Consider the following 71,427-nt stretch of genomic DNA (forward strand, 5'->3'; position numbering starts at 1 on the left):
AGCATAGGTGGAGGGCGGTTGGGTCATCTGTGTGCTGGAGCTGAACAGCATTTCACACCTCGGCTGTGAGTCTTTGTGTGAAGAGGCAGAGAAGATTACATCTACTGTTCCTCAGTGAGAAGAAGGAGCTGTGCTAATCTAATAGCTTCTTCTGCCTGTCAACAAGACCATATAACATATACTCAGAATGTGTTTTTCCATAACTTTCAATTATTTTTTCACTTACAGTTTTTCTCAATTGGTTTGGCTCATTTCTTGAAACTGAAATTACATTCTCAAAACTCTAACATCATTTGGCACAACTGTCTTACAGATCAGCACAACAAAAGAGCTGACTTACAAAAGCGTTTATCTGTCCCAAAACTGTTTACTTATGCTTCAACGCTAAACCCCTTTTTCATTTAAAGAGTCAGTGCCACCAAAATAGTAAAGATTGGCATGAAATTGCTTTAGCCCATTTCTCGAAACAGACTGGACATCTTCAAGCATTTGGTGCTTTTATCAAAATAACCTGGATGGTTCAGCACAACACCATGGTTTGCCTTCAGAAGCCCATATCCTTTCCAAAAACAATTCACCCATGTGTCAAAACTCAATTCCCTTCTCGTATGAATAGTCAGTGCTACCAAAATGCATTGTCCATTTGGCATTGTGTGAGCACTTCAAGTCAAAATGGTTAGATGTGTTGTCACTATGGCAAAGGACTAACTAACAGAATACAATGGTGTATAAAACAGGAAAAAAAGGATTTCACAAAGGTTAATCACACATCAAACTAATAACGCCAAGGAAGTTTAACCCATTTTTATTCACACAAAATGAATTTGCTAACAATACTGTAGTGTAAAAAGGAAATGTAAACATGATGCCCATTCTGTAATACAATCAAATAAAAATAGTCCTGTAAATAAAGTGGGGGTGTGGTTTCACTTCACTAGTCACTGTCCTCACCCTCCCTCACCTGGCCACCATCCTCAACCTCCTGGCCATCCACACGCTGCTCTCTGTCTGGCCATAGATTTTCATCCATCTCACAACGTTTAATCTCCTTTGCAATGCAACAAGTGTAGAAATGTCGCAACCACCTCCTACACTGATTCCCTGTAAGGCCTTCACATGCAACATCCATTACATGGAGCAGGGATCTCTGGTCTTGTGGATGATGGTCATACACTCTCCATCTCCAAGTGGAAAAAAAACTCTTCAATGGGATTGAGGAAAGGAGAGTAAGAGGGTAGGAACTCCATCAGCATTCTTGGATGGGTAGCAAACCAAACACTGAGTTGGCTATGGTGGAAATTCTCATTGTCCCATACAATGATGTGGTGTGGTAGGTGAGGCCCTACGAGACCTCTCTCATTTTCAGGGATCAAATCGATGTAAAGGCGAACCAGGAAAAAGAGGAGCTTCTCTGTATTGTATGGGCCAAGACTGGGGATATGGGTGGCCACATCATTCTCAGAAATGGCAGCACACATAGTCAGATTGCCCCCTCGCTGGCCTGGGACATCCACTGTGGCCCGCTGGTCAATAATGATGGAGGAGACGACTGAGGTGTGTTGAACTTGTCGACCTGCCTCTGCCATTGTGAGGTGATGGTTTACAGTATAACGTGGTCAATGAGCGTCGCCCACATTTCATCTGGGACAACACAGTGTGATTGTGCTCCTCGGTCTCTTCCACCTGTCCCACCACCACGTACCCTCACTCCTCCTCTTCCTCATCTTCTTCTTCCACCTGTCCCACCACCACGTACCCTCACTCCCCCTCTTCCTCATCTTCTTCTTCCCCCTGTCCCACCACCATGTACCCTCACTCCTCCTCTTCCTCATCTTCTTCCCCCTGTCCCACCACCATGTACCCTCACTCCTCCTCTTCCTCATCTTCTTCTTCCTCCTGTCCCACCACCACGTACCCTCACTCCTCCTCTTCCTCCATCTTCTTCCCCCTGTCCCATCACCATGTACCCTCACTCCTCCTCTTCCTCATCTTCTTCTTCCTCCTGTCCCACCACCACGTACCCTCACTCCTCCTCTTCCTCATCTTCTTCTTCCTCCTGTCCCACCACCACGTACCCTCACTCCTCCTCTTCCTCATCTTCTTCTTCCCCCTGTCCCACCACCACGTACCCTCACTCCTCCTCTTCCTCATCTTCTTCTTCCCCCTGTCCCACCACCACGTACCCTCACTCCTCCTCTTCCTCATCTTCTTCTTCCCCCTGTCCCACCACCACGTACCCTCACTCCTCCTCTTCCTCATCTTCTTCTTCCCCCTGTCCCACCACCACGTACCCTCACTCCTCCTCTTCCTCATCTTCTTCTTCACCCTGTCCCACCACCACGTACCCTCACTCCTCCTCTTCCTCCATCTTCTTCCCCCTGTCCCATCACCATGTACCCTCACTCCTCCTCTTCCTCATCTTCTTCTTCCTCCTGTCCCACCACCACGTACCCTCACTCCTCCTCTTCCTCATCTTCTTCTTCCACCTGTCCCACCACCACGTACCCTCACTCCTCCTCTTCCTCATCTTCTTCTTCCACCTGTCCCACCACCACGTACCCTCACTCCTCCTCTTCCTCATCTTCTTCCCCCTGTCCCACCACCACGTACCCTCACTCCTCCTCTTCCTCATCTTCTTCTTCCCCCTGTCCCACCACCACGTACCCTCACTCCTCCTCTTCCTCATCTTCTTCTTCCCCCTGTCCCACCACCACGTACCCTCACTCCCCCTCTTCCTCATCTTCTTCTTCCACCTGTCCCACCACCACGTACCCTCACTCCTCCTCTTCCTCATCTTCTTCTTCCACCTGTCCCACCACCACGTACCCTCACTCCCCCTCTTCCTCATCTTCTTCTTCCCCCTGTCCCACCACCATGTACCCTCACTCCTCCTCTTCCTCATCTTCTTCCCCCTGTCCCACCACCATGTACCCTCACTCCTCCTCTTCCTCATCTTCTTCTTCCTCCTGTCCCACCACCACGTACCCTCACTCCTCCTCTTCCTCCATCTTCTTCCCCCTGTCCCATCACCATGTACCCTCACTCCTCCTCTTCCTCATCTTCTTCTTCCTCCTGTCCCACCACCACGTACCCTCACTCCTCCTCTTCCTCATCTTCTTCTTCCACCTGTCCCACCACCACGTACCCTCACTCCTCCTCTTCCTCATCTTCTTCTTCCCCCTGTCCCACCACCACGTACCCTCACTCCTCCTCTTCCTCATCTTCTTCTTCCCCCTGTCCCACCACCACGTACCCTCACTCCTCCTCTTCCTCATCTTCTTCTTCCCCCTGTCCCACCACCACGTACCCTCACTCCCCCTCTTCCTCATCTTCTTCTTCACCCTGTCCCACCACCACGTACCCTCACTCCTCCTCTTCCTCATCTTCTTCCCCCTGTCCCACCACCACGTACCCTCACTCCTCCTCTTCCTCATCTTCTTCTTCCCCCTGTCCCACCACCACGTACCCTCACTCCCCCTCTTCCTCATCTTCTTCTTCACCCTGTCCCACCACCACGTACCCTCACTCCTCCTCTTCCTCATCTTCTTCCCCCTGTCCCACCACCACGTACCCTCACTCCTCCTCTTCCTCATCTTCTTCTTCCTCCTGTCCCACCACCACGTACCCTCACTTCCCCTCTTCCTCATCTTCTTCTTCCCCCTGTCCCACCACCACGTACCCTCACTCCCCCTCTTCCTCATCTTCTTCTTCCCCCTGTCCCACCACCACGTACCCTCACTCCTCCTCTTCCTCATCTTCTTCTTCCCCCTGTCCCACCACCACGTACCCTCACTCCCCCTCTTCCTCATCTTCTTCTTCCACCTGTCCCACCACCACGTACCCTCACTCCTCCTCTTCCTCATCTTCTTCTTCCACCTGTCCCACCACCACGTACCCTCACTCCCCCTCTTCCTCATCTTCTTCTTCCCCCTGTCCCACCACCATGTACCCTCACTCCTCCTCTTCCTCATCTTCTTCTTCCTCCTGTCCCACCACCACGTACCCTCACTCCTCCTCTTCCTCCATCTTCTTCCCCCTGTCCCATCACCATGTACCCTCACTCCTCCTCTTCCTCATCTTCTTCTTCCTCCTGTCCCACCACCACGTACCCTCACTCCTCCTCTTCCTCATCTTCTTCTTCCACCTGTCCCACCACCACGTACCCTCACTCCTCCTCTTCCTCATCTTCTTCTTCACCCTGTCCCACCACCACGTACCCTCACTCCTCCTCTTCCTCCATCTTCTTCCCCCTGTCCCACCACCACGTACCCTCACTCCTCCTCTTCTTCATCTTCTTCTTCCCCCTGTCCCACCACCACGTACCCTCACTCCTCCTCTTCCTCATCTTCTTCTTCCCCCTGTCCCACCACCACGTACCCTCACTCCTCCTCTTCCTCATCTTCTTCTTCCCCCTGTCCCACCACCACGTACCCTCACTCCTCCTCTTCCTCATCTTCTTCTTCCACCTGTCCCACCACCACGTACCCTCACTCCTCCTCTTCCTCATCTTCTTCTTCCCCCTGTCCCACCACCACGTACCCTCACTCCCCCTCTTCCTCATCTTCTTCTTCACCCTGTCCCACCACCACGTACCCTCACTCCTCCTCTTCCTCATCTTCTTCCCCCTGTCCCACCACCACGTACCCTCACTCCTCCTCTTCCTCATCTTCTTCTTCCCCCTGTCCCACCACCACGTACCCTCACTCCCCCTCTTCCTCATCTTCTTCTTCACCCTGTCCCACCACCACGTACCCTCACTCCTCCTCTTCCTCATCTTCTTCCCCCTGTCCCACCACCACGTACCCTCACTCCTCCTCTTCCTCATCTTCTTCTTCCTCCTGTCCCACCACCACGTACCCTCACTTCCCCTCTTCCTCATCTTCTTCTTCCCCCTGTCCCACCACCACGTACCCTCACTCCCCCTCTTCCTCATCTTCTTCTTCCCCCTGTCCCACCACCACGTACCCTCACTCCTCCTCTTCCTCATCTTCTTCTTCCCCCTGTCCCACCACCACGTACCCTCACTCCCCCTCTTCCTCATCTTCTTCTTCCACCTGTCCCACCACCACGTACCCTCACTCCTCCTCTTCCTCATCTTCTTCTTCCACCTGTCCCACCACCACGTACCCTCACTCCCCCTCTTCCTCATCTTCTTCTTCCACCTCTTCCTCGAGCAGGAAGTTGCCTTCTTGCTTGTGTTGGGCTAGTTGCCTCCATGTTCAGAAATTTGTTCTAGTCAAGCTCTCTATGTACAGGCCTACATGATTGATAACATTCACAAGCATGGACAGACACCTGTCAAGTATCTATCTGGTTATCTGAGATGTGTGAACCTCCTCCTTCATTAGTAAGGTTCTGGGTTTCAGCAAATTTTCAATTATAGTCATGAATTTACCAAATGTTTCAAAAGGTTGATATGTGGTATTCGTGGTATAATGCTCTTGACTAATTTTGACAATTGAACAGATTGTTGTGCATGCAATGGCTTATACAATGAAATATGCATGACATATTTTGGAGAGAACAGCCATTTGACTGAAAATCAGCTAATCAATTTATATCAACATGATCAAATTACTAGGAAATTGTACTAAATGTAGGCTAACTGTGCTAACTGTAGGCTACTTGTACTAAAGCATTTGCAAAGATGCATTGATATATTTGAGACATGTACTAAGACATTTGCAATTTGAATAAACCAATGAGAAATGCTATTCTGTTGTGAACAACTGCCAAGGAGTTTCCAGACTTGTCCATGTTGTTTTGAGAATGTCATCTCGGTTTCAAGAAATGAGCCAAACCAATCCAGAAAAACTGTAATACTAATTTTCACAACATTTACAGTTTTTCTCAGTCGATTTGGTTCATTTCTCAGATCAGAATTGAAATTCTCAAAACTGTTCATTCAATCTCCACATCTCCTTGTCACTTGTGCACATCATAATTGAATTTCTCATTGTGTTTAACATTTTGCAAATCAGAGGTGCGTCTCATGAACCTTTACTGTAATTGGCAAACATGTATAGATGCTAAACACTGCAGTATCACAAAGTCTCATAATGGAAAGCCAAGGCCATGTACAAGGTGAACAGCCAATAAGAGGACTAAGACTGTGTGGTGTAGAGGGGTAAGACTGTGAGGTGTAAGCCTGAGGGGACAAAACAGTGAAATATGTAAGGGCAACAATTGTGGACCATGTTTTGCATGTAAGTCATGGTCTCACAATGGCTGAAGCTGGTTGCTGGGTGCAGCCGAATATTGGAAGAACAACTGTGTCTTCAATTGTTCAAACATTTCATTTCATTGCACTCTTATACCATATAGGATATCAAGAGTAGCTCATAATGGGGCAGAGGTTCCATTTTCACACCTCAACAAGAGGAGGCTGTATGTGCTCAGGTTGTTTTGAATATGTAGAGTAAGTTTCTAATTTTGCAGTTTTTCCAGTCAGTTGTCTGTCTTTTCTGAATTTCAATCAGATTTGTTTTTGTCACCAAATTGCAGTGCGAAAAAAGTTTGTATGTGTGTACCATGTATTTGATATACCACAGAATGTGCAGCATTCTTGAAATCAAAAGCTTAGCTAGTTTCCATCAGAATATACAGTCTTCACTGACTGTGACTTACAGTTGCACTGACAACATGACTAAGTATTTTGACTGCCTTGTTCATATGCAATGGCACACAGACTAGATATTCTGATGGCACTGACAAATTGACAGACCTAAATATTTGCTTTTGGGGCAAAAACAAAGAATTTTGAGCGAAGTATGTGATTTTGCAGGTATTTCACTGAGTTTTGCTGTTTGCACTAACTGTTTTGAGAAATGCACTAGTTGTGATGCCAATGTAAACCATGATGTGAGAAATGAACCAAATCGACTGAGAAAAACTGTAAACTTTTTTTCCCGGTTTGCAGGTCTTAGGGCAGGCCACCAGAGGGCAGCAGCTTTTTGCAAACTACATTTCCACCGCGGCGAGTTCTTTTGCGCTCTGTTCATGTACAGTCTATGGCTCTGTTGTGTTTCATCTTCATAACGCTGGTGGTTTCTTTATGTTGGTCTACAACACTGCAGTCTAACTACTGTTTTCAAAGGCAGATATTTTTTAGTTTAGATCTAGTTTACTTTTAGTTTACAGTTTAGATTTTGTCATTTTGGTAAATGCCAAGTAAACTCTTGCTTTTCTTTTTCAATATATTTCTGGTGCATATATTAAAAGGTTTCAAAAACAATTTTAAACTTAAGAAGATTTATTATTAGTTTTTGTAATTTCTTGCACAACAAACAAATTAAACGAACACAAAATTCAAACCGAAAGAGGAGAATATGCAGTCTTAACTTCAGAGAGAAACCCCAGGATGAAAACATTAATTAATTACTATTACTATTAATTACTATTAACATTTTGGTCATTGTTATTGCACCTAGTGGCTTAATTATTTCAGCTCCAAAATCAACGTCACGCTGGTGAGTTCATGCGAGCTCCGCCGTGCTGATCGTCGGTTCGGGACGTGTACACGGCGCCCCCTGGTGGCCGGCAGAGTGCACTAGCCCTCTGTACTGGGTGAAGTGTCCTGCAGTGCTGTCTAATTCGGTGCTGGTCACTGCTCCTCTGTCCAGTTTCCAAGTGACTATAAGCTGATTGGCTCCATGACCCTGTGCCTCATTAAGAGACGAGACCAGTTAGACCTGACGTGTTGGCAGACTGGTGTGGCCATGAAGTTCCACATTTAAGCTTCAGCCGAGTGGGTGCGGAGGGCCCCTTCACACAGAGTTAATCAGCTTGTGGTTTATAAACCGTGGTTCACAGATGATACCTTGTTTTCTTTGACCCATCACGGCACACACACCTCCAACACTACGAAGGCCTGCAGGAAGCCAGTTAGCATCGGCTCTACAGTGTCAGAAAGAACTTACAGAAAATACAGCATGTGATGTGATACTAAGTAATGACTTTAATGGGTATCTATAAATTTATATATAATAGGCTACACTGTAAATTACGCTAGTGAGATCTAAGATATTACACGTCAACTGCTGAAAATATTTTTTTCAGAATGCAGGATACAACTGTTAAGTATCAAACACAATGACCACAGTTTTTGTCATTTGGTTTGGTGCATTTCTTGAATTATCATGAAGATTTGTACAAAAGTAGGTACATTTTGCAAAACAATTCATACAAACAGCACCACACAGTGGATTAGCAGCATTTGACGGTTCATACTGTAAGATGCACTTCTGAGCTGTTTTAGAGAACTGGTTGAGCACTGGTTAATCTAAAGATTCACACACTCCCCTTCATCAGTGAAAGTCAAAAAAAGTATAATAGAGATGTATAAAATATACTTTATAGGTTATGACAACTTGTTAATGAATTTTGAATGTAATGACTTATGTAATTAATTAATGGCGAATGCCAAATTCAACAATATTCAACAGAGAACAAGTATATGTTTTGATTGACATGACAAAAGTAATTGATAATGTAGGAAACAGAAGACAGTTGTATAAAAACCATTTGCATGATTATGCCAAGCATTTGGTATTTGTTCAAAATGAGTCCGAAATAAAATGATTTCATAAGTGCACCAGTGCCTAGAGGATGTGCGCGTTAAAAAACTTTTCTGAAAATTCTATTCAGATCTGCAAATTGCACCAACCAGACCAAGAAAAACTGTAACTGCATAAAAAAGTTCACTGTCCAAAGTCAAAGGACTGCCTGTAGTGTAACTACAGCTGTTGAAGCTAATAAACACCCACTCAACAGCAGTGTCCTCTCAGTGTTTAAAACACTCACACAGTAGTAGTTTACTCTTAGTGTTGAAAACACTCACGCATTAACAGTGTCCTCTCAGTGTTTCAAACACTCACACAGTAGTAGTTTACTCTTAATGTTTAAAACACTCACGCATTAACAGTGTCCTCTCAGTGTTTAAAACACTCACGCATTAACAGTGTCCTCTCAATGTTTAAAACACTCATGCAGTAGTTTATCCTCAATGTTTAAAACACTCACGCAGTAGTTTACTCTCAGTGTTTAAAACACTCAGTAGTATTTACTCTCAGTGTTTAAAACACTCACGCAGTAGTAGTTTACTCTGTGTTTAAAACACTCACGCAGTAGCAGTGTACTCTCAGTGTTTAAAACACTCACGCATTAACAGTTTACTCTCAGTGTTTAAAACACTCACGCAGTAGCAGTGTACTCTCAGTGTTTAAAACATTCAGTAGCCATGTACTGTCAGTGTATGAAACACCCTGCAGCAATATTCTCAGAGCTAATTTTCTTTTTGTGTGCAGTCAATATATAGGCCTACATGTGTCAAAAATCCCAATGCTCAAATGGGTAGAAAATTATGTTTTATCTTTTACTGGAGACACTGTGGTCTTAGGATATTGTTTCACAGAGATATGGCCCCAAACTGTAGTATTTTGGCCAAGGTAACATCTAGTAAGTAGCCTAATTGCTTCATGTCCAATATCCCAAAATAATATAGTAAACCCCCCCTCCCACCCATCTCATGTCCTGTGTGGCCAAACACACGCAATGTGATCGTTACTTGTAAGGGCGTCTATCATGATAGGACAGAAGGACCGGTGGACAGACAGACATCGCTGCAGAGAATAGTCAACAAAGACACACGCCAGGGAAGGGGCCTTTCCAAATACAAAGGGAGTTGGTCGGTGAGGGGAGGGAAATCCGAGGGGATGACAGGAACACGGAAACCTACTTCTTTTTATCGCAATGTGTCTTGTTACATTGGATCGTTGTTTGTTAAACGCTGACCTAGTGAAATCACGACAAAGGATAGAGAAACACTAATATTGACGACGCTGAAAATAATTCTAGCATGCTGCCTTAGGCCGGACGCGGATGCGCATTGAAGTGGCTCGCGGCCGGAAAACACCGACGTCGACGCTGCTGCGTGGCCGACGGTCTATAATCATTTTATATCCCTCTATCAAACAACTAGCGGTTGGTAAGTATATTATTTACTTATTTACGAGCAAGTCGAAAAGATAGACCGATTAAAAGGATGGCTCGTTTTATGCTGTAATACGAAAATATGAATCATAATTGGTTATGATCATACAGCGCGCGTGGAGACGCAACAGGTCGCGTGGCGAAGCTCGCGCAAACCGGCTGACGTAGTTTTGAAATGTGTGAGGAGTTTCCACGTTGGGCGGCTGGAGAATGCATCATGAAATAAAACATATGGCTCGAATTGGCGTGAACGCCTTGTGTAAGCATTAGGTTTATATTGCACTGTTTATTAAATGTGCTTTATTGTGACATTCGTAATTGCAACAGCAGAAATATTTTTGAGTGTCTTTACTGTTAGAATACTTAAATATTCCAGAAGCTCAAAGACATGATGGGGTAAATGATGGCGCTAACTGGCCTACACAGTAATAGACACAGAGAGCCAGTTATTGTTGATTTAGATGTGCTGTCTGTACAGTGCTTTTAAATGCGAAAAGTCATTTGAGACGTTTGCATTTCATTATTTAGATAAAGTTCACCTACATAATCTCCACTGACAAGAACACTGGACAAATCAGTAGGTGATCAGCATAGTTACATTTTTAAACCCACACGCATAAAGCATGCGTGGAAGCCTCATCTTTATCGCATGAACTGGTTTTGACTTTTATTGCTGAACTTGAACTTAGGGCCAGGGAGGTTTCACCTTTCTATGATATGATTTTTAAAATTACAAATTAATACAAACATCCGGATTAATATCATGGAAGGATTTGTTGTTGTTACTATCTAACTGACATCTCCATAAAAGCAAAACAACCTATATATATATATATATATATATATATATATATATATATATATATATATATACATACATATATATATATATGAGAGAGAGAGAGTATATAAATATACAAAATAAATCAATCACAAATCACTAATGTCTCAAATATTAGTGTATACTAATGATACTAATGTCTACAATTTGGTATAATTAATTTTGTATCTTTGGCACTGAATAAGTAAACTGAATAATGTTACTCAGGGGCTTAATGTTTCACATCAGCATGCTCACTAGGCATGATGTGGGCTTGTGATCTTTTGGGGGGGGTATAACTCCTACAGAGGTTAAGTGAACTCAGCAGCTCAATTTGAACAGTGCATGCAGCAGTGTGAGTGTGTGTGTGTGTGTGTGTGTGTGTGTGTGTGTGTGTGTTACTATAAATATTAGGGGGGTTACTATAAATATTGAAATGATGCACTACCAAATTAACATATGATGTCATTGAGAATGCCATTGCAACACAATGTAATGAATAGTTTCTTTTTCCCAGAAGGCCATCATTAGTATGCACACACACACACAAAATAATTACAGGTGTTTAATAGTATTTGGGGTGTAATTTACAAAATTCAACGTTTCTTTTTTGACATGAAGCTTTCAGTTTTGATTCAATAATAATTGGAGATTATATTTCTCTGCCCTATATTTATAAGCATTTTTGCAATCTTGAGGAAGGCCTGGAAAAGTACTGATCAAAAACCTGAACAACATACTGTTGGCCATGCAGACATGGCTTTAAGCGCTTAGAAAAGGCAATACAGACATAAAACAATGCGAGTGTTCATATATGTAAGTGGTCAGTGGTCTTGGAGTAGTGATGTGTTCACATGAGGGAATATGAACACATGAAATGAGCTTTCTGCTTCTACTGTCCTAGTTTCTGCTTGTACTGTCCTCATTTCTGCCTGTACTGTCCTCATTTCTGCCTGTACTGTCCTCTTATCTGGAGTTTGTACAATACAGGGGATGATTAGCAGTTTGTGTAGCATTAGCTTGGCTATAAACGATCAAGTTCCATATGGATGTGCGCTGAGACGTGAGACGTGTTCCTCTCCTCACTTATTCGATTTAAGCCTCCGAGTTTCACTGTTGCCCTCTGTCTGATATTTCCTGGGTTTTCTTTACTCCTTCGGATCTGAAATCCCATCCCTGTTCACTGCTCTCTGCACGGCTACCAGCCAGCCCTGTTGCCACAGCAACAGATGACCAGGGACAATGAACCTTGCCACAAAATCCTTAAGCCCTTTCAGCCATCTTCCTAGACACCCATGCGGCCTCTCGGATAAATGCCCATACATATGCACGCCCACATAAAACAAAGAGCTTATCTCTACGTCTGTGTGTGCCTCCCAAAACACCTAGCCCTCTAACTAAATTGCGATTCTTTGCTTATAATCTTACACTGACTGCCAAAAAACATTTGAGCTGATTAGCATTGGAGGCACATTCTTGAGCAGCACCAGAAGGAGGAGGCGGAGTCTAGATTCACAGCAGTGTGGGGCGAACAGACTCATTTATTATTCTTAGCACAAATGGATACCTGTGCTTCAGCAAGCTAATTGTGCGTGGATATAAGGAACAAATAAACTTCCTGTAACTTTAAACCGGCTAAAATGTAAGTCAGAGGCAATTACACATAGCATCTGATTGGCTATGCCTCAGCGGACAGCCGCCGAGCCCCACAGACACATCGAAGTCTTATGCTAAAACCTTTGCCAACATTAAGCCCAATTTAGTCCTAAAACACTTTTTTTGTTCTCTGCACCTAATCTTCTCTTAATGAGTATGCAGGATGAAGAACAGATGAGGTTATTGGACTGTAGAAGCAGTAAAGGAAAAGAAAGATAGAGCCATGATAGAGCAGTTTTTGTTCACAGGCTAAGCAGACACTCCAACAATACAAACCAAATCATCCTATAAATGTGTCTGTTCAGCCCATAGAATAATGGTCTTTACAGGCAAATTTTGCTGTTTGAATACTTGGGGACAGGACCCCAAAAATGGGCCCAAATGTCACTAGAGCACAGCAGCAGGATGATGAACATTAGTAAGCAAAAGATTATCGCAGTTGTAAAACTTTATCATTCAAATCATCGTTACATTGGAGAGCACCAATTACCTGAAAAACAGAAGTGACTCATCAGAAGAAGAATTATTAAATTTCCATATCACATGCATCCTGCCACTCCTGCTCGCTAACAGAACTTGATTCATTGATCCGCGGTTGAACGACTGTATTTGTGTAAATACGGGCTGGGCTTTGGCCCATGGTGGAAGAAATAAATGAAAACATGACACTGCCACAAAATCACAAAATATGAGAAAACAGATTCAGTGTCGTGCTATTATACTGCATAAACATGACAAATAAATGCTAGTTGTGTTTCAAAATACTCAATAGGAACATGTGGTGTATCACGGTCTTCACAACACAACTGGTTTTTAAACTGCAGGAAAGGTCACAATTATCCAGAAAGTAAAAACATTTTTCGTGATGCATTCAGAACCTAGCGATCCCATCAAGAACCTCTGATAGGAGTAGATGTTCGTAAATAGTATTTGATTTGTCTCTAAATGCAGATTTGGCTTTTAGAGACAAAGAAGTCCTCTCTCAACAGATTTTAATTTGTGTATTTTGCATGCTCTGTGTGTTAACTAAACATTTTTTGGTACTTTGGCAACATGTCTGTGTTTAATTGATGGAAAAAGTTGTGTAAAAAGGTTTCTTTTTGATTTCTTAGAAAGGCAGTTGGAAGTGAAGTCTCTCACGTCTACACTTGCAAAGGATTTTCCTGAACTTGTCCTCAACAGCCCAAAATTCCTCATCACCTTCCACTCCAAGTCCATCTGTGGGAGGTCTCCTTAGTGTTTACATGCCCACTGAAAGCCCTCCTGCCACCCACGTTCCTTGCCACTCCATTACCCTTCCTACATCACTCACAAAATCTCACTCAGTTCAGTCCTTAGATATTCCCAAGCCTATTTGTTCACTGTGTTCCTCCACATACAGGTAGTACAGTTTTCCACCGTTTGTTATGGCTTCTCCTAAGTTAGGTGTGCCTGCTACCAGTACAAGCTTGTCTTCCTCCTCATTTTGTTCCATGGCTTCTCTGTGTGCCCAACAACATATTGGCAGCCCTCGCTCAGCTCCCGAGGGCCCAGCTAGCCCGATGACACCTTCCCTATGCCCAGGTACAATCCCTGCGGCCTTATCTAGTGCCCCTGTCAGCATCGCTGTGATCCTGGATGAGCTCCGTGTTCTCCAGCAAAGGCAGATACACCAGATGCAGATGACGGAGGAGATCTGCAGGCAGGTGTTGAGACTAGGAGAAACATCTTGTGACCTTGATCCAGGCCCACTCGTGCTGTCTCCCCTGCCGCTCTGCGTGGAAGGCTCGAATCGCACTTCGAGAGCTTCTCGGAGTGATTCCACACCTCTCCCCACCTCGGTGACCCCTCTTCTTGCCTGCTTCTCCACACTACTTCCTTCACAATCTTCGGCCAAACCCTCCAATCCTGGCCACACCCTCTCTAATGTCCTGCAGTCTCAAAAGTCTCTGCTCGATGGAACAGCTTCTCCGGGTAACCAGACTAGCATTACGAGTCCTCGTTCCTCTGCAACATCCTCGACATCGGCTGCTGTTAACTACCCACTCACCCTCTCCCTCGCACTACCCAGCCATTACTTACAGGAGAAGTCCTCTGGTGCTGTATCATCTGTTGGGCACAGTAGTTTGACTTCCTTGCCTGTTACTCCAACCACTACTGCTCAGTCAGAGGAGCCACAACATTCTGTTCCCACACTGACATCGGGGTCGGGGCGTCTGCACCACGTTTGCCGGTTTTGTGGAAAGCTGTTTAGTAGTGACTCCTCCCTGCAGATACACCTGCGCTCCCACACAGGAGAAAGGCCCTATCAGTGCCCTGTGTGTCTTAGCCGCTTCACCACACGAGGAAACCTCAAGGTGCACTTCCTACGCCACCGTGAGCAGAACCCCGAGCTGTCTTTCTCCCTGTTGCCTCCCTCGCTGTTTGTGCCCGGAGCAGCGGCTCAGATGGGAACCTCGGCACAAACTCAGCTGGTCAGCTCTTCCAAGTCCAGCTCTTTGGAGAGGCACCGGAAACGTCAAGCGGAAGACGATTTGTACGGCGAAAGTCTAGATGTTTCCACCGCGAGCGATGAGCTATCCACAGACCTGCAGCACATCCCGCCTTCGTCACTGCCCCTGCCAACCAACATGGATCTGGCCCTGTTCACCACCGCCCGTTCACTCCTGCAACTCAACTGTGCGGCCGCCACTACCGCCGCTGGTGCCTCCATGTCCTCCGCCTCCTCCAACACTCCTTCCTTGCCTTCTTCCATATCTTCGTCGCTCCTCTCTTCTCCCTCCTCCTCCACTTCTACAATCACCGGGCTGTTCAAAGGAGCAAAGCAACAACGCTGTGATGAGAACACGCCCCCTAGCCCCGCCTTACTTTCTCCGTATTCACAACTAGCCCACTTACCAAAAATCCTGTTCCCCACCGTTTCCTCTCACCACCACGCTACCTTGGGGCTTCTACGATCCCCAACGTCCACAGTTCCCAGCCTCTCATCCACCCAGCAGCAAAGCACTTTCTCATGTGCGTCTTACCCCAAAGATTCAGCCTCATCTTCCTCTTCCCTACGCCTTTCTCACGCTCCCACCTCAGACACGTCTAAACTCCAGAGGCTGGTGGAAAAGTTGGAGAAGGAACCTTCAAGTTACTGTCACTGGTTTTCCTCCTCGGCGGAGAATCCTTCCAGCAGCCAGAGCCCAGTTGGAGTGTTGAAAAGTGCCAGTACATCCACTACCTATGTAGTCACTTCGCCCCCGTTTTCCACCACTAACGCTCCATCCTCCTCGTTCAACAGGGAGATGATGGCCGCTCTCGGGATGAATGCCAGTGAAGAAAATGATTTTGTGGCGACCATGATACCTAATCTATGTCTCATGAGGTCTGCTGGAACACTCCGACCGAACCAGTGTGGCGTGTGCCTCCGGGTACTCAGTTGCCCCAGGGCCCTCCGGCTCCATCAAGCCACGCACCTGGGTGAACGTCCCTTTTCCTGTAAGCTGTGTGGCCGTTCCTTCTCAACCAAGGGGAGCTTGCGGGCACACTTGGCTACACACCGAGCGCGTCCGCCCAACAATCGCACCCAGAATTCTTGTCCTCTCTGTCAGAGGAAGTTCACCAACGCCGTAGTGCTGCAGCACCACATTCGAATGCACTTGGGGGGACAGCTACCACCAGAGGGTGCTGGAGACCATCAGAGTTCAACAGAACTCTCTAAATCACAGGTGCATGACAAACCCAACACTGTTTCAGATATTAGGCCTACCACCATTAATGCCCAGGTGCAGATCACCGTTCTGCCGCTAGCCCTGGATTGTAATTTATCCATGCGGAGCCCTGACCATCTTCCCTCAGGAAGTGCCATCAGCAAATTCAGTCCTGACGTTACCGCACTCTCTGATCCAAGCAACGACAAACCTCTAAACCATAGTCTTCAGTCAGCCCGACCCGACAGTGCTGGTCCTCCTCTTCTCCGTGCTCCGTCCCCTATAGCAGAACCCCCTCACTCCCCTAGCCCCCCACCATCTCTCTCATCATCAGTTAAAGTTTCTCCTACTAACGAGGAGCATTTAGCTGAACAACCCATTAAAAAGCCTCCAACAGAGGATAAACACTTGGCCCTCACCTCTCCTAGTGTAGCAAAAATGAACCAAGTTGACTGTGCAGTCCAAGACAAAGGACAAACTCACCTGGACGTTCCTTCATGTGAATCGAGATCAAACCTGGAGGATCTGCTGAGTATGCCTGCCCATAACCCATCAGCATTTCCTCATCCACTCATAAACACACCACCATCGTTTCTAACACTGAGCCCTGGAAATCTATCCACCCACCAAGCACCCCTATTGGAGAGCGACCAGGAGCCCATCCACATGCCCAAGCCGCTTACCCCAAAACCAAACAAAGGACGAATGGCGGGCGATATCTCGCAAGACGCGTCAAGACCCGCCGTAGGTCTGTCTTCTGAGACAGACGGCTGCGCAGCAGAAAAGACCAGCGAGGTGCCAGAAAAGAGCACAACGGATTCCATTCAAATGCAACTAGCCAGGAAGAATGTCCAGGCCTTAAAAGTTCAGGCTGATGCAGCCGGTGTTAAAGACGCAGCGGGTGAGGAGAAAGAGCTGCCCGAACCAATGATGTCTACCTCTCTGGCTCCCGCTCTCCCCCCGCCCATGACTCACCCAGACAAAAAAACCTACTGTTGCTCCGAGTGTGGGAAAGAGTACGCCAGTCGCAGTGGCCTAAAGGTGAGGGACCTGACTGATCTGTTATAAAAACCACAATGTATCCTACTGGCGTTTGCATGTAACTTAAACCCATTGGGTACGTTGTACGTGGATATGAGCTCACACTCTCACAGTAATTGTATTCATTATATATTTGAGGCAAATATTGCCCATATAAGTATTATGATTGTAAGAAGTTGGAAATGCACTGATAAGTGTGTCTGTGACATGGAGAATACTTGAATGACTTGTTTTTGATCTACAGGGACACATGAAGCATCATGCAGGATTTGTCAAAGTAACTTGTACCCCTGCGAGATCGAGGGTCTCCGAGAGACACCAGCACGCGACTACACATAGTCTGCACATCCCGTCTTCGTCCGCGCCGGCCACCAGAGCGTCGGGCAGTTTCCTGACCCAGTATCAATCCCACTACAACATCAGCCATGTCAACCAAAAGGCAGACGCTTCTGCAGATCGCGCTAACAGTAATAAAGGGAAGGGCACTGAGAGGCCCTTATCGGATGAGACAACTGAACAGCCTTAAATATCCAGACTGCTATGAATGTTGGCTGCATGAACAAATGGAACCATAGATTGATGTAACACATGTAGTGTTTGTATTCTATAACCTTTTCACTTATTAACTGGTCATTTTGCTAATGAGTAAATTAGTTTATCAGATTGTGTTAGTGCTCAGCATATTTTTTAATCTGTTTTAGTCAGTCAATGTCAAATTTTACATGTAGAACACATTTTACATATAAAGTAATGATAGTAAATTCTCTGAATTGTTCAAAGGTGAACCTTGATTACTTTGTTCAGAATGTTGGTAGAGGCCATCTGGTCTAAGCTAAGACCCAAAGTATAGTCTGAAACTCATTGCACAGACTATTTTGTCTTGGTAAAAAATGCAGTAGCCTGTGTCGTTCAAAGTTATATAGGTACCAAAAAACAATAATGCAGAAAATTCATGTTTCAAGGAATGTAGGATCATCAAGTGAAAATATGAGGTGAAATTCCAATACAGATAGCATAGATCCATAGTAACGTCATCTGGAGTCGTATGCATTTTTGTGATGTAAAGTTACAAACTTTGGTGCTGGAGACGTGTTTCAGTGAACTATTACTGTAAACACGTGAGTAAGAGCACGTGTTGATTTGGCATGAGCTATGGAAGTTATTGCAAATAAAAAATAGCTATTGCAAAAATAACTAACAAAATACTTCAAAGTACTAACTTTACCACTAATGTACAAACAAAATGGATGAGTGTAACTCTTCAAACAGTAGAGGATCACATTAAACTGTATATACAAGTAATTCTAATCCCAGTCTGTGCTAATGCTTCCCTATTCTTGGATTACTATAAGAAATAATACCCTGTTGTGTCTTGATGACACTGGAACAGTGAGATGTTAATTGTTAGTCTATTTAAAATGTCAACCTTGATAAACAGATGTCAACCATATTTAGCTGATGTAAATGTCAGTCTCGGTGATCTTAAGTGTTGCTGCAGTATTTGCAGAGTCTGATGTATCTGTTGTCAGTGTTCCGCTCTGAACTGAATCTAAAACACATCTGAATCCATTTTTGTGATGCTGTTTGGACATGTTGGCGTTCTGTGTGTGAATATTTTTCCTAAAAACGGTAGTTCCTGAGTGTTTTATAATGTATACAAGTAACTCTGGTGTCTTTGTTAGTTTGTGTAGCCTACTGCCATTTCTTAAAGTCTAAAATAAAGATGGAAATACATTTTAAAAACTACAAATTGTGATACCAGTTATTTAAGTCACAGCAGTGTGAACAGCTGTCCATGTTACAGGACTTCCAGACTCTACATTCTCCTAAACACTTGCATTTTTGTTTCCAGCGTGATATTTTGCACAATTTCATAATTTCCACCTGAATAGCTATTTTATGAATTAATGACGTTATATTTATATATAGCTTTTCTGGGTACCCAATGGTGTTTTATACAGTATTACCACAACATTTCCACCAGTCACACTATTTTTTTATACCAATGTGTACATTTAGTACTTTTAGCTTGTGGATATTGCTATTTAGATACTCTCAGAAGTCTGTACCTAAGGCAGTTCTGAGAAAACTGCAGAGTAAGCACCATCCTCTCAAACAAGGCCCGCGGGCAGGGGCATAAACACAGGAAGCCATTAACCAAGCCCTTATGAAACTCTGCCAAACTTCGCTAATGACTTTGGTCATGATCACTGTTTTTATTACGTGTGGGTTCTCTCTCTCTCTCTCTCTCTCTCTCTCTCTCTCTCAAACTCTCTCTCTCTCTCTCAAACACTGCACACACATGCACACTGTCTCTTTGGCTAAATACCAGTGTGTGTACCAGGACTGTGAATCATCCGTCTTAACCAGTATTCACTAACCAGAACCGCCCTGATTTTGTGGCAGGCTCATTTCAGTTATTACTTTAATTCTAAATGTTTGCCACATTACATTTCTTGAGTGGTACCAGTTCTCACAATTGTCAATAATCTGCATAGAATATTATAGAATAGGCAACACAGGTGCAAAGAATATATGCATAGCACAGGCAACATGGGCAACATTTTTACATTGCTTCTGAATGTTTAGCTATGTTCCAGTACGTTAGGGTCAGGAATAAAAAGGAATAACAACAGATGCAGATAAAAGGAATAACAACAGATGCTGATGTAACTCAAGAAGATTTACCTACACGTCCGTAACTTATAGTTAAAATGCCTCTCAGATCACCTGAAGAGGAGTGACTTGGTTAATCCTTTTGGGCGCGTTTACACTTGCGTCCTTCTGTGCATAATCCCTGTCGGTATATAATCCTAATATTGAAAAGACATGAAACATCCAGAGGTATGATGAGATTTGCACACTACCAATTATCTTTAAAACTGTATAAGAAAGCTAGACATATGAAGTCATTTTTATTCAGTGGGTAGAGATGAATCAGTCTACAGTTCACTTGTCTGAGGAAGAGCAGCCTCTTAAATAAGTTTGAAGTAAAGCAATTTTTTTTATGTACCAGTTTTTTTAACCGTACTTAGTGGTACGGTTGACTTGTAACTCACGGGTGTTTAACTTAATTCACGACATGGAGTGCTGTTAGCACTCAAATATCTTTGGCGCATGCATAAACCGAATGTAATGTGGAAGTAATCATTTGTGTCATTTTACAGTAAGCTTTACGTAAATGATTCCTACTACTGCTGCCCCCTAGTGGTCATACTACTTCATCTTCTCAACACTGGACACACTGGTACAAAGTGAAGTGGCTCATTTAATTAACCAACATTGAAATATTTAGCACGTGGGTCCAGGCAGATCCCACTTGACCCCTAATAGAAACTGTTGACATTCAGCACTGGGAGAAACTGGGAGAAACGCTTTGTTTGTTAAACCTTTTTTGTTTGTTTATACATCACTCCTTCCCCCGAGATACATTTTTACGAAATACATTTTTTTTCATAAGTATGTACATGATTACCACAAATGAAGAAAGGCACAAGTGCTCCACCCACATGCTCCACCCACTGGCCACACTGGCTTCTTATCAATCCCAACCAGAACCCCAACAATTCGTTGCTGAACCCCACAGAGTGGTAAATTAATCATATCAATGAACTCTTATCTGTCAAACACCTGGCCAGCCCCACACACACCTGTACCCCTAGACAGGGACATGGAGCAGTGCTTATCGGCACCTCTGGCCTAGATGGAAGTTGAATTGTTTGTCACCTCGTGACCACCACATTCACAAAATAATAAACCCCAGAATAAAATATGGAATGTCTAAGGCAAACTCACAACCAGTAATTCTTCTTGTTTAATCGAATTCGTTTAATTAATCCAGGACTTAGAAAAGTCTTGTCTTTTATATAATTCAAAATTCCAAGATCAGCATTACTGCACACGTCCAGTGGTTTATTATCCAACAAACTTTCACATGCACCTGCAATACCCACATTGACCACTGAGTGGCATAAAAGCAACGTTTCTATTTCTTCCAATTGTGAAAGTATCACTTTATTTTAAACGGGGAGGGGGAGGACACCGGGGAGGGAGAACGGGGGGTATGGAGAACGGGGAGGGATTTAGGATTCAGGATTTCTCGCGACCACGTCAACAGCCCAGAAAGTCTGCGTAGAGCAGGAAAGCAGCTTGACATCCGAGTAAAACCACTTATATTTAAACGAACCTGTTATGAAAGGCATCCAGGACGGAGCAGACAAGAGAAGCGGTCACTTCCTCGCTGTTTTTAACTCCTTCTGAAAAGAGTTTACATACTTACAGCCTCTTTATCAACTTTAGTGCGACGCAGTGATAATCAGTACAAACTTTGTGCGTTTATTTTTATATTTTGGAAGGACCTTTCTATAATAAGCATTTAAAGTCAAAGTTGCAGGCGACGCTATATCTAAAACAGGTTTAGGCTGCACATATGAGCCAAAAGTCAAATAGTCAAACAAAGAACCTCCTGAACGCCTGGCCGGACTCAGCCCAGGACATTAGTGCGAATGGCGATGTGGCCCGGCGCCCTCCTGGACGTCCTGCTCCTTCTCACATGCTGGCTGTGCGTTGAAGGTGCGGCGTCCAAACAGGACATCAGACCAGAGGTAAGGGCTCCATTTAAATCACTGCAAAAAAAAAAAAGTTAATAAACCCGTTCCTGTCATCAGGCGGTTCTGACTTTGTCAGCGGCGCCCAAAATTCGGCCGCCTGGAAAGGGGAAAAAAAATCCCAGTGGTGAATGAAGTGTTTTGTAAGTGTGCAGCGCGGTAGTTTCGCACTGAATGCATTGATTCAGCAGTGGGAATTTTCTTTTTTTGCGTGAGAACAGAGTGATGGAAAAACGCTGAAGTGGCAAAAATGTCCGAAAGAGATGTGCAGTGGATGGTGGTGTGGAAGATCGGGCTTCAACACCCCCCCCCCCCCCCCCCCGATCCCCCGTTGTTTTTTCCTTTACTGAAGCACGCAATTATTGACATCTGCTCTGAGTTATGGCTATAAACAAAGGGATTCAGCAGAGTGGATGACTTTAAAGGAGTGCCCCCTCTCTGTAGTGTACTGCACTGAAGTCCCTGCGAATTAGTTACCTATTCAATTCACGTTATTCAGCAAGTACTGTAAATTATTCCTGACTGGTCTGGTTAAATCACCAGTTCATTGATGTGTGGGAGATTAAAGTATATTACCAAAGACTACACTGGTGTGAACCTGTTGTTAATATAGAATACCATATCATATCATTCACATAAACTTTAAATGACTGTATTAAATGTCTTCCAGTTCTATTTTGCAACAGAGATCTGTCGCCTGTTGAGATAAGAACTTGTGAAAAAGTTTGTAGATACACCAATGCAATTCGAAGCTTTCTAAGCAGCTAAGAATAATTTCTGACATGACAAAAGAAGACAACGTACGGTGTGCAGAAGCAGCCATTCCTCCAGATCACACACTCAACCACCACGTGAGACCACAGCTGTATGAGCTGTGAGCCCTGGTGGTGCTGGAGGTGGTACCACAGATGTTTACACGTTCAGGTTCTTTGTGGTAGTTGCAGTGTCTGTTACAGCTGCACCATGTGGGGTCAGAACTAGCCGCTGGCGTGTTCCGAGAACCTTGTGTGATGTGTCATTACCCTTCATGACCTCTGGTCCGTCACGGCTGGTGAGGCCCATCCAGTGGTTCAGGGAGACAGGAAACTGGTGGGGGTTTTCCATCGTGGCATTTTAACACCTTTATCCTGTGGGCAGATGTGAGACCATGGCAGCAATTAGACTGGGACAGACAGGACAGGAAGCGGAAGAGGGTGTTTGTGGGGGGGTCTCTATTTCAGAGAGAAGTGACCTAACAGACTGGAGGATAAAGGAATTACTCAGTCAGGAAACGGCCGGCATGAAGGTCTGCTCAGAGAACAGAGGTCATTGTATCCAAACTATGATGTCATCTGAGAAACGAGGAGTGAATGAATGACAGATCCAGTTGTTGCGGAATGAGATCTGTCGAACAGTATCTGCGTTAAACAGTTTTCTTGTCTTGGTTTTATAGTCCAGCGCACCAGATTTGAAAAGCAACAGTGAATATGAGTCCAGTGTGCAGACCTCGGTGGTATCTGTGGTATTCTTAAACCAAGGGTCACTTTGATGCATCTAGATATTAATCAAATATTAATATTAATAAAGACTAGGTTCAGTCTTCCTGAAGCTCACCAGTGATTTGCTTCGCGTGGTGAAGTTAGTGAGGTTTGCAGTGTATCCTTTTAATCTGTTCATGACTAATGGCGTTTTTCTGATATGGACCATTGTGATCCCTTACTATTACCAAGCTCACATTATTCTTCCTGCCAAACTGTGGACCAAGCAGCTGATTCTAACACACTAATCCAAATAATCAGGTCATTTCTGGTGGGTTCACCATGTCTCCAGCTGCCGTACCCACCCACTTAACAGCCATTGAACTCATGCCTAGGTCATAGTATCTGACACAAAGGCAGGATGGACACTCAGCAAACATTTCAGTCTATTATTAATTAATACAACAATAGCATTAACAAATATTTTTTTAAACTCATCCCCTGACAAAGAAGGTTGTTTTTTTCCCCTTTTCTTCTTATTTCTATCCTGCCAAAAACAAAGTGATCATGGTCCAGGCCCTAAATACGTCTGTTCGATAGCTGCACAAATAACGGCTGGAAATCTCATACTCGTTGCTTAGAAGGACGATTACATTCTATCATATGCCCTTTTCCTCTGAGAGCATAACCACAAATATTCATGGAAAATGAAACATAATATCAATAATATAACAAATAAATAAATTAAAGTCTGCAGCTCAGTTGTTTTTCTCATATAACCTATATTTATATTAACCTCATTTTTTTAAAAATTCATTCATTTCATTTATATGTTTTAGAAGCTACGGCACGTCTCGGTGCACATAAAGCCAGTAGTGAAGCTCCTGGTCGGTGTACACCATGGCAAAACCTCTGCGTTAGAAAGATGGAGAGGTTCAGCTCCTACTCCACAGAATGGGGCTGGGCGTATGGAGAGTCTAAAGTTCAGCTGTAATGAGTTCTGCTGTTACATCTGAAGTTGGTACATTTTCCCCTTGGGATTAAATGGTGCCAACCACCATCAATCAGTTCAGAAGAATCATCACACAGACCAGAAGCTCCTATTTTGTCCTGTCTCTACTATTTTGTGGATTTACACAAAGAAAACTGCTGACTTGTAGTAAAAACATTCACTTCCTGTCTTTAGATATAAATCTGAGGGCTCCTGAATGCTGATGTCTGCCTTCACGATGCCCAGGAAATCTCAGCTAGAAACATGAAACCTGAACTCAGACCAGTAGTCCTTATGCTGGGATGGTTTTTTATGCAGATGAGCCTGGCATTGTGCAGAGACTGGCCTCTGATGTTTAGCGTGAGTTGCAGATAGATGTCTAATGTCAACCTTCTGAACTCCCCATTTCAAAACTGCTGGTGATTGGAGATGATGGTGATGATGATGACGATGGTGATCACATTTATTTATTCATTTATTAATTTTTGTGCGTCTACCCTTGGATTCAATCGCCTCTCGTCTGCGTTTTGCTTCATTACGTTGGCCCAGAGCAAAATGGAAAAAATAAGTAATTTTTGCCTTGGTTTTTGGTTGTCTTCCCCTCACCATGTACATGTAGACTAACACGGTCTGGAAGAGAGGTGTTAGGTGTGCGTTTGTGCAGGGAGTCACGTGTTAGTGACACCTTGACCCTGCACTTGACAAACTGTTCTGTTGCACAAGCTTTGAAGAAATGGAGTTCTAGCCTTTCAGTGCCTTCATAGACAAAGCCTTGTAGAAATGCATTGAAGAACATTACACCACATTCTGTACTAGACCAGGACAAGACGAGACTCAACCTTATTCTGAAGAATGCTTCAGAAGATTACCCCACCCATGGAGTCTCTCTATGAGAAGACAAACACACTGTTATGTGAAATCAAATTATAGGCCTTGTCTCAAGAATTCTGCATCATAATGCAAGAGCCCCAACCCCCAATGTACACATGAGTACCACACACATAAATACCGCACACATAAATACATCACACATATGAATATCGTACACATGAATACCACACACATAAATACATCACATATGAATACAACACACTTTTGGTACATAGTCTGTGAATGGATGTTCATCTGGGGAGCTACTCATGCACTATGTGAGGTGAAATGTAAATAATTGTCGCAGAATATTTTATGTAGTGAAATCTGTAATTCCCGGGTCCTTTGGATGTTAAGCCTATTTTAGTGAGTGTAGGTGAGGGGGAGTAGGCCGGATGAAGCCAGGACAGCTTGATAAATGACGGGGATTCAGAGCTTGTGATATTACAGGATAATGATGCATTCCAGACACACTAATTTAAGTATGTGCTGGGCTATTCTGGCTCTGCCGCGTTACATATTTATCCAGAATGATTCACCATGCAAGAAATATGCAGCTGATGGAAGAACAATGATTAAAAATGGATAAATTATAAAAACGGCATTAAGAGCGTTAAGACCAGAGAGTTTATACTTACAGCATTTTTACACCCATGGCCCATGTTTAACATGTGTTTGCCAGATGGGTAGAACCACGTCGGGATCTTTTAACACCAATTAAACAACCCGTTACTGAGTCACTGCATTACTCAGTATATAGGTGTCGTTAAATCTATAATTGGGAACAGAGAATTATTGAAATTAGACACAATAAATAATTTGACCATTATTTTATTTTTACTCAACCTGTCTGTGTGCAGGTGCAAAAGATATAAGCATGTGTTTCTAAATCAGATTTATAATAATAATACATTAAAATCCTTTAACTTGGAAAACTACCCTATATTACAAAACCATACGCACCAAATGATAATAGATTTAAGTGAATGTGTCATGATGCCACCTAACACCTACGTCATAATCAAAGACACAGCAGTGAAAGTGTGAGAGACCACAGGGAACAGGGAGTGTAAGAGAGCTTCACTCTATTATGGTATTTTATTATGTCATATCATTTTTAATATTGTTTTCTATGGAAGTTAGCAGTAATTAAACAGCTGCTCATAAAACTACGCTAGAAACAGAGTTTATAAGTAAGCTCTGTGTTTTCCGCACAACATATTCATCTAAAGTAAAATATAGAGGGACTACATGTACGGCCCCATGCACAATGATGGTTCTGAGGCAAACACACTGCACTGCATGCATATGTATTAAACTGTTCTGCATTAGGAGAACAGTAGTAACACAGAAGCGATAACACACATGCCAAACGGGTGCAGAGACTGACACCTTTGTTTTTGAACCCTACAGCAGGATCAAGTCATTATTATAAAAGAAAAGAACTCTTTATTGTTCCAGTGCTTTGATGTTTACAGCCTTTGCTAATCACTAATGATATTAATCTCATTTCAATAGCGTTTAATAATACATGCAGAATCAAGACTACACTCTGTAGATAAGGCAATCATAGGTATATCTTTCAAGGAAAAGGCATTGCAGCCTTGTGTGTTAACGGGCCGCCCAATGGAGGATGGGTTCCCTTTTGAGTCTTGGTCCTCCCGAGGTTTCTTCCTATTCCCCACCATCTAGGGAGTTTTTCCTTGCCACTGTCGCCTTTGGCTTGCTCATTAGGGATTTGGACCCATAGTATTGTTAACCTTGTAAATCCTGTAAAGCGCTTTGTGACAACATGTGTTGTGAAAAGCGCTATACAAATATATTTGATTTGATTTGATTTGCAGCCAGGCATTTGTATGGGTTATTTGGGGAAAAATGAAAAAGATATTGAGATATTGTTTCTTTATAAATAACATCATAAATAACATATTGTATATACTGTTGTGCCAGTTCCCATGCATCATCTTCAGTTCCAGGCCCACGCTGTTCACCAGTGTTCCCACCAAACAGCCCTATCGCAAACACACAGACACACTCCACCTCTGTCTTTGTGAGCTCTTACGGTCCTGTTAGGTTGTATCCCACTGCATTCACGTACTGTGTTCCAAATTCTTCATACATATGTATTTCTAGATGTGGGTGCGTGCGTGTGTGTGTGTGTGTGTGTGTGTGTGTGTGTGTGTGTGTGTGTGTGTGGGTGCGTGCATGCGTGCGTGTGCTTCATTCCTTTGTGTTGGTGCTTTTATTTGATGTTTTGCTCCATTAAAATATGTCTTTGTATGATTTTTTTCACCCTGATCACTTCTTATCTGCCTCTGATTCACTTACCATTTTTGATTAGACCGGCAGGCTGTTTTTGTCAATTTTGTAAGCTGTATTTTTTAAATGGCATGTATTATTTGTCTCTGTAATGGACAGAATTTATCTGTTCACTAAATACCCAAGGATTTGAGACACACTTTGAATTATAGAACAGAACTCAAATCATTTGAATAATTTCGAATCAGCTTTGCTGCTCTGTGTCCATCAGTTGTGTCTCCATCTCATTGTATCTCCACCACTCTGTAGATCTGTTTCTCCATGACTCCGTACCTCTGTGTCTCCACGTCCATATCTTCATGTCTCCATATTAATGTGTCTCTACAGCTCCGCATCCCCATATCTTCATGTCTCCATGGCTCTGTGTCTCCATATCTTCATGTCTCCATGGCTCTGTGTCTTCATATCTTCATGTCTCTGTGTCCCCGTGCTGCAGGCCTGGCTCCAGCAGTATGGGTACCTTCCTCCAGGAGACCTCCGCATGCAGGCCGCACGCTCCCCTCAGTCCATCTCCTCGGCCATAGCAGCCATGCAGAGGTTCTACGGCCTGACCATCACTGGAAACATGGACCCCGGGACCCTGGCGTGAGTCTACAGTAGCCCTGAAGGGTCACTTTTATATATTTCATAAAATTTTTTGCCGTGCTGGATTCACTAAAACAAAACAACAAAAAAAAATGCTGTGGAAAAACACATAAAAATATGTTTTGTTTGCTCTGCTGTGTCCCATGATCTCTGGGATTCAGTCATGAGGAACGAGGGGAAAACGGCTTTGTGTCAGCACTGTTTTCTCCTCTAGTGCTCCACAAAAGAAATGGACTGTAGGAGAAATGCCCCCCCACTCCCCCGCGCTGTCGTCCTGAACCACTGAAGTGAAGTTTGCAGTGTGCTGGATGATCTCATGTGTTTTGTGATGATTGCCAGGGCCATGAAGAGGCCGCGTTGTGGCGTTCCAGATAAATTCGGTGCAGAACTGAAGAGTAACTTGAGAAAGAAACGATACGCTATCCAGGGCCTGAAGTGGGAGAGGAAAGACATCACCTTCTGGTAGGAGACTGATGTGGCAAAGGAAACGCGAAAAAGTTCAATGCAATTTAAATCACTTTAACTCTCACCAAACCGTTACAGTTTAACTGTGGTTGAATTAAAAGAGCAAACACTTTCCATACTGATGGAAAAGCCATCTCTGGCGTACAGTATGATCCATTCTGTTTCAAGGCAGGTCTGGCCACAGTTTCTATGTGACTTGCCTGTGATATAAATCACTTTCTCCTCTCACGGCTCCTTGCATGTCCCTCCCTTTGCCTCCTCTATATCTTTCTTTTTCCTATGGCCTACTTTCCCTAATGACTTCTCCAATGTACCCTTCCCTCGCTTGCTTTCAGCATACAGAACTACACCCCTAAGGTCGGGGAATATGAGACGTTCGAAGCCATCCGGAAAGCCTTCAAGGTGTGGGAGAGCGTCACCCCTCTGCGATTCCGAGAGATTCCGTACAGCCACATAAAGGACAAGACGTCGGAATTTGCAGACATCATGCTCTTCTTCGCGGAAGGGTTCCATGGAGATGCCAGCCCGTTTGATGGCGAGGGAGGGTTCCTGGCGCACGCCTACTTCCCTGGCAACGGCATAGGAGGAGATACACACTTCGACGAAGCTGAACCTTGGACGATTGGCAACCGAGATCTGATGGGTAAGAAGTTCAAGCACCCGCATTTTGCTTGAAGAAACACAGAGGATTTTTTGTTTTTCCATTTAAAATGATTTATTTTTTGGTGAAATGGATTACACACAGAAGTAAAATTACTTCCTGTCTCATAGACTTCAACAGGATGTAATGTCAGGACACCAATTTGACTTCACTTGTAAACCACCCTCCTTCTATTTAATCACTCTTAATCTAAAGTGTCTGAACGGTGAATAAAATGTGTTTTTCTGAGGTCTAATGTCAGCATATTGTTCTAAGAACTGCACAGAAGGTTCAGAGCAGTCCTCACATGTTTGACACATTGTGTTTCTCCTGGAGTTTCCCTTGTCTGGACCTGCTTCTGTAAAGAAAACATGGCACCTCTCAGCAAGACCTTTACATACAAAACCATACACTGAATACTTTGGGTGTGGGCCTTTAAAATAACCTTAAGATTTAATGTCGTTGTGAAGTGGTACTATTATATCCAGCTGTCCTTGATCACGATTTGCACAATATAATAATTATATGCCATTGTAATAGGGCTCCATAGGGTCCTGTGTAAAAAGTGTAAGGTAAACACTTGTAGGGTTCCATGTTAAGAGTGTAGGCGTGATGTTTGCTTTCTGTTGTTTTAGGGAATGACGTCTTCCTGGTGGCTGTGCATGAACTGGGCCACGCTTTGGGTATGGAGCACTCTGGTGACCCCTCCGCCATCATGGCCCCTTTCTACCAGTGGATGGACACCGATAACTTTGAGCTTCCCGATGACGATCGCCGTGGCATTCAGCAACTCTACGGTAGCGTACAAGGAATTCAATTAGAGCATGTGATAAAGGACATCTGGGGAAATGTTCAGTTTGTCGCGCAATGTAACGAAACTGCTGTAAGCATGAACTGCTTGCTCTGCCCCCCTTATTTGCAGGTCCCAATCCGGGTAGCCACCCTCGACCCCCTGTTAGCCCGCGGACCCCTTACAACACCCCTCGGCCACGCCCGACTCACCCTCCCCGCAGACCCGATGTGCCGCACTTCGTCCCCGATGTCTGCGAAGGTCACTTTGACACCATCGCCATTTTCAGAGGAGAGATGTTTATCTTCAAGGTATTTAGAGAAAGGTTCCCACAATTAACAGTGAGAGCATTACAGGATAAATCTTTCTCAAGCCATATCTTATCAAGACCACTTGACAAAGCTAACTTCCTGTTCTTTTACCTTTTTTATTATTTTTTCTTATATTATATTATTATATAGAATTTTGTTTCCATGACAGTGACTAGATCCAGCATACTTTCATTTTAGAGACGTGTCGTAGCCACCACACTCACCTCACTCTTCATCCCAGCTCTCCTTTTTTTTACTCCTTTGCAGTGCATTTTCTTTTTCAATCTGCAACCGTTTTGACAACTTTCATGCCAAACCCATGAGACTCTTTGAGTACCAGTGCAGATTACTGTCATACCTCTGTGAATGTCTCCTCCCATTAGCTCTTCTTGCTTATCTATTGCCTAAATGTCCACCTCAAACACAGAGACATGCTTTGATCCTCAGTACTAAAGTTGGTCACAGTGACGAGTGTGATTTTCCGTGACTTATGGCTTCAGAAAAGAGCAGGCTTGTTTAACGCTCGTCTGCAACTCCCGTGTGGTAGGATAAGTGGTTCTGGCGTATCCGCAACCAGCGGGTTATGGAAAATTACCCAATGCCAATTGGACATTTCTGGAGAGGGCTGCCCACATCCATTAACGCAGCCTATGAGAGAGAGGATGGTCGATTTGTCTTTTTCAAAGGTAACGGCTTCCTTTAAAACTTCATTCTAAAAAAAAAAACATTCTGAAAGGAGAATGTATATTTTTTGTTCACACCAATGAATATAATTTCATGTTTCTCAGGGGACAGGCACTGGGTGTTCACTGAATCGATCCTGGAGACAGGCTACCCCAAGACCCTGAGGGAGATGGGTAGTGCTCTGCCTAAGGACAGAATAGACGCTGCTCTTCTATACACACCTACAGGCTACACCTACTACTTCAGAGGGAACAAGTAGGTGACCGTCTTCTGTGTGCTGAGATGTGACGGATGTCCTTGGTCTGGTACGCAAGACCTTGCTTTCTTTTCTCAGATATTATCGCTATAATGAGGAGTCTCGTTCGGTGGACCCAGATTACCCGAAACCTATCGGCAAGTGGCAGGGCGTTCCTGACAACATCAAGGCAGCCTTCATGAGCCGGGACCAAAGTAAGGGCTTCGTTTTTCTTGTTTTGTTCATTTGTTTGTTAAAAAAAAAATGCTCTGGTTGTAGAGTTGGAGAATTGTTTGCTTAGAGTTAGTGAAGCTACTTCATTGGTTTGTGGTCTTTTAAAGCTGTTTTAGAGCACTCACAAAGTGAGTTAGGTGCCTTGTTTAAAGTGTTCACTATAAATCGTGAAGCCCTTTGATTCAAGGGTGCATATGAAATCGATTTCACCAGGGCACAGTGCAGTCCCAGCTAAACCTCAACGGTTGATGGAGAATCCTCATACCAAACCCTACCAATTCTTGCATCTCAAATAAAATTCCAAACCTTTCAAATGGTTTACTCTTTCTCAAAGTTTTGTGCACCTCAAAATCGTTTATTGAAAAGAAGCGACTTCATTTATTGAATATAAACGACTTCTATTCTGTATTTGGCACACAGAGCATTATCACACCAGACTCTGGCATGTGTGCAGATATAGAAGCATCTATGATAGGTGTGTATCGGAAATATGAGGTATTTGTGATGTTGGGTGTAACGTACCAAACCTCCTGACATACTGGACTACATATTACAGTGAAATGTACAGTGGTGCTATCTGTGTCAAGTCAAATGTGCACCAGTTCATGGCCAGGGCTTGTTTCTTGCTCGGGTTTGGCTCGGGTCACATGCCATTTTGCAAGCAGTAAATTCTGATTTGGGGAACCTGGAAGCATTTGCTGGAAATGTCTCATTTATTCATATGATGTCAAATCCATTTTAAGTCCCTCATGGGGCCCATTCAGACCAGACTGCCACAGATGTAGTCATTTAAGTTGTGCTATCAATCCACATTAAGCTTCTATTTGCTACATTCCAGCTTGTATTTTTAAATGTTTGTGAATATTAGCTTCGAATATTACCGTGGATAAAACTTTCCCCTACCCCAAAAATGGCTTTGACAAACAGGCTTTACCAATGGCTGTGTGATTTGCTATTTGGCTATACATATCAGTATGAAATAACTAATAAAACCACATAATAGGAAATAATTATGCTGAAAAATGTTTCTTGGCATTTGATTAAGTCCTTAAACATCTTCCCAAACTCCCTCAAACTCTAGTCAACCCAGCAGAGTTGAGATATACCCAGCAGAGTTGAGATATACCCAGCAGAGTTGAGATATACCCATCAGAGTTGAGATATACCCTGGCATATCCCTGTTCATTACTTCGCTATGGAAACCACCATTCGAGTTCAAGTTCAAAGTGTTTATTGTCATATGCACAGAGGAAACAAGTTTCCTTAGATACAATGAAAAACGTACTTTGCTCCTCGCTAAGAATGACAACCATAGTTGGATTTGGATTTGGAGTTTGAGTTAGGTGCTAATGAGTCAATATTCCCAGCTTGAAGCTACTTAACTGTGGAAAGGAGAAGATGAGTAGTTCACAGAGCTTTTTATAGTCCTAGCCAACAATGTCAAGACGCATGCAGAACAGAATCCAAAACATGTAACGTCACTATTTGTACCCTCAGGTTACACATACTTCTACAAAGCCAATAAGTACTGGAAGTTCAACAACCAGCTGTTGAGGGTGGAACCAGGTTACCCCAAGTCTGCCCTGAAGGACTGGATCGGATGTCCGGACGAGGACCCCAAGACAGGTGGAGGTGGTGGAGGTGGTGGAGGAGGTAGTGACGGTGCCGACGGCAGGCCAGACAAGCATGAGGAAGAGGAGGAGAAGGTTGAGGAGGAGACGGAGGTGATCATCATCGAGGTGGACAACGCCCCCGGGCCCAGAGGCGTGGGCGCGGCCGTGGTGCTGGTGCCTCTCATCCTGCTGGTGTGCGTGATCTGCACGCTGGGGGCGCTGCTCTTCTTCCGCAGGTATGGCACACCACGCCGCCTCCTCTACTGCCAGCGCTCCCTGCTGGACAAAGTTTGAACAGCGGGAGAGGAGTGGAGAGGACAGGAGAGGTGGATGAAGACGTGAGGAGAGAAAGTGTAGTGCAGCCATAGTCAGGCATGTAAGGAAAGAAGAGTGGAAGTTGTGGCGCTGAGTTGGGCCGCGTTATTCTGAATGCACGGGCCGACAATCAGTGACAAAGAACTCAATGTTAATTCTCTAATTTGTTAGCTTATATTTTTGCGTTGCTTGTGCTCTTTGTGTTTTGTCTTTTGTGCTTTGTTAAAAACAAAGGAAATGTAGCTTTAAAGATACAGTGGAATGAACAACATATTACATTATACATACAACTGATTAGAACATGTCTTATAAATACATACTTTCCACCTCTGTGCATCACGGTCCGGGATGTCGGGACAGACCAGGATGAGCAAGAGTCCAGCAGAGTTTACAGACTTCCCTGACTACACACACCTTAGTCATAGCATCAGTTAGAAGGTGTGTTGTGTTTGCGAGGAGTTGTGTTTGGTTGCATGCTACTCTAGTCAGTTGATGGAAATACAACGGGAAAGGTTGACCTTTGTAAACCTCCACCGTAGAAAACAGGAAAAATCCTTACAGGTTGCCAGATTTATATACCTAGGGTTCGTGGTCTCTTAGACGGAGGGGCGAGGAAGTGTGTTCATGGTCTTTCTGCGTGGCCTGTGCACCACGCGGCGACACCTAACTTTAGCTTCCCTGCACTTACAAACAAAATCTAGAGAAACTGGGCTGAGTCACTGGTGTGATGGTGAGCTGGTGCCGCTCACTCCAGCAGGACTCGGTCTGGTTCCCTCTCTGCTTCTGCTGCCCTTGAAGTACCTACGGCAGGGTGATCTGGTGTACCTGTGCTTCAAGGACCACAGAGCGACATTGATTCTTACATAGACGGTCTGTCACATGCCTCTTTAGAACGTTAACCATTCAGGTTGCTTATATAAGTGTGGAGAGTTTCAGGACTGTATCAAATCCGGTCAAATCAGTGGCAAAATGCCTTCAATCTTACACTTGTCCATTCACAAACACTGCAGCTGGAGCAAATTGTTTTCGAATATTACATTGACAAACATTATATCTGATTTACCAACATCAAAAAATGTTTTACAAGTCATTATATTTATGATTACTCAGTGTTACAGATGTATTGTAAGCCTTTATAAGACATGTTATAATTGTAATGTTGTTAAAAAAAATGTTTAGATACAGACCCAGTAGCATTTATTGTGTATGAAGCCACTCAAAAATGTCACTGCATTTTTTTTTTTTTGCAAGATACATACTAATGTGTGAACTTAAATATTTTAATTTCTTACTTCAGCCAGTTTTGTAAAAAGGGATGCTGTTCTTGTTATTTTCATTTGCCCTCCCAAAGTGTCTCCTGTTTTCTCTCTGTCTCCTCTCTCCTTTCTCTGTCTCATCTCTCTCTCCTCTCTGTCTCATCTGTCTCCTCTCTCCTCTCTCTGCCTCCTCTCTTCTCTGTCTGTCTCATCTGTCTCCTCTCTGTATCATCTCTGTCTCATTACTGTCTCCTCTCCCTGTGTCCTCTGTCCTGTCTCCTCTCTGTTTCATCTCTGTCTCATTACTGTCTCCTCTCCCTGTGTCCTCTGTCCTGTCTCCTCTCTCACTTCTGGTGTATCCCGTGACGCCAGCTCATCGCTGTTGGTTTATTTTAGAACATCCTCACCTAATTGTGAGTGTTGTCTTTAGTCTGTCGTATTGTAAATGCAAGCGCCTACTTACCACAGATGTGTAAAGTTTAGCTCCATACCGCTGACCAGACACATTCCACCTCTCCTAGTATTTGGCCGAGCAGAGTCCTCTTGTGAGACCACTTTCTCCACATCTTATTCTAAATAAAACTGTCAGCAGTTTCTGGATTTCTCATTCTAACGAAAACACTACGCCCGGAGAACTAGAGTCTCCGTTTCCCTGCCCTACATGTGACCTTCAAACCTCTGTTCACTGCACCATGGCGGCATTTGGACGCCTGCATTAGTTGTTTTTGTCATTGTCCCCTATTAGTAATATTGCCTGTTATATTGTATCTTAGTTTGTTATTATAATTGATAATGATAATGTCATTATTATGACGACTGTTGATATCATTGTTTCATTGTTGTTGCTGTCCATAAAAAGAATGTTTTGTATTAACATTGTCATTCAGATGTCCTGCTGGACAGGCAAAATATAAATAAAGTGGTCCTAATCAGGGAAAGGGTGGGTTTGTACTATGATTTTAAGATATTAAATAAATTAAAGATATGAAAGTGAGTTTTCACTGTTGTGTTTACAGTTCAAATTTAACACATAGTTGTGTTGTGTTTCAGGCTATTTCATAAAGCAAGATCAAATTTATTTATAAAAAAAAAAAACACAATGGAAATGATAATATAATTATAATAATGATCATTATCTAAAATTCACACGTTACATATTTGTTCAGTGTGTCTGTCCACTATGTCTTTTTACCTACTCTTAAAAAAGAAATAAAATTTTGTATACAGTTAATTCGCTCTGAGGCTGTTTTATCAAAAAGCACAATACCTGCCAAAGCTGATGAAACGAATGTAAGTGGGCCGTTAGACATGTTGGTCGGCTGCTGAACCAGCCTAGGTTTGTCAAAGCCTTTGGACTGAACCTGTTTCCACCAAGAGACATTGACAACATCCCACAAGATCCATGGAGAAGGTAACGGAATGCCAAACATGCATAACGCAGCACTGGTCCTCTTCCACCCCTAATGAGTGTTCAGTACCAGGACCCCGTGCTGTCTTCCTGTGCTTGGGTAACGTGACTCCACTGGAACGGAGGAACTCAGTCTTTGCTGTATCGTCTACTGGTCCTAATGACCTGTACCTTGCGGTCACACGTCTTTAACACCATCCTTCATAGCCCAAAGCTCGTTAGCGTCCCACTGCTCCACAAACAAAAACTAACGTTTCTTTGCCTGCTCTGGATCTATAAACTATAACGAATGATGCCTAACCCACCCACATACTTATTTTACTCTCGCCTCAAAGCGTTTGATGTGCCAAGTCAGGTTTCAGCTGAAGTCTCTCTGCCTCTCACTGGCATAAGCGTGTCGGAAAAAGCGGCCGAGCCCAGAGATTAAGTGAAACCAGGAAAGATGAGAGTTGTGTAAGTTTCTTGGTACGTAAGTTTCTTGGGAGTAAGGAGACGTGGCTCACATGGAGTGTGTATGCACACCAGTAAAGTAAATGTTATTTCCAGATACTGACTGGGGCAAAATGACTTGCGACTTATTAGTTGTATGCACTGTGGTCGGTTTACCTCCATCTGAGACACACGACACATTATATTAGGTGAAATTATTGTGTGATGACAGACATTTGAGAAGAACTTAGTCCAGCCATGTTGCAAATCTTTAAACGGACGGGCTAGGAATGTTCCTAGCTAAAAGGAACACTGCCATTTGAAAAATAACTCGATTTATAATATCAGTTTTAAGTTTTTGATTAGATTTTGGTTTATTTGTCAACAGTTGTTAACGTCAATACAGGGGAAGAAGAATGAGAATAAAGCTTACATTTGTTGTTAACAAATGTACAAATCTTTGTGGCTTAAAGACATCAGAATATATGCATACTGGTGCTTGTGTAGGTTGTGATGTGTTGTCGAGCAGAGTGATTTGTTGTTGAACAGAGTGTTTTGGTTAAAAAGAGTCACAAGACTGTTGGGAGGAGGGGAGAAGAGGAGGAGAGAAGAGAAGGAGAGAAGAGGAGGAGAGAAGAGGAGGGGAGGAGGAGAGTCTGGAGGCCAGCGATCACGTGCAGTTCCAAAATCAACATCTGGAATTCCAGCTGCTTCTCCAGTTCCAGTGCACGACAGATCTGTGTTTGTGTGTGTGTATGTGTGTATATGTGTGTGTCTGTGTGTATATGTGTGTGTGTGTGTGTGTGTGTGTGTGTGAGTGTGTGTTTGTCTGTGTGTGTGTGTATATGTGTGTGTCTGTGTGTGTGTGTATATATGTGTGTGTGTGTGTGTGTGTGTGTGTGTGTGAGTGTGTGTGTGCGTGTGTCTGTGTGTGTGCGTGTGTGTGCGTGCGTGCGTGCAAGTGTGTGTGTGTGTGTGTGTGTGCACACGCATGCACGGCAGTGGTGCAGATACAGAGCAGAGCAAACATTGCGCATCTATGTTTCTTCAAGCATCTACACTGACAGACTTATGTTGGAGTCCCTTCCTGTAGATGACTCCGAGTTACATGTACACTCTGTATTAGACACACACCAGAGTGTGTCTCCCTCTGTCAGGAGCGTTTTAGGGGAATGCACTGAATTAAGTGACTATATTTTACAAAAAAAATAAGAAAAACTGAAGTTTGGTGACATAAAAAAATGCATATTAAAATGTATGGTGTGAATTGACCACAAAAATGTATTAATTCAACTTGTCATTTCCATACCTATTCTTTTAAATTTACTTTGCTTATTCCCATTTTAAACAGAATAATCTGATAAAATGTTTTGTTCAAATAAGTTGGAGAAGCCCTTCAGCATAAAGAATGAAGAATTAAACTATGAAATATTAGAGAAAACATGAACAGTGTGTCTGACAGGTCTGAAATAAACATGTGATGTATGGACACTCAACAATGGATGCGTGTTTGTGTATGTAAGTTGTATTTTTAAAAAGCTCATTTAATTTTGAAATGAATGTAGATCTACCTTTGGAAAAGGAGGTTTCGATTTCCATGGTGTCAGGATGAAACATACTTTTTTAAGATACATGTTCTCACTGTGCTGACCATCTAAATTATGATAGGCCTACAGTTACTTACTGTTAGTTCAAACACACATGACGTAAGCAACTTGCAATAGTGTTGCTGAAAACAGTTTTTGGGAGATCACAAACCAGACAGGAAAGAGACTCCCCCAGCATGAGCTGCTGAATCAGGCTTTTAATCCCTCCATCCGCCCCACTTCCTTAGCAGGCTGACCCAGTCACATTCTTCAGGAAAGTCCCCTGCCTCAAATGCGGCCTGCTCCAGCACGGTGGGTTTGTGACTGGGCTGATCTCCAATGAGCCACATCAGAGTCAAAAGCAAACCACTGCCGGCATCACGCGTCAGAGATCACTATATCCCCTCCCCCCAGTTCTGCTTCTGTTTATTCTGGTAAAGCTCCTCTTTCCTCATCAGGCCACTTTAAGGAACATCTGGATTTCATGAAGAAACAACATGTGACATCACCAAAAGACCAAAGACAACAAAGTCAGGGATGAGAAACAGGAGAGTAAATAAGGAACCGGTGAACATGCTACACAGGAGATGCTGTCTCTGCAATCTTTATTTCGGAGTCCTGAAGATCATGCGCTGTGCGGTGGGAAGCCAGGAGACCTCACATAGGCGTGAGGAAGGGGTGAGGGCGGCGAGGACTTCACAGATGTGATATCCTGCTGCACTTGGTTTCTGGGCCGGAACCTGCTCCTGCAACCCAGGGCCCAAGGCCCATCCTGGTCATATTTGTCTAGAGGAGCATTTCCAACCTCATTCTCTTTGTTACCTAGAACAGCATTTTCCATGCTTATTCGTCCTTTGTATCTAGAGCAGTGTTTTCCAACCTCATTCACTCTTCCTTTGTTCTCAGGTGGGACAGAGCATAAAGACGTGGCCTCCCCTAGGGTCCCGTAAGACCAGAATGGAAAACACTGATCTGGTTGTGCTTGAGCCAAGACCCAATAAATAAAGCAGCGTAATGTGGAGTGTGTGGGGGTTGGGGGCAGTTTTAACAGTGTTGAATCTAAATACTGAAGTGTGAGGAGTCCTGGGTTCTGCCACGCCTTACACAGCTCCAGGAAACTCCCACAGGTCCCGTCTGCATCTCACACCCAACACTTTCCAGAGTAGTCTCCCCGTAGTTCCTCCACCGAGACGTTATCACGTGACTTGCAGGTCTCTGTGTCAGCTGGTGCACTGAAAACAGGCAGGCTAGTCACTGATCAGACGTCTAAGCTTTCTAGGGTCAAACTCACGGCCAGAATCCTGTGCATGCAGGAAGGCAGGCCGACTCAGTTCAGCTGCCCTGCAGAAGAGGAGTTACATCACGCCGGAAAAATTTTCAGCTCAGCCACCACAACGCTAATTACAGAGGCACTGTGCTGAGGTCAACAGGATGCACGTCAAAGCCTGAACTCGAATCAGGACCAGAGAAGGAACAGAACCGCACAGAGAGCACGCTGGTGTCCATGAAAGACCTACAGGAGGACAGGTTGTGCTTCAGTGAACTGACCTGCCAAATTTAAAGACAAAATGATCCTTCTGCTGGCTTTCCACAACATGAGCTTAGCAAAGTGGCTGTAGAGGTCCAACATTTTACAGAAATTCCTGAAGGATTTCAGAAATGCTCCAATTCAAAGTAAAAATCTATTGATTGGTCAGCTAGAACTGTGGAAAAAATTCTGGCCAATTTTTAAATACCAAGGAATTTTAGGAATTGTCTGCAGATTCACCAAATTACACATTTTTGTCATATTTCCTGTCCCAGATTAAACCTAATCCTGTATTTAAAAATAATTCCTCTGCTTCAGCACACCTACTAACCCTCAGGGGAAACAGACAGGAGGCCCAGAGCTCATTTCAGGTGTCGTTAGAGGGCTCACCTGAATTTTACAGCCCACTGTGATAATTACTATAGCGAACACCAGTTCTGTAATTAACACGATACCAGAGTCCCCAAACCAAAGAAACAATGTCTGTTATTAAATGGAATCTTTTATTTGTACATTTAGCACTTACAGGAGTAAACAAAAAATAAAAATGACTTTTATTCTAAAATGATAAAATGAGTAAAAAAAAAAAAAAGCCAAATCAACAATGGAACAAACCCCAAAACAAAGAACCTTAAATCAAAAATGGTGGTTAAACTTTCGTCCCACTCTCCATGCTGGGACAATGGTGGAGGACAGAGAAGGGACACGAGACTGAAACATGGACCCGGGGTGAGGGAGACGGAATGACGAAGATAGAGCAGACCAGGGTGGAGGTGGCAGGGCTACTGAAGCAGCTGGCCCTCAAGGCAGCGTTCACTCTTCAGCTTCTGTCAACGGAGGTCTCTGGACACGGGGGGGCAAGCGTAGTGGCGGACAGAGGGCCAAGCGTAGTGTTGTATGAGCTAAAGTACGAGGGCAGTCATGAATATGCTAGCCCCGCCCCGCCCCACCCCACCCCAGCCGTTGCACACGGCCCCCCTCGGTGTCCATTAAAGAGAGTGTGAGAACCAGAAAACTCACCCTAAACCGGCAACGTGGCCCTGATGAGCTAAACACGTACAGACTCCGAGCGTTTTAACTGCTGTCAGAGTACAATCAGTGGTGTAATGAGTTTAAAAGCCCTGATTAGCACACGTTTGAGGTGAAGAGGGCAATTCGTGTTGTGATGTCAACTCCACATACATCAAGTCCAAAAATACTGAGGGGGCAAAGGAACACTGGAGGTATCTCAGTTCCCAGGTAGGGGGCGCCAAGACAGCAGCCTATATGGAGCATGACCAGGCAATATGACCGGAGCTTTTACAGTACACAGACGGCATCAGAGGCCGTGGGGGGCCCCCGGCGCCTGGGGCATTAGTGGCGTTTGTCCCTCGGGGGCGACTCGCTGCGGCTGCGTGACCTCCTGCCTGCTCGCTCGCCGCCCGTGCGGGGCCTGCGGGGGGCGTCCCGCCTCTCGTCTCCGTCCCGCCAACGCTCCCGGTCCCGCTCCCTGTCCCGCTCTCCCTCACCCCCGCGACTGCTGCTCCTGACGGGCCTCGCCCTGCTCTCCTCCTCGCGCTGTTTCCTCTCTTCATCCCGCTGTTTCCTCTCCTCCTCTCGCTGTTTCCTCTCCTCCTCGCGCTTCTTCTTCTCCTCCTCTTCCTCACGCTGCTGGAGCTCCTTCCTCCTCTTCTCACGCTCCCTCATGCGTTCGGCGCGAGCGGCCTGCCTCTCTGCGGCCTACAGTACACACACACACACACACACACACACACCGTAAGTAAGGAGAGTGAAACTGAGGGCATAAAATACAGTCAGAACAGGAGAGAGAAATTGCGGGCAGGTACTTTTTCCACTGAATGCTACACACTGGACTAAGGTTCACCTACGAGTGTGTGTGTGCGCATGTGCACGAGTGTGTGTGCGCATGTATCTGGAGTTGTTCGGCAGCCAGAGGAAATGTTCCCGGGCAGAGCACAAGGTCGAGCCGGCGGAGCAGGAGACCACACAGCTGCTCTGCAGACAGGCCTGTGTGCACCCTGAGCCTACACAGAGGACTAACTAGCTAAGCGTAAAGGTACGTCTGGGGACGGACAGTCCTGACCTGCTCCTCAGTGAGGGGAAGCCAATATATACACGGTGCCGTTTTGGTTTTACAGAACAGGTCGTCCAGCAACTTGGCAGGCGGTTCTTCTGGTCCCTTTTCTGAACACAGATTAAAAATAATAATTAAAAAAACATTATGCGCACATTGATGGTTTCATAATGACTGAACTGCAGGCCAGCGGCTCACCCTTCTTGTCACCCTTGCCCTGTTCGCTCTTGCCCCTCTCCTTGCGTCTCCTCTCCCGGTCCCTGGAGCGAGACCGACGGGCCGCTCCCTCTTCTCCGGGCTGCCCGTAGTCTCGGACCTTATCGCGGTCCCACTCGCGCTCCGCCCGAGCCCTCTCCCTGCGCTCCATCTCCCGCTCACGCTCCGCCCACAGCTCCCTCTCCGGGAAAAGGCTGGGAGCGGCCGGACGGGGCCCCGCCGTGGCTCCTCTCTCCTCCTCCAGGGGGCGCTCTCCCACGGGTAAACCTCTGTGGAAGTCCAACTTTAGGAAGGGGGTGGGGACACAGTGGGCAGGAATGTTAGAGCACACAGGAAGTTAAAGAACTAGGAAGCATTTTCATCAGCAAAATCTCAGACAATTTAACCCAGTAGGTATGATGACAAAATTTTCAAACAGCCCCAAGCTGTTGAAAAGAATCACATATCTAGACAGAGCTGAAATATACCTTTAAAATGATACCTGGATTTTGAAAATTGGTTGAGAATTGATAGTTATGATATTTATAATATCATGTATCACATTAAAATATAATACATTAATTACAATAGAAGTCAAGTGACTGAAATTCACATAATCTAATTCTAATTAATCATAATTAATAATTAATCATAATCATAATCTAATTCGAAGTGATGTTAACTATATTACCATTTAACAACAAGTTATATCAGAAAACAATTGAGATATTAAACTACAAAACTTGTATTTCAAGAAAACACTGTGGGAACGAGTTAAACAGAGACACCGCTTTTAGCCTAAAGTTGCTAGCTACCGTGACGTTCGATACACAAATGTCAATCCTGACTACCTATTTTCTGCGGTCTAGTAAAATACTTTCGCCTGCATGGATTTCGATTAAATTTTATCTCAGCATTGAGATAAAAGCTGTATTTTTATGTCCACATATATTTCGATGGTGTCCGGAGCGTTGATGAAGCCCTCAGACCGCTTGAAAACAACAAAATATCTTCTTGCTGGTCTCCCGAACTGAAATCGCCTCAGAGTTGACTATTAGCAGTGCCTGATGATTGGCTGGGTTGTGCTTGACGAAGTCACAGTAGTATTCAGGAAAAAATATACACCTGCTAGGCGGTGAGGAGTGATGTTATATGACACCCTTACAAAAGTACAACGTAGTTTGGAACACATTAAACTGAATCAGAATTTTTCGCATCGAACGTTGGTTCGTCAGCATAACTAAAACCAGTTGTTCACATTCGGAGGCAGCGACACATTTGGAACGCAGTAAGACAACAGGAACTGGCGTCGACGGATTCACTCACTTCATCCTGTTGGCAAAAGTCAACGCTGAGGAACTTGGGATTACTCTGCGGCCATTTCACTCCGTGCAGCGCTGCGCGGGTGACCTGGGCCTCCTCCGCGCTGGAGTACTGGAGAGAGGAGAGTGTGCGGGAACGTCAAGACGCGGGCGGGACCCCGACACGGGCGGGTGATGAATGTGGCGGAAGGTTTGCGCGGCCTTACCGTGACGAAGCAGTGCGACTTGATCTTGTCGATCCAGAAGCCCTCCTCCACCACGGTGCCCGTGCGGTGAAGCAGCTCCTTCAGCTGGCCCAGCGTGAATGGCCGGACCTGAGAGGCGTCGACACAACGGGGTGGCGTTAAAGGACCTCGCAGGGGGCCGTGCGAAGATGCCCCAATGGCTAGAGCTGTCGCAGTGTCTCAGTTGGTCATGATGTACAACTGGACGATTCCCTCAGTATCGACATTTAAACAATTTATTAAAATTTATTTCTTATAGTTCTGTACAACAGTTCTCCTCACTCTGGTGTCCCATACAAACTAACCAGCTTGTCAATGTGCTGTTTGTGTGTTTGCAGATATCACTGGAAACCGATGGTAAATTTCAACTCATTGTTCCATTTCACACTCCAGAGGACAGCCCTACATAGAAAGCTGTGTGTGGCCTGACGGGCTTGTGAAAACGCTCGCCAGGCGAGGGAAGACGTACCAAGTTACAGATGTGAATGATGTTGGAGGGTTTGGCACGCGGGGGCGACGGCTGCTTGGCAGTGCGCACGGGGTCGTCGATGGTGACGCTCACCCCGGACTTCTGCTGACTGATGGAGCGTCGCACCAGGGTTTCATTTGCAGGGGCTGCAGGGAGAACACCAGGGTGAACACGGGCGGGAACGTGGGCGGGACCGGGGGCGGGGACAACGCAAGCAGCCATCAGAGGCCCTGAAACGAGTCACCCTCACTGATGCCTTTTTGGTAAAAGGTTGCCCCGTCTACTTGCCCATTATTACAATACAGTCAGGCTGTTGTTGCCCAAGCTGCTGTGGCCTCTTTCAACATCACTGCAGCTTTGCATTTAATCAGTTTCGATTTAGGCCAGTCTGGGTAAGTTCAAGCATGACTGAAACTTGTTAAATATTTAACCAAACCGTGTTACTGTTTAATACAGTTACGCAAGCAATGGTATTTTGTGCCATATCTACATAAGCTTTCAAATGTTTTTACAGTTTCAGGTAATAATAATAATAATAAACAAATGTCATCACCAGGCTTCACTTCCACATCCTGCGTTGGGAGGAGTGGCTCGGGTGCCGCGGAAACCTCCATTTTGGATTCCTGGCAGAGCACGTCTTTTCCTGCTTCATCATCTTCCTCTTCCTCCACCCGTCCATGCTCAGGCTGTCTGGCGTCCTTCTGTCCGTTCTCCTGAGTCTCCGAAGGTACGACCTGGCCAGAAAGTGCATGTATCTGACCAACCGAGCGGCTTTACGTGTTCACGTAACAATGACGTCAGCACAGCATGTGTGGTAGGGTTGTCACGATACTAAGAATTACAACTTCTATACGATACTTTAAAAAATATTGAAATTCGATACCATTTTCGATACCAAAGTCAGATACTGTGCTCATTTCCGTTTTAAAGCCTTTTTATTTTTATTTTTTTATAAACAAACAAATTAATATTGTATTTTGTTTCACAAATGTCAAATAAATAAAAGGTGTAGTCCCTACCACATTAAAACTGAAAAATAAATAATTGCACATTAATATAAATTAACATAAATAATAGTAGTGCACTCTGGAATTCACATTTAGAAGTCAAAAAAGGCTAGTGCAAAAAGTGTATTTTAAGTATACTTTAAACAACTTTAAGTAACTAAATCTTCAGTATTAGAGTAGAGATCAGTATTCATAGATGATAGATCCGTTGTAGTACGATCACTCTTTTTCTCCCTGTATGCTGTCACACTTACGGCTCTTAAACCAATATGACAAACATTTGCTAGGATACCATAATCGGACACAATCTTGTATGCTGTAATACTAGAAATGGGAATAATCACCAACCTCTTTTCTTTGAGTGAATTCTTTGTACAAATTTGCGTGCCGGTCCTTCAGGTGTTTGGCCAGATTTGTTGTGTTAAGCTAGGTTTATACTTTCTTTATACTACCACACTACGGTCACTCGCGAAACACACCTCAAAAACAGGGGAACGAACATTTACCTGACGAATTTTAATGTTGCTTTGTGTTTCAGGTTTGAAAAGTGCTGGAATTTAGGCTAAAGTATTTGAAAATGCTTGAAATTGTAACTACTTGGGTTCACAACAAATATCTGTCTGACTGAACAGTTCTCTTGTATTAACAAATACGAGCCTCTTGTAATTTCAGGACGAAATATGAGAACGTGAAGACGTTAAGAATGGGCATTTTGAAAATAGACATCCATTAAATAATGTGATAAAAAGCGAATTATTTTGAGTATGTTTAAATATTTAACTTAATTAAGTTTAACGTGCTGGGAAATATTGAACTGGACCTTGAAAGTGACGTACAAGTGCTTGAACTCCACCTTAAGCCTGGTTTATACTTAATGGTGGTTTATTTTCAGAACACCCAATCTTAACGTCTTCACGTTCTCTCATGTTTCACCCTGGAATTACAAGAGGCTCATATTTGTTAACGTAATACAAGAGAACTGTTCAGTCAGACAGACATTTGTTGTGAAACGAAGTAGTTACAATTTCAAGCATTTTCAAGTACTTTAGCCTAAATTCCAGCACTTTCAAACCTGAAACACAAAGCAACATTAAAATTCGTCATAAATGTTCATTCCCCTGTTTTTGAGGGGTGTTTCTTTATACTACCACACATCGTTTCGGAGAACACTGCACGCGGAAAGTATAAACGCTTCCACTGTTTGCGCAGGGTCGCGCGAGGTGGGCGGAGTCATGCGCTACGGAGTCATGTGCTCGCGAAAGTATAAACCAGGCTTAATAAAGGTGTATGAACCCTGCAAACATGACTCTGTTCATTGCGCTGCTGCGCACGCAAAGTTACAAAATTCGAGAGGTGCACGACCTTGCGAATCGACACCGCGATTACGTCATTTTTGCCGCGCAGACCCTCGCGCCAATCGCGTCGCGTCAAGTATAAACCAGGCTTTAGCGCCCTTCGTTGAAATGTTCCGAAAGCACCACTTGCAAACTGGCTTGTTCATGTCCTTCGGTTTTCCATCTTTATCTGCCTCGAAGTATTTCCCAGGCATGAAAATGGGTCAGGGGTTAAAAAGGTGAGAAGACCGGGGGCGGGGCATGTGACGTCATGGGGATACGGCGACGGGGCGTTGACATGTGATGTCATGGGTATACTTCGACGGGGGGGGGGTTGGGGGTGGCTGCTGGTGTACGGGGATACAGCGACAGGTGATGCCAAATATTACGGAGTTCGTAAGGTGACGTCATGTAAAAAATATAATAACGTGTGGCCACGACTTACTAACGCATGCGAAAGACTTACTAACGCGTGCGAACAAGATAATTAAGTATTACTTTATATAAGGCCAGGTTTACCTTCCTTGGGCAGTCAGTTCGCGAACATCCCTGGGATCTGCTTGCTTTGCTGTGAAAAAATAAACTTTGTTGCCGCGTGTGAAAGGCGACGTTAGTATCTCGTTCCCACGCGTTAATAAGCCGTGGCCACGCGTTATTTATTTATTTTTTACATGATGTCACCTTACGGGCTCCGTAAAATATAGTAAAATCCATAAAAAAATTTTTTTTGACTGTCATGTCAATGGATTAAATGTAAACGCAATCCGTAAACGCATGAAGCCGCTTTCGCCATTCCGGATGGCTCAGTCAAAACCATTACGTCTTAATGAACCAATACATACATCAGCGGCGAAAATTATGGTAAAAATACCAGGTTTACGTGTTTTTATTTTCTAACATGAGCTAAAGCACAGGGTAGACTCAAACGACAAGAGTTTACAACTTCATCTTCAACCTTTTCAGCCCTGGTGCGAATGTTATCCTCACCCGTCCCTGGATTCACCAGTTACAACTACAGACACACTAGAAAAAAATCTTGTTTCTTATTTTATGTCACCGTTAACTACACGGGGTTGACGCGAACTTGAATAGGTAGATAGATGGGCCTATTATCACAAGAGCTTGTGGTTCTGACAGTGTTCAACGCTGTAGCGAACGGCAGTAACTTTGTTTTACCGCAAAATATGAAAATGATTGAAACCATTAATAACCCAATTAAATCCACCCAATTAAAAATGTACGATGTGGTAAATGTACGATCTGGTAAATGTACGATGTGGTAAATGTAGTGGTAAATGTACGATCTGGTAAATGTAGTGGTAAATGTACGCTCTTCTGACATGTCCGCGGTGTAGCACTAGGTCCTGCTTCTCGTCCCGCTTAGCAGTAAATGAATAACATGAATGAAGAACGTTCGTATGATTGAAACGCTATTTGGCCTCTATGAAGGTTCTGGGCGGAAACTGCTGGCCACTGTGTCATTGAAATTGCCGATTTCGGAAGTGCTCTGTTTGCTAATTAAGTCAATGATAATTAAAATATATACATATAATCTCCCGACCCCCCCCAAACAAAAAACTCATCGGATCTACACGATTCACGTAGGTCACCCTTTTCAACTTCAAAACGGCGAATTTCGCCGAAAGGTGACAGATTTTCATGCCTGCAGACTACACACACACACACACACACACACACACACACACACATACCTGTGTAACAGTTCGTCGAATCTTCAGATCCTGGTCTCCCTGCTCCTCTAGGTCCTCTTCTGCAGACAGGTGTGGCTCATCTGGGTGCAGGTCCAGTACGGTGTCTTGCGATACGCCTGCCCTGATGTCTGGAATCAGTGACTACAGAAACAGAAGCAATAATCCCATCAAATGGCGGAAACAGGTGTGACGACGCTGAAAATAGACGCGCATACATAGAGCCTTAGGTCGCCACTGAACGGCTGTAGTGGCGCATGAAAGGGGGCGGTACCTTCAGAGAGTCCGTGGTGATGCTGATGGACGGCTTCTTGGCCGTGACGGCGGTGCTGGAGCCCCACCTCCTCTTGCGTCCCGCCCCTGCGGCAGGACCGGACGCCGCCTCCCCCTCCCCCTCAGAGCATCCTGTACCGGGAGGCTGCTTGTTGCCTAGAGACAGACAGGACAAAGCCGGCGCTTGGCAACGTGTCTCGTACAGTACGTCACGACAGCGACTGGTCTGGACCGCCATGCCTCCCCCCCCACAGATGCAACGCGTATATGACGATCAGGTTCATGCACGATTTAAGGGTGAAATCAGATCCGCGATGGTCTGATTAAAAGGGGTCATATTTATATAACTACAGGATTTACTCACTGAGCATCATGTAAAAAACTACCTGCACCCCAATATAAATAAACTACCCAGTATTACATCAAACATGACATCACACCATTTTCGATCCAAACATTATTCCCATCTTTAAAAGCACCTGTACAATACATGCACTGTTAGAGATGTTATGGGGACTTTTATTTTGACTTCTTGCTAGTTGTTAGCATCACACGCAATGCAGGCAGAGATCTCCAGAACCAAAAGGACTTCATCAGAGGGCAGAGTGAGAAAGACAGGTAATGTTAGGACGGCTCTGCTATAAATAAACGGCGTCTGCTCCACACTTCACCTCAGCAAATGCCACGTGTCTTTTAGCAAGGAACACCAAATCACAACGAACAGATAAAGATACACTTCAACTAGGGTTGCAACGGTATGAGATTTTCACGGTATGATAACCGTCTCAGAAAATACCGCGGTATCACGGTTATCACGGTATCACAGTTAGTTTGTATATTATTAAAAGATACACCGACCCTTAAAGAAATTACAACAAGTTATTTTTGTTCAATTAACTATTTATTGTAGAAACCTGGAACTATTGTATACAAAATGTGTCCTTTAAAAAAATAAGCCGTACACATGTTTATATAAATACTGCAAAATTAGAGAAACCTAAATCATGGATTTCAGTACAATTATTTAAGTTTAAATTATTTAATATCTGATAAACTGAGCCTGGGTCAGTGTCTGATCAACAACTGTTGTAAACGTCCGTTGTACTGCCAAGTTGGAATATAACTTGGCAGTACAACTATACAACTATAACTATAACAGATACTGCAGGAAGAGAGGATTTATTTCTGACATCATCACAATAGAGATGTCTATTTTAAGGTTTTCACACCGAGTCTGGTTTTAACATATCAAAAACAGGTACGTTAGAATTTGAACGCATGTAAATTAATAGCGTCTTTCACATCCAGTGAAAGCAAGGACCATAAAAAGCTAGGTTTATACTTTCACTAGTGACCGTAGCAAGCGACTCCGCACAGTTCTTTTGTCTTACGTTAACAAATACGAGCCTCTTTTAATTCCAGGACGAAACATGAGAGAACGTGAAGACGTTAAGATTGGGCGTTTTGGAAATAAACAACCATTAAATAATGTGATGAAAAAGCGAATTATTTCGAGTATATGTATAAATATTTAACTTAATTAAGTTTAAGGTGCTGGGAAATATTGAAACGGACCTTTAAAGTGACGTACAAGTGTTTTAATTCCACCTTTTAAACGTGTATGAATCCTGCAAACATGACTTTGTTCATTAGTTACAAAATTCGAGAGGTGCACGACCTCGCGAATCGACAGCGCGCGAGACCCTCGCGCACGGGCGGAGCCACCGCGATTACGTCATTTTCGCCACTGATTTTAGTTTAGCTTTTTTTTTTGTTAAAAAATGTGTTAAGTCTGATGCACTTTCTGCCATTCTCACTGCTGTGTGCTGAGTAGCTGAACCGGAGCGGAGTTGCGCATGCGCGGGTCAGTTTCTCCGCTGGCTTGCTTTTTACCGGTAATAAGCAAACGCACACGGTATGATAACCGTGCATTTTAATACCGTGGTATACCGTGAAACCGGTTACCGCTGCAACCCTAACTTCAACAATTAAATCCAAGGATTTAAAACACTCGGACGAGTGTTTTTTTCCCCTCACTTAATTATGAAATATTCTAGGTCAGGTCAGTCATGACTAGACGCCAGCATCTCGCTCAATTTGCCAGAAGTGGGCAACTCGGGTTCAGAGAGATGAAATGAGTTTGATCCAACTACCTGAATTTGTTAAGAACAAGAAGCTGACAAAAACCAGTCAGTGAATCAAACTGGGCTATATAAAACCACAGCAGGGCGTGTTCACTTATGGGACATGGAACTTGTAAAACTCACTGCATGACCTGTGAACACGACTGGTGTTCTTCCCAATGTCCGAGTGGACCCTGCTACTTTTCACAATGCTGTCTCTTCACTTGTCTAGTATTTGCCTACACTGCTATAAAAGTCCACAATTTTAAAAACTACGTTTCCCCCAGCTAACTAAACCAAAGATATGGACGAAATGAAAGATTTGCACTTAGAAGCGCTGATGAAGCCAAAGCTGTTTCTCTTGGAGAGAAGGACAGATACTCACTGCTCAGCGAAATCCTGCGGGCTGCCAAAGCCTTTGGGGTGGTGCTCTGAAACAAAGACAAAACAAACACAGCCCAGCAAAGGGAGAGAGGTGAGACAGGTGAGACAGGCCCACATGGACACACCCAGGATGAGCAGGAATGTGGAGACTGGAGTGAGACACAGGAGACGAGTAACTATCGAGACACTAGGAGAAGAGGTAACCTGTTACTGAATCAAGTGTGTTGCTTTATCACTGAACTCAAAGACTGGATTAGGTCCAGAAAATTAAAAAAGCTGGAGAGCAGTCTTCCCAGTTAATCTGGGATCAATAATTTAAAATGTTATGAAGATGTGGTCTGTTAAACAAAATCAAAACTTTTTATTAAAGTGCATGCTAGCTAACATTTCTAGTAATTACTACTTTAACACTTCTCTGCTGCTTGACAGCTGTCCTCTACTGTAATGGAGACTTCCAACAAATATTGTGCGTTTTAGGTGCTCTTTCTAAAACCTGCAGTAGCCTTGATATGCTCTAGTTCATGTAGTTAGTGGATTAATTTGAGGGCTAGCAAACAACCTATGATGTGTATTTTAAACTCTTAAAAGTAGAAAATGGGAGAGACACTACTTATTTCCTGGTACCATTGACACCTGTTCTTCAATGGGTTGGACTATGGCTCAATCTCACGTCTGCATGCACTGTATCTAGGCAACAACAGTTCGATCAGGTTGCGAAGTTTGAGTGGAATTCTGTCATCTGGTTTATGCAGAAGTAGAGTTTGATGGAGCACGACAGGAGAAGAGTCCACGTTTGTGCCGTTCAGTAAATCTTTGTTTGATTCCATGACACACAGATGCAGCTCTGAGGTAAACGGAAAGCCGTCCTGTTCTAGAACGGCACGTGAGACGTACGGCGTCACGCCACCTCTGACGCCTGCGCGCTACAGTCTTTAGGAATGTGCACTGACTCCTGACCATCTGCAGAGCTGTGCAGTCTCGGTCTGGTTCCGTGAGAGCTGCTGGTGGAGTTAGTCCACTCCAGCCCATACCAGGCTGTGAAGTAAAAATAATAATAAAAACTCAACATCCAAAAGGATTGATCTCGAGATCAGTGTCCAAGCATCTTGACTCAGGTTGAGTGGAAATGTCCATACTACAACATACTTGTTGACAGAGCTTTAAACAGGCATGAATTTGTCTGCCTTTCAATTTCAAACTGAAAAAGTCTGTCAAGGGCCAAACGTCAGCCTTTCAGAGATGTAAAGTAAAAAATAAAAAACACCCCGGATCTTGATTGCACACTCAATGTCCGTGCTATTGTTTGAAGGAGAGGGGGGAGGGACGACATGTGTGCAGGCGAGGTGTTGTGTGAGCGCCCGCTGGCCCAGATCAGCCCCCCCCCCCCCCCCCCGTTCAACAGTCCAAACTGCAGCTAATCCAAGCCATCTCCATTGGAAATGTGGCCGCTGTTAACCAGACGTGTCCCACTGCAGTGCAGAGTCGTGGGGCCTATCAGGTATAGCCACGGCGCTTGGCAATAGCAGAACAGGTGCAGTAGTAGTGGTAGTAGTATGCAGGTACCATTAGAGGCAATGGAAGAGGCATGATCACCTTTACAACAAATCAAGGGGGATTTTAAACATCAGCCAGAGAGAGGGAGAGAGAGAGAGAGAGAGAGAGAGAGAGAGAGAGAGAGAGAGAGAGAGAGAGAGAGAGAGAGAGAGAGAGAGAGAGAGAGAGAGAGAGCACCCCCTGCTGGTTCTGTCAAGGACAGCATCAGCAAAGGTTCATACAACAGCACAATCATCTCATAATAAACACCTTCAACTAAGTCAGCTAAGACTTTGCAATGAAACAGTTTGCTGTAACAGGTTATAACCTCTGGCACTGACAACAGACATGCTTTAAAATATGACATGTAATAGAAATATGTATATCTATGCACAGACCAACAGCAGATGCATAGACTGCTGTATAACTGTAAAATATTTTGTGCACTTAAAATAAATTCAGAAAGTGTTTCAAATGCTTTAGAAAATGCAAGCACCAAAACATTATGTACGGGGCGGGTGTTGTGTGCGCTGCTGGTCATTCTTACTGCGGGAGAGCTGAGGAACGTTTTCGTATTCTTACCTCCTCCAGGACCCCCAGGATGACCTCAGGTTCTGCCATGACCGCGTCCTTCAACACACTGCTGCTGGAGGGACAGTGGAGGGAAGGGGAACGTGTTATGATGACTGACATTTTATGATGATCGCATGTCTGTGCTGGATGTGAATTAAAGGTGACAGACATTAAAGCTTAAATCCTCAATATCTACAAAGACAAGCAAACAAAAACAGACAGTTCAGATTTAATTCTGATTATTTAACAATTTAATATTTCGTTAACCTTAATCAAGAATGTGTTTGTTCAAGTGTTTCAAAAGATGCAACAAAAAAACCCTTTTTATTACCTGAAATTCCTACTACAAACATCCTTTACATGCTGCCCGGTCTCTTACATTCAGAAGCATCAACATTTTAAACAAACTTTAAGAGATAAATAAGTTTAGCAACATCATAAGGTGACTTTAGTGCTCCTGATATTCAGATGACCATGTTGACTGCATTAACGGGTTTTTACTCATTCAAAAAAAAACACGGGTTGGGTGAACCGCACGTCAACGTTCACGTTTCTCGTCACCGGTGCCGCCGAGTGAACCGATGCAGTGATGCTCGAGTGAACCGATGCAGTGATGCTCGAGTGAACCGATGCAGTAATGCTCGAGTGAACCGATGCAGTGATGCTCGAGTGAACCGATACAGTTTAACAGAAAATTAAACACACGTTTCCCTTCGGAGATGCACAAATCTCGTCTTAACCACCAAACACACATGAAACACGGTGTTTTAAACAACTTCTCCCCCCAACCTCCCCTTCAGGGTGATATGAAGTAGCGATATTGGCTAAATGAAACGCGAAGAACAGCCATGTTGGATAAAAACGGTAGGCGCGGGGCAACAGTAGGACCCCGTTCTCCCGGTCCCACGCGCAGCCGGGTCGTCCTGTCGAGTGCCTGTCAGAAAACTTGCGCGTCCGGCAATAGAATCATGTAACGCACCGCTTCGTTATCAAACTCACTCCGAAAAACTAATAATGATAACGATAACGAAGACGTTTCTCTATTAAAACACCCCGGTCACACATTTATAGGACACGTTCATTTAGATTTCACACCTTACACAGTGAGCAACATGCGTATAAAGTATCTTCTCAATGTAGTGGTTTCAAATAACACAACAAAACACGGATAGCAAGAGCCGTTAATATGTAGAACATGTATTTAATATATATTTATTTAATATGTATTTATAGATATTAAAAAATTTAATTATATTCCCAAGCGTGCAACGTAAGTGATGCATAAAGCAGCCACGGTGGCCTGACAGCTCCCCACCCTCAATCCAGGCATCATGTCAGACACCCCATTTGTCATCCTGGGACGAACTTGTAGTTGATTTAGACCAGGGATGTCATAGTCAAATACACAGAGGGCCAAAAAACCAAATTTGCTACAAGCCGAGGGCCGGACTGGTTCAATGTTTATTAAAACTGTCACGGTGAGGCGGCCCCCTACCAGCCGCCTCCGTCCACAGCGGCTGTTGTTGTTGTTGTTTGGTGACGTCATGTGCGTCCCTCAAGTGGGCGGAGCCCGTGATCCGTCTCACCTGAGGGTCGTTTGTTTGCCTATATATGTCTTGTCTTTGTACCAGTTGACCGCTGGTCATTATATCCTTAATTTGGATCTTTTGCACGGGTTTTGGTTTGCACACTTTCTATTAAAACATCCTTAATTTTCCCTGAGACTTGGCGTGATCGCTTCCTTTTCAGTTGCTCACACCGCCCGTCACAAAAACATATTGAAATGATTGCACATAGCCTATTGAACCAAGACCCAACACAGTGTATACTATTTAATGCTTAAATGAATAAAGCAATATTTTCTTATGGATCTGTCAGTAATTTCAAGTGAAAACATTTTTCAACAAGCAAACAGATAAAAACAAACTTCCTTCAAAGAAAACATGTCCTGTACATTAAATTAATAAAGTAATAAAGGTTTGAAAAGTGCTGGAATTTAGGCTAAAGTACTTGAAAATGCTTGTAATTGTAACGACTTCGTTTCACAACAAATGTATTACGTTAACAAATACGAGCCTCTTGTAATTCCAGGACGAAACATGAGAGAACGTGAAGACGTTAAGATTGGGCGTTTTGAAAATAAACAACCATTAAATAATGTGAATAAAAAAGCGAATTATTTCAAATCATTTCGACTATATGTATAAATATCTAACTTAATTAAGTTTAACTGGTGCGTGCAGTTACAAAATTCGAGAGGTGCACGACCTTGCGAATCGACAGCGTGCAACGCCCTCGCGCACGGGCAGAGCCACTGCTATTGCGTCATTTTCGCCGCGCGGACCCTCGCCGCTTGTGTGCGCTGCAGTGACTTCGCGGGCTACCGTTGCATTGTGGGGAATGTAGTGTTTGTGCGTGCAAAACACCATCGGGCGGCTGTGGCCTGCGGGCCGGTTCTAATAGTAATTAAATATCATCCAGGGGGCCATAGATAATCAATTCGCGGGCCGGATCTGGCCCGCGGGCCTTGACTTTGACATATGTGATTTAGACGGATCAATAGTTCCTTTTTAGCTCACACGTAGATGCAGGTATCTTGTATTTCACTGATTTAATAGTCAGGATAATTGCGACGGTGTGTGAAAATGTCCAAAAAATAAAAGGAACATCCGATGCCAGTGGTGAGCACACCCTGTCACACTAAATGTGTCACGTGTTTGATGAAGGAAGATCAACTTCGTGCCATCACCACACTATGCCAGACGTTAACACATTGCATGCACATGCCATGTTTCGTGAGCAGAACATTAATGTATAGAACAGATTTCTAGATTAAATCTGGACGGCCATTATGGGAGTAGTTTTGCATTTAATCTGTATTTAGTGTGATCTCTCTATCCTCTTCGCGTCCTCCTCTTAAAGTGTCCACCCTAACAACAAGTGCTATATTTCTCATGTGCAGGACACATCCTTATTACAGAAAGGTGTGGCAGTTTAATCTGGCCTGGGTAAATATTCACATTTATAATAAGATGCATCGGTATTCTGGGGAGAAAATCAGTTTCACTCATTTGGCTGCTGTTATATTTCATACACGGTTTTTATAGCTTGGTGTGTGCACATGGGTGCCGTCGATCACAGACCTTTTGGCGTCTGGTTTGGGATGTTCCTCTGCGGGTTCCTCCCTCCCTGGTGGGGCCACCTTTTCATCCAGGACGCTGTGACAAGGCTTCTGAAAAGCACACGAGTTGTGAATAGCACATTAAGTACACTGTAAATGTGAATTGTGTTTTCCAATTTCCAGCTGTATTATGTAGATAACTAGCTTATTTTGGTCAGGTGAACACATTAAAACAAAAACGGAATGGCAATAAATAACTAGCACCCTATTTTCAAGCCCTCCAGCACCGTTTAAAAATAATTATACAAGTATTGTCTGTAGCTCATCATGTATCTAGAACAGCGTTTCCTACTTTTCACCGGCCCAACACTAGCTGAAACAAACTATTGTTCTGCTGTAGGTGCCGATTTGAGCCAGTGTCGTTTACATTCCGTCAACACTATTACTGTTGAAATTTTTTTGATTTAAGATTTACAAGTTTGCAGCAGTGCAAAGACATTGCGGTTTAGCGTGTTGTCTCCTTTACTGACTGCTACGACTCATTTTCAGCAATAAATAAATTGCTATTAAAAGCTAACAGTGTGGGTACGTAAAAAAGTGTAAGATTTGGTCAATCACATTAGCTCACTGAGAGAAAACAGCCTGGGGACTTTCATTAAAACCGAGACATTTTGGAGTCATGAAAGCTGAATTTCTGCTTATAATTATTTTTGCTACATCAAGTTCTTTATCACAACACTCATAGCAGAAATAATAGAACACCACCACATCCTCAGGGTCTATAACGGTGCTTTGGAGCAATTTCAAAAGAACCCACAGAAAAAGATATATGATGATCTGCAGAAGCATGCAGACTATGAAGGCACAGCAAACCAAATTACACAATGAGTCACATATGCACAGATATCAACTCATTTTGCACATGCTTCAGTAGATACCATAGCTACGGTGGAGATGCTCTCAAAATCGGAGTCAAGCCTGTTTGGCAATGAACGGGAAACGTCTTTCAAATAAGAGCGAACACAAAGTTGGCACCTAATGATTATATTGTACAACATGTACAATCATTACTAAATAGTCAATCATATGTAATCTACAACAGTCAGTATGAGAGGGTTTCTGAATAGATGCATCAAAATGAATGTGATCAATAAACCCATCAGAAAGGAGCAATTGAACAGTTGGCAATTTTGGTAGTGCAAAAACAAAATTCCTGTCAGTAAAAAAAAACCCCACTCAAATCTTAACTATGTAGTGGGGCAAAGGTCAGATAAAGAGTGATGAAAGGTCAAAGGTGATCCACTTTAATAATTTAATAACCAAGTCATCTGTTTTCATCATCCCAGTAGATCCAGGTATGCCAAATGTAAGAGACACCAAGCCTCATGTGGGGTGACGTTTTTTCTATTATTTGTGCATTCCTGAAATAGGGGACTGCACCCTCACGATGTGCCTTTAGCTGCATTAACCCTGACTGACATGATTTTGAAGCTGACAGTCTTTGGCTGACCTTGCTGTGAACGACCTCCTCATGCTCCTCTTTTCCTGTGAAGCCAGATCTTCTGCTTTGGGGCATGACAGGCGTGTCAGACACACTCACATGCTGGTCTGTGGTTTCTTTCTCCTGTGTCACGGTCTCCTCCTGGGTGTCTCCTGACTGAGAGGGACACAGGGACTTTAAACACATAATATGTATGCATATCTGATCAGACCGACGAAGGCGGCACCTGTTATGAGTACTTGTGAAGGCTAAACTTGAATAAGCATGCAAAAAAGCGACCGCAGCCCACTCCAATCTGAGAAACACAGTCGTATAGTCAATCTGACTATTTAAACCTTTCTGAGGAAGCATGATTTGAATGATGTTCAATGTTCCATGTTAAGATGCATTTCTCTGCAGGACGACACCAATGCTTGCTTGGCACCAATGAAAGTACAAATGTGAGGAAAAAGGTCAAAACCATCTGTCCACATCAAAGCCTCTGGTTCCCATTATAACTGTGTCAATAGGTTTTGTTTAATATTGACATCATTATTGTCCACTGTAATCAATCACTGACTACAGATATAGTACATAGAGAAAGGTCATTCTTTTGGAGTTTCTAGATATTCTAGATATAAGACTGGATATTCACGATCTTTGACAGGGAAGCTATGAACCACTCACCCTTCGGCCACGTGTCGTAGAGCATGTTCTGTCCTGTGATGAAGAGGAACCAGAGGAACGTGATGAAGATGAAGATCCAGAATCAGAGTCAGATGAAGAGCCACTGGTGGACGACGATCGTTTTCCCCTCTTCTCCTTTCTCTGTTCCTTCTCACACTGCTCTGGTGAGGAGCGAGGATGTGAAGAGGTCTTGGGTGCATTGTGACCTTTTTTGGACATCTCCTGCTCTGCTTTCTGGACTGTTCTGTTTTCTTCTAGTCCCCCACGACCTGCCACTGGATGCATTATGCTAGGTGGAGGTACCACAGCTTCAGGTTTCTCTTCTGATGGAGACTTTACCTGCGTTGGTTTATCAAGTTCTGATGTTTTGCTCTCAACATGAATAGATGCTGAAACAAGGACCCCTTGCCTCATCAATTGTGGTGACGTCTGACTTGCCAGAACCAGGACAGGCTCTTTTGGCTTGCTTGGGGCCTGGACAGGAGGAGCATACTGTGGATCTGGGCTGTCAGAGAAGGCACGAGGCCTCTTTAACACTGAGGCTGTGGAGAATGACGAGGGTGATGAAGTATCTCTCGCAGGATCTCTGAGAAGGCGAAACTTTTTGGAAGTGGACTGGGTTGATAAAGGCTTTGTAACAGTAGGAGAATTAAATGGACAATGTTTTTCAGAATGAACACCAGTTTGGTTCTCTTGACCTTCCATTTCTGCTGCAGAATGACCCTTAAGGCAGAGTTTCTCTTTCTCCTGCTCCATCTGCCAGTCACTCTGCACAGACTTCATTCTGTTCTGCTTCCTCAGTTTTGTAGTTCTTTCCATATCTTGCTCCTGTGGCTCTTCTTTCTCTTCTACCAAGGATCGAGGCCTCTCTTGTTCTAGACCTTGTCCTTTTCCTTCTCTTTCAATCATTTGCCGTCTTTCTCTTTTCAAGTCTTCCCTTTCTAGCTCTAGACCTCTCTCCCTCTCCAGTCTCTCTTCCTTTAGTGCCTTCTCCCTCTTAAGTTTCTCCTGTTCAAGAGCTTTCTCCTTCTCCAGTCTCTCTTGCTCAAGAGCTTTCTCCTTCTCCAGTTTCTCTTGCTCAAGAGCTCGCTCCTTTTCCAGCCGTTCCTGCGCAAGAGCTCTCTCCCTCTCCAGTCTCTCTTGCTCTATAGCTTTCTCCCTTTCCAATCTCTCTCTCTCCATAGCTCTCTCCCTCTCCAGTCTCTCTTCCTCTAGAGCCTTCTCCCTCTCCAGTCTCTCTTTCAGAGCTCTCTCCCTCTCAACCCTCTCTTGCTCTAGAGCCTTCTCCCTCTCGAGCCTCTCTTGCTCTAGAGCCTTCTCCCTCTCGAGCCTCTCTTGCTCTAGAGCCTTCTCCCTCTCCAGTCTCTCTAGCTCTAGAGCCTTCTCCCTCTCCAGTCTCTCTAGCTCTAGAGCCTTCTCCCTCTCCAGTCTCTCTAGCTCTAGAGCCTTCTCCCTCTCCAGTCTCTCTTTCAAAGCTCTCTCCCTCTCGAGCCTCTCTTGCTCTAGAGCCTTCTCCCTCTCGAGCCTCTCTTGCTCTAGAGCCTTCTCCCTCTCGAGCCTCTCTTTCAAAGCTCTCTCCCTCTCCAGTCTCTCTAGCTCTAGAGCCTTCTCCCTCTCCAGTCTCTCTAGCTCTAGAGCCTTCTCCCTCTCCAGTCTCTCTTGCTCTAGAGCCTTCTCCCTCTCCAGTCTCTCTTGCTCTAGAGCCTTCTCCCTCTCCAGTCTCTCTTGCTCTAGAGCCTTCTCCCTCTCCAGTCTCTCTTGCTCTAGAGCCTTCTCCCTCTCCAGTCTCTCTTGCTCTAGAGCCTTCTCCCTCTCCAGTCTTTCCTTTTCTTTTTTTTGTCTTTCCCTCTCCAAGGCTTGTTCCTTTTCTATTCTTTTTAGTTCTAGAACTCGTTCTCTCTCTAGTCTCTCCTGCTCCAAAATCTTTTCTCTTTCCTGTCTCTCCAATTCTATGGCCTGTTCTCTTTCCTGTCTTTCCCGTTCCAGTCTCTCCTGTTCTAGTGCTTTTTCTCTTTTCAAGGCCTCCTCTTTCTCAAGTTTCTCTCGTTCCAATAACCGCCTTTTTTCTTCTTTTTCCAACTGCAAAATTCTCTCCTTTTCCAGTTGCACAGCTCTTTCTCGCTCTTCCTTCTCCCTCTTAAGAGCATCTTCTCTTTCCAGTGTCTTGAGCCTTTCCAAGGTTCGTCTGCGGTCTTCCCTGCCTTTCTCCAAGGCCCACTCTTGTTCCTGTCTCTGTCTATCGAAAGAAGGTTCCACAGCTCCTTGCTTGGATATAACTGAAACAGGACAAACCTGAAGTGATGTCGCATTAGCTGTGTGCGTAATGGCGGACACAACACCTTCAGTGTGGCCTCTGCTCGTCAAGCTTGAGGGAATGACGGCGCCATCTTCTTCATCCTCGCGCCCGTGCTGCCCTTTCCCAGAGAAAGCTCCTTCTGACTCCATCTTGCGTGCGAGAAGTGTGAGTGGACCTGGCCTACGTTCTGCGAAATCGCCTGATGGCTCAGGGCTACTGCTACGGCTACTAGAACTCCCAGAGCCCGATGTGCTGGACACACGCTGCCTGGACGGTGGCTCTCCTGGACTAGGAGGACTCTGTTTAGGGGTGTCCGGGAGAGGAAACGAAAGCTCTGGCGGAGGTGAGGGCGGAGGAGTTGGCTCCCTGAGCTGTAAGGGAATGTGTGGTGATGGTTGCTGTAAACGAGACTCTCCAGACCTCTGTCTGGGTGGGAGGCTCAGTGGACGTTCTCGCCTACCACACTGCTGAGCAGCCGCACTCCACTCTTCCTCGTCGTCATCATCGTCGTCGTCTTCTCCGCCATTGCTCTCCTCATCACTGTCCACAGGCGCACGGCTTGAAGTTGGACCCCTTTCACCTACATTCCCCTGAGAAATACTCGCTGGGGCAGGTGCAGATGCTGATGGCTGTGCAGAAACATCTCTCTCTCTCAGGCCGTTGCCGTCCCTTGCTGGGAGACCAAGGCCCTCACTTACTAATGAGGCAGGAGGTTTGTTTTGGTCAGCTGACAATGGGGCAGTATCCTATTGGAGAAATGGAAGTAGAACAAGAAGTTTTTAGATTCAAACCAAAAACCTATAAGAAATTAGGAAAATACAACTGACAGGAATATTACTACACTACAAACTTGTTCATAACTTTGTCAAAACACTTTTTTTTAAAAGCATGAATGTACAATCTACAATGAGGACAAACAACGAAGGATCAGCAGGCGAATTCTTATGGGCCTGACCTCCTCTGGGGCAGAACGTTTTGTGCCGTCATTAGTTTCTGCATGGTCTTCCTGGTCTGTAACAGAGACAAGCAGACATCTCAGACCTACGCAGGGCCATGTCGACAGTGCACACTCCCCGTCTCCTGCACGCTGTGCATGGAACGTTCCACAGAGCAATAACATGAGGACCAGCAAACGTGTTCACGTGTGACTTAAATCACATGCACCCACATTCTCAAAGCATGCTACGCTTTTGTCTTAAAATGTCAGTATGCCTCTCACCATAACACACAGCAAATGCACACAGCAGAAATGAGTATCTGGCACATTTACTAGAGAATTTGCACTGGACTGGTTTCTGGTACAGGGTCAGCCTGGAATATTATTTGTGAGTTTTTGTAAATGCCACTACTAATAACAATAACAAAAAAGTTTTGTACAAAGAGCAGGGACATTACAGCTTGTGTTCATCTACTGAAATCAGTTCATCTTCTAAAAATAGCTTCACTTGCTGAATTCTGTTATTCCATCCATTTGTTTTCCAAATCTGTCTAATTTTAATATCAGCCTGAATACTGATGCATCACAAAAATAGCTAATTTTGAGCATAAACACCATGGGTACCCAATCCTTGAATTCTTATTAATCTGTCCAAACAATACTTTATACACATTTATACAGTACTTTATACTTACTGTTTCTCATTCACATTCAGTAATTTGCTACAGTGCAATAACTGGGCTGTTATATTAATCGTAAACTGCAGTTTGGAAGCATATGGTCTACAACCCCTCAATACATACACATGCACTTTACCAGACTGACCTTTCAAGACTTTTCACTGTGTTCTGTAAGATCATGCTACACGTGCCTATATACAATGCAGTTGTTTGTGAGGAACCAGCGTAATCAAGGAACGTTCCACACAATTGTTCTTTCCCCGCTGTATAAGTGAGATCTGTTGTGAGAATGTGTCCCAACAGCCAATAAAAAAACAGGCACCGGACAGTCGGAGAAGTGACGAGCTGTCGACTCACCTGCGGTCTCGGCTGCCTCTCGCGCCTCTCTCTCTAGACGCTGTCTGAGGAGCTCCTGCTGCTTGGCGAGGTACTGCTTAATAAAGCTGTTTTGACTCATCTCCTCCCCAATCTGAGGCACAGAGACGGCACAAGAGCGTTGGGGTTCGTGTTTTAGCCATATAACAAAGCTACATGTAGCTACTAGTAATAGCAGAACTCACCTGGGAGTTTGGCTGCAGGCCAGGGTGATGGGTGGAGGTTCTTTGAAGATTCTCCAGCATGAGTGCCTGTTAAGCATTTAGACACACACAAAGTGAACTGAATAAAAATCGTTGTGCATATAAACACACACACTGACTTCTTTTTACTTATAAAAACATGCTGTAGGTTGGGCTTATAGGTTTTATACTCTCATCCAGGTAGTAGTGGTTCCATGTGTCATAACTCCTGCAGAGATGCAGTGAAACACTTCTACCAACATAGCATCCACTACCCTGGCACTACTACTGCAGACCAGATTATAAACGGACTTCCAAACAAATCCGGCATATTTCTGGTAAGTAGTGGTCAGTTGGTGGGAGACAAAGTGTGAGGAACCAGAAGTCTGTACATGTAAATCTAAGAAGTCACCAGCTGTGTGTACAAATAATGGAGCCAGTTAATATCGACTTATAACGTCACATTAGCCAATTCAACCACACAAGACATGGCAAAAAATTGTCTACCACAACAAATAAACAATGATTTTTTTTTTACTTCAAATGTATTTTTTAAGAGAAGTCTACACACACACACCACCAACCATTCAAAGAAAAAAGAAAATGTTTGCACAGAAAGTTTAGATATTCTTACTGAAGAAAAGGAGCATTCATTCAACATGTGGCTGCAGCGGGCATGTCATCTAGACAACGACAAGCAGCTGAATTAACGAGAAAACCCCCGCGGGGTGTAAAAGAATCATAGCTGGACCTTCCCCGGGATGTCGTGAGTGAACGAACCGAGCCCCGTTAAACCCGACACTGCGCCCGTGTTACGGCGCCACAGCACGTCTGCACCTCACCACTCCTGAAAGGCCACGGCGGTCAGCTGACGAATAAACGTTAAAAATGTAACGGAGCGGGTCAAAAGTGGGGGCGGCGAGGACGGATCGTGTTGATCCGCCACTACACGCTCCCCCCCACCGGGGTGATGACCACCCACACCCCCCTCCCCTCAGAAATGCCTCCCGGAGCCAAACGCACAAAGCGCAGACCCGCCGACAACTTCCAAACTAACTAGCGCCAGCCAGCTAACCGTAGCGAGGGAGCACCGAGGGCCGGCGACGCTTGCGGGGAGCAGCGGTGCGGTGTGTGGGGTTAGCGCGGCTCTCCGGCCCGTTTACGGGGCCAAACAAACAAACACAAAAGGTACAGACCGCTAGCGGGGCTACTGAGTTAGCACTCGGCCCCGGATCACGGTCCCCCCCTTCCCCGCGTCAAAACCACGTTTCCAACTGACCCCCTTGAGCCTCTTGACGAGCGCGTTCTTCTGTCCGCTCTTCGACAGGCCCCTCTCGTCCAGCGCCGCTTTTAGGTCCGCCACTCGGAGAGAATGGAGCGGTCTGCCGTCCAGCGTAACGTCTTCGAGGTCCGCCATGTTGAATCCTCTCCCGTTCTCGGACTCGCGGAGCCGCAACGCCTTCACCCGGGTGACGTCACGGGCGTGACGCACTTCCGGAGGAGCCGGACCTGACTGAACGGGAAAATTATTAATAATAAAAATAATTTTAATTAAAAAAAAAAAAAAGAATTTGTTGCTGTCGCTGTTCACATTGTATATATATATATATATATATATATATATATATATATATATATATATATATATATATATATATATATAGTGAAAGTATTTATCTTGTAAATTTAGCCTAGGAAATTCTGAAAATCTCTGAAAATCATTGTAACGTGTTGGATGTCCATCAAAATCAAATATATATATATATTTGTTTATTTATTTATTAAAACAATTTAATATGTGAAAAATTATATAGCTGGGGTACTTTCATGTTTCTACAAAAGAAAGTGATTAAATGACTGAATTTAATATGTAAATATATGTATACTTTGACACTAAAGAACTATTAGAAATCTTTAATACAACAAATAAATGAATATATGTGTGTTGGAAAATGAACACACTTCAGCCTATGGCAGAAACAAATGATTTTGAACTTTTAAACCATTTTGACTTTCATTTTGAACATTGATCATTAAGCTACACAGTAATCAAGTCTATAAATTTGAAAATTTAACACAAGGCTCAAATTAAAATGAGTAGCCTGTATAGAAAAGAGTGGCATTGGACAATATGAAATTTAGTCATACTGGGAAAGAAGTTATAATTTTGTACATCTCTCATCATTAAATGGTGTCTGTTCCACATAAACATAGATCCAAGTGAAGATTCAATCTGTGTCTGTTATGGTTTTGTGAGGTAAATGGTATTGCAGTGAGCGATCTAGATTTGCTTTGCCGCATTTGCAGGTGGAACAATCCCCTTTACAACAGCATTTGACCAACACTCCGCAGGCTCTGCGAGCAGCAACTAAACAAGCTTCCATGGCCCTGATTCCTCGATGCATCCATAGTCTTTTTGGGAAAGGAAGGACTTCCTGTGGTGGTTTGCTGGATGCCCAGATTTCGGTTCGATACACTGCGTATTTAATATATTGAAGTAGTGCATCCCAAGTGGGTGGCAATTTCTCCATTATCCATTTCTGCTGACAGAAAAGTTATTTTCTGTTCTGGTTGATGGAGCTCATAGGACTGGATTTGTCATACAGGATAACAGGCAGCCTCTCAAGCCTCTAAAGCTGCTGAGAGTGGGCATCTAATTGCTGGAATGGTTGTTTGGCAAGACAAAGAAACACTTCAGTTGCATCATCATAGCCTTGTCAGGCCTGCCCGGTTGTCGTCTTCCCCTTACCATTGACGACAGATGTTGTATAACAACCAGGATATGCATGAAACAGAAGCAATGCTTGAAATTTCTCCTAGACTTTTGCTATTGATATGGAAAACTCGGTATTTCTTGCCCATGACAAAAGCAACACAGATATCAAGCAAAGGCTGAATCAAACTTAAATCATTGAATAAACCTAGAAGGATCACAATGACGTCACTGTCTACAGTACGCACATAGACTTTGTTCCTAGCTCCAGTGCATGCTCAGTGGCGCAAAAATGGGGTATTCCCCCCCGGTCAACAAGTTACGTTCGCCCCCTCCTCCAGGTTCAAATCTCACTCCAAGCGATCTTCAAAAGTTGCCAATCCTGAGAAAATTATTTGCCGAGTTGGTGGGGGGTGGGGGGTGGAGTGCAGGGGGCGCCGATAGTATGTTTGCATACACCTCAGAAAGTATTTAGTTGCAACCCTGTTCATGCTGTACCTATTGTCTGCCTCCTTATGATTGCAACAACTCATGGTGCTGCTGGAACCAAAACATTCTAACAGGTCACCAAGAGTATTCCAGAACATTCTAACAGGTCACCAAGAGTATTCCAGAACATTCTAACAGGTCACCAAGAGTATTGAAGAGGGCCATTTCTGTGTGTAAACCACCTAACTTAACCACATGTGTAGTCAAGATTATCAAGGTCACAATCTCAGAGACAAACAGAGGCCAGTTTCTTGCTCCTGGTTTTGTGCATGTACATTGAGGCCGATGTAAAGAGGGAGCGCCGGTTTAAGTTCCAGGGCGTGTCTGATTATCCTAGGAAATGCTTTTTTCTTTATGTTGTAAAGAACGCCCTGTCCAATTGTAAGACAAGCCAGGGACCTTCTCTTGACCTTCCATGTTTGTGCCCTTCATTATCATGGAGCTTTCTCATCTCATTCTCATTCTCATGGAGCTTTCTCATCTCATTCGCATTCTCATTCTCATGGAGCTTTCTTATCTCATTCTCATTCTCATTCTCATGGAGCTTTCTCATCTCATTCTCATTCTCATAGAGCTTTCTCATCTCATTCTCATGGAGCTTTCTCATCTCATTCTCATTCTCTTTCTCATGGAGCTTTCTCATCTCATTCTCATTCTCATGGAGCATGCATTCTCATTTCATGCATGCAGAAATATACAAGGGTTCACAAACTTTGAATCACCACTGTACATGAACGGAAATGTGAAATGAATATTGTGTCATTGTCTTGTTAAGCATATGTATTAATAAAGTTACTCAGATTCTCCTGTTTGAGTGGGTGTTTCTGAGCCTCTGCTGGTTGGCCCAGTTATCTCTTCGAAGCTCTTTGTATTATTTCCAGAGTGTAATTTGTTTAAAAAAACAACACTACAGCAATTCACCTTGAACAGAAAAAGAAAGTAGACTCCCTATAATTACATTTACTTGAGTTTTCTTCCTTCCTAATTTTGCTAATTTGATACTGACTGCAGACACTACCAGAAAAATGATCACATTCATGATTGAATGTATGTAAATAATGTAGAAATATGAATAAAGATGTATGCACAGAAACAGTTGCAGTTGCAACATTTTGTAATGTTGAAATGACATAAACCAGTGCTCCATGTAGCATGACTTAATGTACAATTTTACAAAAATGTGAAAATAAAACAACAAAATGGCAGCAGTTTACTTTTATTAAATTTCAAATTTAACATTTAACATCTAACGTTTATTATTGTACTGCAAGAGGTGACTTTTTCTGGACTGTTGTTGGTCCTTTTTGCAGTGTCACCCCCCCCCCCCCCCCCCCCCCCCCCCCGTTCCCCTTTTTTATATTTTCATAATGGGAATTTTTCATGTGTTCATGAAACGGAAGGTGGCGGTATATGCACAACTCATGCGAACCGACAATATTTTCAACGAAGAAGCAGAGAAATATCAACAGGAAGCTTCATAAAACCTATATATTTAAAAAGAAAAACAAACTAAAATTTATGACAGTGCCGTAGCTTGGCTTTCTTTCTTTGGCGAAGAGCTCTGAACCGTTTTTCCAGACCTTCAGGAGGTTACAAAACACCTTGCGTAGTATAGAAGTGTCGTGGAGCCTACCGTGGTTAGGTAGGCTGAGCCTTCACACAAACAAAAGGCTGTCTTCTCTGTTTTGTCTTCCATGTTAGACAAAATAAGTATGTGACTCAAACAGGACGAAGTTGATTAAACGTATTTTGCAAAGTCAGACATTCTCGTGGTGGTTTCGAATAATTGGTCTGGCGGATATATTCATGTCAAGGTTGGGTCTCGTAGCTGTCTCCGTTTCTGGTTTTTTAATGGAAAACTTTGGATGTTTACAGCTGGGGGTTTGAAACGCTAGTGTAAGTTGTATTTGCGTAGCTTGCACCTCGCAGGTATGTGAATGTATTGGAAACTAACCCAGATTAACAACAGCAACATGACAATCACGGCTGGTTGTTGATTTACTTAGGCAGTTTGTGCCTTTTTACTCCAAATTACTTTTGGATTTTTCTTTTAAAGAAACATGACGGTTATGATACATCTCAGGTTGTTTGATGCATACACATGACTAAATGGAAACCTGATATTAAGTTTCATTAATATTCATCCAAGAAAAAACGGAATCTTCTCAGTTGTGTAAGGAATGATCTAATTATTATCCAGTGAATTCTGACCACTGATTATGATCACTGCTGCACTTTTGTTTTCCCTTAGAAAATGGCCTGGTTCCACCATGGCCAGCCACAGCTGTCTTCCATGAAGAACCTTGCTACAAATCACATGTGCCTTGGGTCAAACCTCAGCACAGCTACGTCTGAGGGTTGGCCCCACCCCCATCAGTCCTCCACCCGTCTGGTTTCACCGGACTCGGTGCCCCCAAGTTTGGGCGACCTCACCTGTACGCCTTCCCTTAACCTGAGGGAGAGCGATAACCCAGAGCCTCTGTCTTATGTGACTCTCCAGGAGCAGCGATGTGTATTAAGCTGGTTCCTTGGTTGGGGTCCCCCTCAAAGAGAGCGCTTTCTGCAAGACCTGATTTCAAAGGCAGTGCCAGGAAAAGTGAGCAGCTTATTGGAGCAGCTCAATACACTCCAGGTGATCTTTAGCTACATGCATCCATCCATATCAAATTAAGCTGTGAAATGTGATCTCAGCATCATCCTACAACAGGTTTTGGAGCCACAGCAAATTTTGATACAAAATTATTTCCAAGGTACTGACTGAGAAGTTGTGCATACAGAGATAATATTTTGAATCATTATATAAGATGTGCAATATCATCTATATATTTATTTAAGACATAATGGTTGACCAATGTCAAGTGTTCCATAACACATGTATCCAGGCATCATGGAATTATTTCAAGCCTCACAGAATTAAAAAGAATTCATGAAAACAACACACAAACATAATGATGAAGTGAATAGGATAATCTAAAGTGGACAAAGTGATAGTCTGTCTTCTATGTGTGCTAATTGTTTATGGGTCATCTGAACTGAGAAAAATAACTATAAATGATCAGTAAACAGTAATCCCTCTTTTGTTAAACATAATTTACTGTCCCTTATCTCTCCTGTATATATATTCCCCTTGGCACTGAAGGTGAAAGACCGCCCACCCAACATTTTCGAGTGCCAGCTGAGACTATGGACTCAGTGGTTTGAGTCATGGAGTGAAGAAGAGAGAAACGCTTTCCTGAACAGTCTGGAGGAGAGGGACGCCATCTTTGTTGCCCAGTTCTACAGAGCAGTGGCCAGCACTGCAGGAAGAGACTGAAGACCCTCTGGAAGGACCTATGCTATTGAAAGTGTACACTATTAAACCTGTATGAATGGCAAAAGGGCTAATGAAGGCATTCAGGTGTTACCGATGACCTTCATCAACAATGCCTACTGCTAGGGTTGAAGATCTGTCAGCAAAATGATATGGACCTGGTTATGAATTCATGCATTTTGACAGGCGCACATAGCAGATCAAGCAAGCTAATGTTGGTCTGCTTGGGCACAGTGATGTGCACCATTTTAGAGTTTTCTCCGTACTTAAATATGTCCAGATAATTTTGCTATGTTGTACCTCACAAACATGTATCACATATGCATGGTACAATCTGTCTATAAATTTTATACCTTAGTATTAAGCAAATAAAAGCTCCTTACTCATAAATATGGTTGTCTCCGTATTAAAACAAATGCAGTAGATATTTGACATTAAGAAGGCTGTTTTGATTATTGCCATTTAGATTATAACAAATTAATGAAAATGAAAAAATATATTGCTGTAAATTCACTCAATGCATAAAATAAACTAGTCCACTCTGGGGTTGCTTGCAGATTTCACATGGATACTAGAATTCCTGGATACGAGAAGATATACAGTGGAGGAAATAAGTATTTGATCCCCCACTGACTTTAAAAGTTTTAATACAAAAAAATAAATGAAACGTCTCATAATTTTATGGTAGCTTTATTTGAACAGTGCCACATAGAATATCAAAAGAAAAATGGAGAAAATTACATGAAATGAGAAATAAAAAATAATTTGCATTTCATTGAGGGAAATAAGTATTTGATCCCCTACTGTAAAACATCATTTAATACTTGATGGCAAAACCCTTGTTGGCAAGCACAGCAGTCAAACGTTTCTTATAGTTTTTATAAGGTTTGCACACACTTCAGGAGTAATTTTGGCCCACTCCTCTATGCAAATCATCTCCAAATCTTTATGGTTTTTAGGCATGCATTTGGAAACGCGAAGCTTCAGCTCTCTCCATAGATTTTCTTTTGAGTGTGTGTTGTGCACTTTGAGCATGAATATGGACATTAAAGAGAACACGGCACCATCCTTGTTGTCTGCTGCTTCTGCAGGGTTGCCAACTCTCACGCATTGAGCGTGAGACACACGCATTTGACCGTTTTCACACGCTCTCACGCCACACTTCCGATATCTCACGCCGAAAAAAAATATCCAGTTTATTTACCTCAGATCCACATATATGATTCAATACGTTACTAGTTCGCTAGCTCTGGCGCCATCCACCGGCGATATAACACTGAATCTGTGTCCATTTTACGTTCGCCCGCTCAACAACTTTTCGTTTATTTTGAAAGTAAATTTAGTCTATCATAAGTTTCCTGAGAATTGGGTTTAGACTAAAATAGATCATTTTAAATTTGTTTTATACATCAATTGTGGTCTCTATGACCTACAACATGAGGCCATGAACCTAGCCCAAAAGTGCACCATTTTAGCTGTGGGGAATAATAAAGTCAGAATGGTAGCTCTGGGGTAAGTTGAGCCATTTAGCCTGGGGTAAGTTGAGCCATACACTTAAGTGTATTTTGGCTGTATATCTTATTTATTAAATCAAGATTCTGCATTTTGTATGATTACAGAGTAGATCATGCCTCGAGAATATAAGCGCAAAACAAGCAGGGGAACCACCACTGATGTTCTTGAAAGAGCCACCAGTGAAGTGAGAGAAGTCTATTAGTGCAGCAGCAAAAGATAATATAATTGTGTATAATAAATAAAAACACACATGAATGTGAAGAAGTGACTGTTATTTAGGGAGGGAGAAGGTAAGACAGGATTGGGGTAAAGAAGGCAAGGGATTGTGGGGGGGGGGGGGGGAACAGGGATATGGCTCAACTTACCCCACTCATATGCTCAACTTACCCCATACACGGGGTAAGTTGTGCCACGAGACATCTTTTTTTTGGACATGCTATAGTCGAAACAGTTATGTTTACACTCATTCTGTTTGTTTGGAGGGATGCACAACATCCTGAAATATTTGCAGATATGTTCATTCACAACAAAACTATGACTGCCTTGATGTAGTGATCCTAAATATGAAAAATGGCTCATCTTACCCCAGTCTCCCCTACGTACTGAAACATTAACTAAAATGTGGCATTAATTCCAGTATTATTAAACATTTTCTGATTAATTTATCATCTTTAATTCGTATGTCTTATATCTCTCCATCTCTTTATTATTTTAAAACATTTGTTGATTTTGTTAATTTAATTGAAATAATTTTTTTTTATTCATTATATTTTTCAGCTATGACATTAAATGATTTATATAATTAAACTTGCTTTGCCTACGCCGTCAACTCCGTGTCATTACTCTCATTTTAAAATTGGGTCAGCCACCATGTGGTGTAAACGTGCCCCCACCTGAACTAACTTCACAATCACAAAA

The 71,427-nt window shown here is 43.7% G+C and overlaps 4 protein-coding genes across 6 annotated transcripts; 3 read left to right on the plus strand and 1 right to left on the minus strand.

Moving 5' to 3' along the window:
- The first annotated feature begins 9,593 nt into the window (after positions 1-9,593).
- Positions 9,594-18,925, plus strand: sall2 (spalt-like transcription factor 2). The gene is made up of 3 exons (XM_076972823.1): positions 9,594-9,985; positions 13,579-17,181; positions 17,426-18,925. Exons 2-3 carry the CDS (start codon positions 13,873-13,875, stop codon positions 17,705-17,707), a joined length of 3,591 nt encoding a protein of 1,196 aa, XP_076828938.1. The 5' UTR covers positions 9,594-9,985; positions 13,579-13,872; the 3' UTR covers positions 17,708-18,925.
- Positions 18,926-21,281: 2,356 nt separating this feature from the next.
- mmp14b (matrix metallopeptidase 14b (membrane-inserted)) lies at positions 21,282-35,784 on the plus strand. Its single transcript, XM_076972139.1, has 10 exons — positions 21,282-21,785; positions 27,862-28,010; positions 28,350-28,472; positions 28,811-29,118; positions 29,751-29,912; positions 30,038-30,216; positions 30,764-30,902; positions 31,005-31,155; positions 31,235-31,350; positions 32,867-35,784. The coding sequence occupies exons 1-10, from the start codon at positions 21,687-21,689 to the stop codon at positions 33,274-33,276; spliced, it is 1,836 nt and encodes a 611-aa protein (XP_076828254.1). The 5' UTR covers positions 21,282-21,686; the 3' UTR covers positions 33,277-35,784.
- Positions 35,785-39,988: 4,204 nt separating this feature from the next.
- acin1a (apoptotic chromatin condensation inducer 1a) lies at positions 39,989-63,931 on the minus strand. 2 transcript variants are annotated; one of them, XM_076973215.1, is made up of 18 exons: positions 63,762-63,931; positions 62,486-62,551; positions 62,283-62,394; positions 61,264-61,319; positions 58,013-61,054; positions 57,356-57,502; positions 55,868-55,956; positions 52,734-52,797; positions 50,620-50,665; positions 48,113-48,267; positions 47,842-47,982; positions 44,342-44,522; positions 43,789-43,934; positions 43,302-43,409; positions 43,100-43,207; positions 41,777-42,077; positions 41,588-41,688; positions 39,989-41,223 (listed from the first exon to the last, which is right to left on the minus strand). In XM_076973215.1, the coding sequence occupies exons 1-18, from the start codon at positions 63,897-63,899 to the stop codon at positions 40,858-40,860; spliced, it is 5,367 nt and encodes a 1,788-aa protein (XP_076829330.1). In that variant the 5' UTR covers positions 63,900-63,931; the 3' UTR covers positions 39,989-40,857. The 2 variants fall into 2 exon arrangements, with proteins under 2 accessions (XP_076829330.1, XP_076829331.1); XM_076973216.1 differs by having other exon boundaries at positions 52,734-52,794; positions 63,762-63,930.
- Positions 63,932-67,107: 3,176 nt separating this feature from the next.
- c14h14orf119 (chromosome 14 C14orf119 homolog) lies at positions 67,108-69,384 on the plus strand. 2 transcript variants are annotated; one of them, XM_076973276.1, is made up of 3 exons: positions 67,108-67,326; positions 67,936-68,316; positions 68,824-69,384. In XM_076973276.1, the coding sequence occupies exons 2-3, from the start codon at positions 67,939-67,941 to the stop codon at positions 68,995-68,997; spliced, it is 552 nt and encodes a 183-aa protein (XP_076829391.1). In that variant the 5' UTR covers positions 67,108-67,326; positions 67,936-67,938; the 3' UTR covers positions 68,998-69,384. The 2 variants fall into 2 exon arrangements, with proteins under 2 accessions (XP_076829391.1, XP_076829392.1); XM_076973277.1 differs by lacking the exon at positions 67,108-67,326 and adding an exon at positions 67,333-67,580.
- The last annotated feature ends 2,043 nt before the right edge of the window (positions 69,385-71,427 follow it).

Source organism: Brachyhypopomus gauderio, chromosome 14, assembly GCF_052324685.1.
Source record: "Brachyhypopomus gauderio isolate BG-103 chromosome 14, BGAUD_0.2, whole genome shotgun sequence".
Taxonomy (NCBI): Eukaryota; Metazoa; Chordata; class Actinopteri; order Gymnotiformes; family Hypopomidae; genus Brachyhypopomus; species Brachyhypopomus gauderio.

Coding starts and splice junctions, on each gene's coding strand:
- sall2 (XM_076972823.1), top strand. CDS start 13,873: ATGGCTTCTCCTAAGTTAGGTGTGCCTGCTACCAGTACAAGCTTGTCT. Junction 17,182..17,425: donor CCAGTCGCAGTGGCCTAAAG/GTGAGGGACCTG, acceptor TTTGATCTACAG/GGACACATGAAGCATCATGC.
- mmp14b (XM_076972139.1), top strand. CDS start 21,687: ATGGCGATGTGGCCCGGCGCCCTCCTGGACGTCCTGCTCCTTCTCACA. Junction 21,786..27,861: donor AACAGGACATCAGACCAGAG/GTAAGGGCTCCA, acceptor CCCGTGCTGCAG/GCCTGGCTCCAGCAGTATGG. Junction 29,913..30,037: donor TGGCATTCAGCAACTCTACG/GTAGCGTACAAG, acceptor CCTTATTTGCAG/GTCCCAATCCGGGTAGCCAC.
- acin1a (XM_076973215.1), bottom strand. CDS start 63,899: ATGGCGGACCTCGAAGACGTTACGCTGGACGGCAGACCGCTCCATTCT. Junction 52,798..55,867: donor CCCAAACCAGACGCCAAAAG/GTCTGTGATCGA, acceptor CTGTCCCTCCAG/CAGCAGTGTGTTGAAGGACG. Junction 41,224..41,587: donor TTCCCCTCACTGAGGAGCAG/GTCAGGACTGTC, acceptor TGTGTACTGTAG/GCCGCAGAGAGGCAGGCCGC.
- c14h14orf119 (XM_076973276.1), top strand. CDS start 67,939: ATGGCCTGGTTCCACCATGGCCAGCCACAGCTGTCTTCCATGAAGAAC. Junction 68,317..68,823: donor AGCAGCTCAATACACTCCAG/GTGATCTTTAGC, acceptor TTGGCACTGAAG/GTGAAAGACCGCCCACCCAA.